Source organism: Sciurus carolinensis, chromosome 13 (genome assembly GCF_902686445.1).
Source record: "Sciurus carolinensis chromosome 13, mSciCar1.2, whole genome shotgun sequence".
Classification (NCBI taxonomy): domain Eukaryota; kingdom Metazoa; phylum Chordata; class Mammalia; order Rodentia; family Sciuridae; genus Sciurus; species Sciurus carolinensis.
In genome coordinates, this window is record NC_062225.1 from 372837 (window position 1) to 427637 (window position 54801).

General features: G+C 49.9%; 1 protein-coding gene across 2 annotated transcripts; it reads left to right on the forward strand.

Moving 5' to 3' along the window:
• Nucleotides 1-14734: 14734 nt before the first annotated feature.
• Chmp3 (charged multivesicular body protein 3) lies at nucleotides 14735-54560 on the forward strand. 2 transcript variants are annotated; one of them, XM_047522070.1, is made up of 7 exons: nucleotides 14735-14927; nucleotides 23956-24016; nucleotides 31531-31710; nucleotides 44471-44592; nucleotides 47215-47329; nucleotides 50699-50849; nucleotides 51765-54560. In XM_047522070.1, the coding sequence occupies exons 1-6, from the start codon at nucleotides 14883-14885 to the stop codon at nucleotides 50839-50841; spliced, it is 666 nt and encodes a 221-aa protein (XP_047378026.1). In that variant the 5' UTR covers nucleotides 14735-14882; the 3' UTR covers nucleotides 50842-50849; nucleotides 51765-54560. The 2 variants fall into 2 exon arrangements, with proteins under 2 accessions (XP_047378026.1, XP_047378025.1); XM_047522069.1 differs by lacking the exon at nucleotides 51765-54560 and having other exon boundaries at nucleotides 14736-14927; nucleotides 50699-51095.
• The last annotated feature ends 241 nt before the right edge of the window (nucleotides 54561-54801 follow it).

Genomic DNA, 54801 nt, shown 5'->3' on the forward strand with positions numbered 1-54801 from the left:
CCTGACTCTCAAGGCTGCACAGACGGGGCCGGAGAGGACCTGGTCTCTGGTGGGTCCTCTCCCCTAGGCCGTGTGTGAGCAGTTTGTCCGTCTTCACTGCCGTCAGAGGGACAGCCCGTGTCCCCAACAACCAGTGCTTTGAGAACCGTGTCAGTGGGTGACGTCGTATGAAGTGCGGAGTGCTTGCACCACGTCGCTCAGTGACGGTCTTCGAGGCTCCCCTGAATGAATGGTCCCTCATGAAGTGCTGTTATGTGGCACCTGCGTGCGTGGTCACGACGGAGGAGGTGACAGGTGGATAGCGCTGCCACCAGCCCGGGCTGTGCGTGCCCTCCAGGCAGAGCTGCCACACCCGGAGGGGAGCTCGACTTCCGCACTAGACAGAAACGCCACGTGTCCTCGTCGTGCCGGGCGGGCGCGCCCCCTCTGCGCTCCCCAGTCCTCTCCCGATTTCATTTTGAGACGGGTCTCACTGAATTGTCCAGTGTGGTCTGGAACTCGCGGTCCTCCTGCCTCAGCCTCCAGGGTAGCTGGGAGGACAGGTGTGCCCTCGGTTCCTGGCCGCCTTCTCTCGACACCCACATCCAGGTTTCCTGGAGTTTTACCTCTTAGGAATGAGGCAGGATTCTCACTTCTGGACGTGAGTAACCAGTACTGGCTTAGTCCTCTTACCATAAATGACCGAAAGCCAGGCAGAAGCTTCTGGGGCCATTGTTTTCAGGCAGTGGATGCCAGGCAACGCAAGATGGCGCTTCCTGAGACGAGGAATGGAGGCATGGAGCCACGTCCCGAGGCGGGTCCCCGTCAGCAGGCCCAGGCCCGGGGCTCAGCAGGTTGAGCTGGTGGAGGAGCCCAGGTTAATACTGTCCTGTGGCATTCGGAGCTGCCTCCCGCGACCTGTTTTGTCGCGGATGGACATTTAGATTTTCCAGCTGTGTATTGTGGATAAAGTGGTGGAATGTGACCGCAGCCACCTCCAGTGGCCGTGCCCGTGGTGGAATGTGACCACAGCCACCTCCGGTGGCCGTGCCCGGGTGACGGCCGGGATCTCCCTCAGCATGGCAGACGACCAGCTGTAGTGGACACGGCTTGGTGCCTTTCCACCGGCTGCGCTCTGGCCGCGGTCCTCCTCCTCTGAGGTCCGGTCCTTGCAGGGGGTGCTCTTCTGTCCCCCAGGAGCACAGTGGTGTCCTCTCGGGAGCGTGGGCCTCGCGCTTCCTCTCGCTGCTCAGTAGCAAGTCGGGCGCCCTTTGGGGAAGGGCCTGTCCGACTTCTTAGAAAGCGTGAGGGTTGGGCAGACCCTGGGTTGCTCCCCAGCACCGAAAAAAAAAAAGAAAAGAGCATTGTGAATGTAGGGGCGTCGTCATGGACGCCGGGCGTGAGCGGTTTGCGGGAGAGTCCGCGAGGCCCCTGTCCACTTGCTCGGTGGCCTCCTCTGATGAACACGCGTTCTCGTGTTTAAGAAGGCCAGCGTGATTTCTTCTCTTACAGCTGATTAAAACTGATGGACTTTTTGTCCCAAAGTCATGAAAATAGTTTCTTGTGCTTTGTTTTAGAAGTTTTTATTTATTTTATGTATTTCGGTCTGAAGTCCATCTTGGATGAACTTTTGTGTGGTATTAGGTAGAGATCATGAGATTCTCAGTTTTTCTTATGGACATAAGTTGACCTGGCTAACCTTAATGGACAGGATGTGATTTCTCCCACTAAATCGTGGTGCATTTAAGTTAGGTGACACTGTACCTGTGTTTCTGCGACTGGTGCTGTGCTCTGTTCCTTGGGTTCCTATAATAAAACAACACCAAGACCCCAATTTTTAGTTATTAGAATTTTATAATACAGTTGCTATCAGCACAAATCCACAAACTTTGTCATTTAAATTTTTCAAGCAAAATCTGCAAATTAGCTTATCAAAATCTACCACCAAAACTCCCTCTGGAGTTTTAATCTATTAAGTCTATAGATCACTTTTGGGGAGAATGATCTATCTATAATTTTGAGTCTTCCAGTCCATGAATGTGGGGTCTCTCCCACCGCCTTTCAGATCTTCATGTCTCTCACCTGGGCTTTGTGGTTGCCTACACCCGGGCCTGTGCCTCTTTGTTCATTTTTGGTGTTCGCTTTCTTCGTGCTGCTGTAAAGGATGTTCTTCAAATCCCATTTCTAATTGTTGCTTACACGCGGGAACACAGTATGTCTGCCTGTCGGCCTTGGTTGACAGAGATTGTGCTGCCCCTGTTATCAGTTTGAGGGAACTGATGTCTGTCACATTGTGGTCTCAAATCCATGAGCATCATGTGTCTCTATCCGGTTTAGATCTTTGATTTCCCTTCAGTGTGGGGTCATCTTCATGCAAATCCTGTAAGTTTTGTTTTAAATTTATGCCTAAGCCTTTCATTTTTGAGTGATTATAAACAGTATCTGTTTTTAATTTTCATGCCCATGTGTTCATAGCTATATTTGGAAAATATACGTATATAAAATCATTCTGCAGATTCATCTTTAGTGAATTTCCACGTAGAGGATTTCCACGTAGAGGACCATGCCATCTTCGAGCACCAAGTCTCACCTCCTCCTCTCTGGTGGGCATCCTTCCCTGCCCGCTGTGGCCCACCGCAGAGTCCAGCACTTCAGACACCATGTCAGGTGGGGGCCGGGGCACCCAGGCTCCTGGAGAAAGTTCAGTCATTCACCATCAAGTTTGCAGTTAGCTGCAGGGTTTGTTGTTGTTGTTGTTGTTGTTTTTTATAAATGATTTTTACTAAGAAAGTTCCCATTTTTGTTTCTCTGAGCAGTTTCTTTAATTTGCTTTGTTGTAATTATAAAGGGGCATTGAATTTTGTCAAATGCATTTTCTGCACTGATTGATACGATCATGCGATTTTTCTGCTTTATTGTGCAAATGTGGCAGATTACACTGATTTTTTAAAAAAATGTTGAGCCGTAGCTGGGCATGGTGCTACATGCCTATAATCACAGTGGGCTCAGGATGCTGAGGCAGGAGGATTGCAAGCTGAGGCCAGCCTCAGGAACTTAGTGAGGCCCTAACCAACTGAGTGAGATCCTATCTCACCCCACGCCCCAAAATTAGAGTTAAAAGGGCTGGGGATGTAGCTTAGGAGTAAAGTGCCCTTTAGTGCACTTTTAATGCAACCTCTAGGCTTTGCATTCCTGGGGTAAAGCCCTCTTATTCATGCAAATAATTCTCTAGAAATTGCTGGATTCCATTTGCTGTATTTTAGGGGTTTTGGGGTTACTGGGGATCAGACTCAGGGGCACTCGACCACTGAGCTACATCCCCAGCCCTATTTTGTGTTTTATTTAGACATAGGGTCTCACTGAGTTGTTTAGTGCCTCGCTTTTGGTGAAGTTGGCTTTGAACTTAAGATCCTCCTGCCTCAGCCTCCCAGCTTTACAGGTGTGCATCTCTGTGCCCTGTATTTTGTTAAGAATTTTATATGTATACTCATAGGGCTCTTAGTCCACAGTTTTTGTATTTTACACTGTTTTCATCTGGTTTCAGGGTAATAACTTCATAAAACAAATTGGGAAGAATTTAATTCTCTTTCATCTTCTGGAAGATATTTTTGTATGGTTGATAATAATTTTTCTTTAAACCTTAGGTAGAATTCTCTATATTACAGATGGCTATAAGGTAGGTCTGGAGTTTTCTTTTTGGAGAGTTTAAAATTATTAATTCAGTTTCCTTAATTGAACGCTATTGCTCATGTGACTATGATCTATTGTATTGTCTGTTTCTTGTTTTTTAAACTTGGCAGTGGACTATATTTTAACATATTTTATATACATGGACTATAGCTTCCCATTCTGTGGTTGTACGTGATGTGGAATTACACTGGTCGTGTATTCATATGTGAAAAAGGAAAGTTACATTCCATTTATCCTGCTGTCTTTCCTATTCCCATCCCCTGCTTCCCTTCATTCCCCTTCGTCTAATCCAGTGAAATCCTGTTCTTCCCTCCCCACCCCTTATTGTGTGTTAGCATCCACATATCAGAGAGAACATTTGGCCTTTAGTTTTTTGGGATGGGCTAATTTCACTTAGCATGATATTCTCCAGTTCCATCCATTTACCTGCAAATGCCATAATTCCATTCTTCTTTAAGGCTGAGTAATATTCCATTGTATCTATGTACCACATTTTCTTTATCCATTCATCTGTTGAAGGGCACATAGGTTGGCTCCATAGCTTAGCTACTATGAATTGGGCTGCTGTAATCATTAGTGTGGCCGCATCACCACAGCGTGCTGATTTTAAGTCCTTTGGGTGTATGCTGAGGAGTGGAATAGCTGGGTCAAAGTGGTTTCATTTCAAGTTTTCTGAGAGATATTCATACTGCTTTCCAGAGTGGTTGCACCAATTTGTAGTCCCACCAGCAACGTATGAGTGTACCTTTTCCTCCACATCCTTGCCAACATGTATTGTTTTTTTTGTATTCTTGATAATTGCCATTCTGACGAGTGAGATGAAATTTTGGAGTAGTGTTTTTATGTGTGTGCGTGTGGTGCTAGGGGTTGAATCCACGGCCTTGTGCGTGCAAGGCAAGCACTCTACCAACTGAGCTATATCTCCAGCCCTTTAGAGTAGTTTTGATTTGCCTTTCTCGAATTGCTAGAGATGTTGAACATTTTTCACACATTTGTTGATTGATTGTATTTCCTCTTCTGTGAAGTGCCTATTCAGTTCCTTTGCCCATTTATTGATTGGGTTATTTGTTGTTTTGGTGTTAAGCTTTTTGAGTTCTTTGTATATCCTGGAGATGGGTGCTCCAAGTGAGATGTAGGTGGCAAAGATCTTCTCCCACTCTGTGGGGTCTCTCTTCCTGTTCATGATTGTTTCCTTTGCTGTGAAGAAGCTTTTTAGTTTGATACGATCCCTTTTATTGATTCTTGATTTTACTTCTTGAGCCTTAGGAGTCTTGTTGAGGAAGTCAGTTCCTAAGCCGACATGATAGAGATTTGGGCTTACTTTTTTTTCTAGTAGGTGCAGGGTCTCCTAATGCCTAGGTCCTTGGTCCACTTGGAGTGGATGTGCAAGTGATGTGCAGGTTAGAGATAGGGTCTAAGTTTGTTTTGCTACATATGGATTGCCAGTTTCCTAGCACCATTTGTTGAAGAGGCTGTCTTCAACAATGTGTGTTTGTGGCACCTTTGTCTAGTACGAGGGTACTGTACTTATGTGGTTTGTCTCCGTGTCTTCTGTTCTGTACCCCTGGTCTTCATGTCTGTTTTGGTGCCAATACCATGCCATTTTGTCACTATAGCTCTGTAGTATAATTTTAGGTCTGGTATTGTAATGCCTCCTGCTTCACTTTTCTTACTGAGAACTGCTTTGACTTTTCTGGGTCTCTTATTTTTCCAGATGAATTTCAGGACTGCCTTTTTTATCACTGGAATTTTAATAAGGATTGCATTAATCTGTATAGGACGTTTAGTAGTGTAGCAGTTCTGACAATGTTAATTCTGCCTATCCAAGAACATGAAGATCTCATCTTCTAATGTCTTCTTCAATATCTTTGGTGTTTTGTAGGTTTCCTTGTAAAGGTCTTTCACCTCTTTTGTTAAATTGATTGCCAAATATTTCACTTTTTTGAGGTTATCGTGAATGGGTTAGCTTTACTCATTTCTCTTGCGGTTGATTCATCAGTGATGTATAGGAACTCAGTTGATACATGGGTATTAATTTTATATCCTGCTACTTCGCTGAATTCATTTGAGTTCTAGAAGTTTTTTGGTGGAGGTTTTGGGTTTTCTAAATAGAACCATGTCATCAGCCAATAGTGACAGCTTGAGTTCTTCTTTTCCTATTTGTTTCCCCTTTGGTTTCTTTTGTCTGATTGCTCAGGCTAGAGTTTCAAGGACGATTTTGAACAAAAGTGGTGAAAGAGGGCATCCCTGTCTTGTTCCCGTTTTTAGAGGGAATGCTTTCAGTTTTTCTCCATTTAGAATGATGTTGGCCTTGGGTTTAACATCTACACAGCTTTTACAACATTGACGCATGTTCCTACTATTCCCAGTTTTCCTAGTGTTTTGAACTTGAATGGATGCTGTATTTTGTCAAATGCCTTTTCTGTATCTATTGAGATAATCTCATGATTCGTGTCTGTAAGTCTACTGACATGGTGAATTACATTCATTGACCACTCAATCATGGTGCTCTGCCTTTTTATGTTTTTGTATGTTATCTGCCAGTATTTTATTAAGAATTTTTGCATGTATGTTCATCAGGGATATTGGTCTGACGTTTTCTTTCCTTGATGTGTCTTTCTCTGGTTTTATTAGCCTCATAGAATGAGTTTGGAAAGGTTCCCTCCTTTTCTATTTCATGGAATACTTTGAGGAGTATTGGTGTTAGTTCTTCTTTGAAGGCCTGGTAGAACTCAGCTGAGAATCCGTCTGGTCCTGGGCTTTTCTTTATTGGTAGGCTTTCTCTTTTTTTAATTTATTTTTATTGTAAATAAATGGGATACATCTTGTTTCTCTGTTTGTACATGAAGTAGAGGCATACCATTTGTGTAATCATACATTTACATAGGGTAATGGTGTTTGATTCGTTGTTATTTTTTCCTTCCCCCCACCCCTCCCATCCCTCTTTTCCTTCTATACAGTCCCTCCTTACTCCATTCTTGCCCCTCTCCCACCCCCTATTATGTGTCATCGTCCACTTATCAGCAAGATCATTTGTCCTTTGGTTTTTTGAGATTGGCTTATTTCACTTAGCATGATATTCTCCAGTTTCATCCATTTGCCTGCAAATGCCATAATTTTATTATTTTTATGACTGAGTAATATTCCATTGTATATATATACCACAGTTTCTTTATCCATTCATCAATTGAAGGACATCTAGGTTGGTTCCACAATCTGGCAATTGTGAATTGAGCAGCTATGAACATTGATGTGGCTGTGTGTCTGTAGTATGCTGATTTTAAGTCCTTTGGGTATAGGCTGAGGAGTGGGATAGCTGGGTCAAATGGTGGGTCCACTCCAGGTTTTCTAAGGAATCTCCACACTGCTTTCCAGAGTGGCTGCACTAATTTGCAGCCCCACCAGCAATGTATGAGTGTACCTTTTTCCCCACATGCTCTCCAACACCTGTTGTTGCCTATGTTCTTGATAATCACCATTCTAATTGGGGTGAGATAGAATCTTAGTGTAGTTTTGATTTGCATTTCTCGTATTATTAAAGATGGTGAACATTTTTTCATATATCTGTTGATTGTAGATCTTCTGTGAAGTATCTGTTCGTATCCCTAGCCCACGTGTTGATTGGGTTATTTGTATTCTTGGTGTAGAGTTTTTTTGAGTTTTTATATATTCTGGAGATTAGTGCTCTATCTGAAGTATGAGTGGCAAAGATTTTCTCCTACTCTGTGGGCTCTCTCTTCACATTGCTGATAGTTTCCTTTGGTACCAAAATAGACAGGTAGATCAATGGTACAGAATGGAGGACACAGACACAAACCCAAATTAATATAATTTTCTCATACTAGACAAAGGTGCCAAAAATATGCAATGGAGAAAAGATAGCCTCTTCAACAAAAGGTGCTGGGGAAACTGGAAATCCATATGCAGCAGAATGAAACTAAACCCCTATCTCTCACCCTGCACAAAAATCAACTCAAAATGGATCAAGGAGCTCGAAATCAGACCAGAGACCCTGCATCTTATAGAAGAAAAAGTAGGTCCAAATCTTCAACATGTCGGCTTAGGATCAGACTTCCTTAACAGGACTCCCATAGCACAAGAAATAGAAGCAGGAATCAATAATTGGGATAGATTCAAACTAAAAAGCTTTCTCTCAGCAAAGGAAACTATCAGCAATGTTGGTAGGCTTTTGATGGCGTCTTCTATTTCATTGTTTGAAACTGATCTGTTCAAATTTTCTACGTCCTAATTCAGTTTGGGTAGGTCATATGTCCCTAGAAATTTCTCGATGTCATCAAGTTTTTCTATTTTATTAGAGTGTATGTTTTCAAAATAGTTTATCATCTGTATTTCAGTAGTCTCTCATGCTATTTCCTTTTTCATCATGAGTTTTAGTAATTTGAGTTTTCTCTCTCTGTTACCTTGGCTAAGGATTTATCAATTTCACTTATTTTTTTAAAGAACCAATTTTGTTTTGTCAATTTTTTATTTCAAGTTCATCTCTGATTTTCATCATTTCCTGTCTTCTTTTTCTAGGGCTTTGAGATGTGGTGTTAGGTTATTTATTTGGTGACTTTTTTAATGAACGTGCTCAGTGGGGCTCTTTCCTGTAGGAGGGTGTTGTGCAGCGCACCTTTCAGTTTAGCCAGTCTTTGATCTCTGAACTCTCCATACCCAGACACACCACCTCAGGACTCTTAAAAACGCGGGCTCCCTTAATTCCCTGCGCTCTCCAGTGTGCTCGCGAAGGGCTGCTCCGGCTTGGCAGTGGTGCTGGGGTGCTCTTCCTTGTTCTATTATATGCCATGAATGTCCAGTGTTAAATTCCAGCAAAGCCCTCCCCTTTTTTTGGTCACCCACCTCACTGAGAAGCTGCCTGTCTGCTTTCTTGGTCTCACAGGCGCAGCAGCCAGGAAGGTGACCTGCTCCATTCAGTCATCTGGAAGCCCGCTGTGAACATTTCAAGTGTAACCCCTACGCTCTGCATTTGAAGACCATGACACTGAGGTGTGTCTCGGGCCTGTGCCCGGCCCGACCTCCGCGTCCAGCCACTACCCCATACCGACGCCACGCTGCCCGGCCCGACCTCCGCGTCCAGCCACTGCTGCGCTTATGGTGGGATCTTGACTGTCTCCCAAAGGCCCAGGTGCTGAAGGCGCCGTCCCTGACCTGTGGCTCTGCTGGGAGGTGGAGGGGCCTTCAGGAGGTCTGCTTTGGGGCTGAGAAATGAGGTCATGGGGGCGCCCTTGGAGGGTGAACCAGGACCCTGACCCCTTCCTCTCACATTCACTTCCCAGCTGCCACGAGGTGGTACCTGTGCCCAGCATTTGATCCCCCACCACGATGCCCTGCCTTGCCACAGGCCCAAGACAGCAAAGCCAACCAACCATGGACGGACCCTCTGACACTGTGAGCCAGATGAACCTTTCCTCCTCATAAGCTGGTCATCTCGGGCATTTTGTCACAGGAGTGGGAAGATAACACACTACTTTATTCCATCTTCATTAAGTTCAAAAACAGGCAAAACAACCCACAGAAATAGAAGTTAGAGTAATGCCTACCTTTTGTGAGTTTCAGCTGAGAACAGGCACAAAAGAGCCTTTTGAGGTATTGAGTATGTTTTAAATATTGGAGCTGGGTTGTGGCTCAGTGGTACAGCACTTGCCTGGCATGTGTGAGGCACTGGGTTTGAATCTCAGTGCTGCATAAAAGTAAATAAAAATAAAGGTTCATCCACAACCAAAAAATATATATATAAAATAAGTAAATATTGACCTACAAAGCATTTTACAGGCACACATGTAGGTGAAATTCATCATGCTCTTCACTTAAGATTGGTGCACTTTATTGTCTATAGACCATCATTTTTTAAAAGTATACAAACAAGGGTCTAGGTTCCAGTTTATTGGCAAGCATTCCTGATTTTTTTTAGATAAAAAATTACTTTATTTTGATATAATAGTTCTGGCTATATTTTGTCATGATTCTGGCTTTCCCAGGACACCCAGACTATCATACTGTTGAATATGTAAGATGCCTGCAGCTCTTCTAATTCAAATACTGCTTTTGGAGACTTTAGTAGTCTTTTTAAAAATATTTACTTTTTAGTTGTTGATGAAACTTTTTAAAAATTTATTTAAATGCGGTGCTGAGAACGGAACCCATTGCTTCACACATGCTAGGCAAGCGCTGTACTACTAAGCCACAACCCCAGTCTGACTTCAGTAGTTGTCTAAATATTCTTGCTGGGTGTTTGAAACATTTTTAGTCGTAACACCTTTATTTTTATTTTTGTGTGGTGCTGAGATCGTACCCAGGCCCCACGCGCTAGGGGGACGTGCCGCTCCTCCTGGTGGATTTTTAACCGTTCTTCCCCCCACCTGTCCCTTTCTTCTTATTCTTTACCTCCTCTCCTCCTCCTCCTCACTAAGCTGCCCAGGTGACCTTGAACTTGCAATCCTCCTGCTCCGTTTCCTGAGATTACAGGTGTGCACGGCCATGCCCTGCTCCCCTTTCCTCCTTAGAGGCACCTGTGTGTGGGTGAGGGTTGCTGCAGGTTGAACTGTAGCCCCTCAAACGATACTGCTTTGACCATACTTTGATTAGAGTACATTTGATGCATGTATGAATTTGCCACACGAAACTCCTTATTCTATATAATATGCGCTCATATTCCTAGAAATTAAAAAAAAGAAGTTGGAGTCCTCACATCCAGCACCTCAATAGGTGACCTTGTGTGGAAGTAGAAAGATGTCGTCCTGGATTTAGGAGGGGCCCTTAGTCCACAATGACTTGTGTGAGAACCTGCGACCACGTGATGAGGCAGACTGGAGCCATGCAGCTGCAAGCTGTAACCTGAGCGATGCCAGTGATTGACAGCTGTCACCAGAAGCTAGGGACAGGAATGGAAAGGTACTATCTAGAGTCTCATAGGGGCACGGTCCTGTGGACGTCTTCATTTGGATTTCTAAAGAACACGTCTGTTGTTTTTAGCCAGCCAGTTCTGGTGCCGTCTCACAATTCTCACCCTGATACAAGGACTTACTAGTCCGTTTTCTTTTGCTGTTACCACCACAGACAGGTGAGTCTTGAATATGGGATGTTTGTTTTGGTTCACAGTTCTGGTCAAAGGTGAGGGGCTGGTGGAGTCACGGTTGGGGACGAGCCCCGAGAGTCTCAGTGTCTCTTCAGGTCTCCCCGCAGGGCCGCCAGCATTCAACCTCAGGTGCACCATGACTCCAGGATCCTCTCCCAGTCCTGCTCGCCACACCTCGACACCGCACGGTGGCACTGGCCCCCAGCATGAGGCAGAGGGAACACACCGCATTGGACCTTTGGCAAAGGGTCACTGGCAGGGCGGTGGAGGAAAGCTGGTTTATCAGGCTGAGATTCCTGCCAGGAAGCGGGCTGTGGTCTTCTTGCTCACAGCGTTTCTTTCAGCAGTCTGGCCAGCGGGCACGTTGGACACCTTGGTGAAGTGAGCAAGGTCAACCTGCAGGTGAGGAAAAGCAGTTCTATTTCTCACTTAACCTATTTTCATTCCAAACTCAGGACCCAAAGCACAGACACTGAAGACCTTGAGGCAAGGGTTCGCTTCCGCTCAGGGCTTCAGGGATCCGCACCCAGTGTGTGTGAGCGCGGCAGGGAGCGTGGTCCTGCTGAGTGCGTGAGCCTGGCAGGCGCAGCGACCACGCTCACTGGCTCTGCCACCTCAGCTGTGTCTCGGGGAGGGTGAGCCACACTCCTGGGTGCACTAGGGGACAAACCGCAGGCACAGCGAGGTGGCCGTGCTCTGTGCGGTGCCAGGGCAACCTCAGGACACCAGTGGAGCGACGGTGCCGAGGGTGGCCTGCAACACGCGTGGAAGGAGGACGCAGGCTCCTCCTTGCTCTCAGCCTTGGGGGCTGTGTCCAGCGAGCGGCCACCAGCCAACTCCAACATCCTTCCACACGTCTGCCTGGAGGACCAGCCTTGAACAAGCGTGGATTTGGGGTCTGACGTGCTGGGACCCGGGAGGCTTTGGCCTGTGTTTTGCTGGTGACGGTCTTCGTCTCTCCACGAGCTCACACTGCAGCTCTCGGCAGGTTATCACCTGCTCAGAGAAAAGTCGCTTGTCACCATATTCCCTCCTCAGAATTCTAGGAAAAAACTCAGAATCCTGCACGTTGATCATGATTACAGCTTGGATCTGAAATGTCCCCAAGGCTCACCACTAGAGGCTTGGTCCCTCAGAGGTGCTGGGCAGGCGGTGGAGGAAATCAGCACAGGGCAGGCCTTCGAGGGGTACGTCTGCCCCTTCCCTCTCTGCCTCTGCTGCCGAGGTCAGCGGCTCTCTCCCCCGTGCCCTCCCCACCCTGACATTCCATCTCACCGCAGCCCAGAAACCATGGGTCGGGTGATCGCGAACTGAAACCTATGAAACCATGAGCCAGAATGAATCCTTTTTGTTCTTCTGGTGTGTTGTCGCAGCGATGGAAAGCTGACTATCGCGCTGATTCACTCAGTCCTGTTACCACCCTTGTTTGACAACGGTCCTCACCAGACTGTTGGAGCCTCTTTTCTGTTCACCCTCCTATCCCGAAAGCCTGGCACACAGGCCTTTGATCACGTATTGCTGACTTACTGGCAGACTAGTATCATCCTACTTGAAAAACAAGTAGTTTATTCTCGGAAGAAGGAAGAAAGTGAAGACAAAAATGTCCTCATTTCTCATATTTTGAAGACCTCCTTCATGCTAAGAATAAGAAGGGAAGGGAGGAAAACAATTCAATGGGAAATGGGCAAATGATATGAAGAGGCAATTTTCAAGAAAAATCAAAATGGCCAATATATAACAAGATGCTCAGAGAAATTAAAATAGTACAACCTGCATGGATTATATTGGTATTATGTTTAAAATTTCAAGTGTGTATATGCAGCATTCAACTTTAATGTGGTAGAGCAAGGAAATGGTTAAATTATGGTATATTCCTTCTAGAGAATCCTATCGTAAGTATTGACACTGATGAAAAATTTTTTTTTTTTGCGGTGCTGGGGATCGAACCCAGGGCCTTGCGCTTGCAAGTCAAGCACTCTACCGACTGAGACACTGAGGCAAAGTTTTGTAAATTAATTTTGAAGGAGTTGCAGAAAAATATGTGTACGTATCTAACAACATGTATCTTATAATTCCTATTATATATTGTAAAGGTTAATTGGGGTCCAGCATAAGGGTTAAGGGGAGAGCTCATAAAGAGGCAGGGACACAGGATGGCAAAGGGCAAGACGTGCCTTCCGTGGGCCAGTCCAGTTTGTCATCTACTCCAGGGTCACATCAAGTTACCTAGGTCACATCGTAGTTAGCTTTGCGCATGTGCAGATCACACAACTTGCTTGCTTCTCAGAGTCCACTACCAAAGGTTATTATAAGAAGATAATGTCTCCAGGCCTCAAGGACAGAGGAGCTATAGAGCATCACTAAGCCACTCAAACAGAGAGCCTTTCATCCCAAGGAGTGTGCTCAACTCAAAGGACTTTCACTGCCCTGCACATTGACTGACCTGAAATCCCTACAATTTATAGGTTTACATTCTCTACGGAAAGGTTTTGAAGAATTCACACTTAGAATTGTCTTGGGACCTTTTCCCTGAGGAAGTAAGAATGGAAGTTTTAAAGAACTTTACATTGATGTATGATTGTCATAAAGGTAACTGCAAATTCACCTAATTTGATGAATTTGAGTGTACATACCAGTGAAATCATCACCTCAATGAAGATATCCAAAACTCCTGCAAATTTTCCTTGTCTCTTTATAACCCTTCCTTCCCTTCCTGACCCACCCACTCCCCAGCAACCACCAATCTACTTTTTGTCACTACAGTTTGTATTTTCTGTCCTCATACCTAGTACATGCCTCCTTTTCTGGTGCTTTCACTTAGTATGATTATGGGATTCATCCATGCTGTTGGATGTAGCACATTTGCTCTTTTTTTTATCCCTGAGCAATATTCCACTGCACGGATCTATCACAACTGGTTCACCGACTGGCCTGTTGATGGACACGTGGATCATTTCCAGTTTGGGCCATTAGCAGGGCTCTTTTTAAGGGCATATACTCTTTCCTGTTGGCAAAGAGGTGCGGAATGGCTAGGTTACAGGAAGTGTATGTTCAGCATTTTAAGAAACTGCTTAAATGTTCTCAGAGTGGTTATGAAGGAGGGTCCAGTTGCTGACCTAACCCACTCCACCATTTTAAACTTTCCCCCTCTTCTGAGCGACTTTCTGCTTCAGCCACCGTGGACTCCGGGAACTACTGACTTAACTGGTCGACATCTTTATGACCAGGGACTGAAACCACCGCAAGCAACAGCACGCCTTGCAGAACGGAGCTCCAGTGCGGGCGACCCCGCCCGGAGGGCAGAGGCGTCTTCCCCGGGCGGGAGCAACCATCCCACCACCGACACACTCGCCCGCCATCCCTTGTGGCCTTCGCAGAGCTAGTCCCGAGGGAGCTGCGCAGGCGACTCCGCTGCCGGCTGGCGGCCCCCGGCGCGGCCTCTGCTCGCCTTTCCCACAGGCCTCCAGGTTCCTGGGGGCCCCGCTCTCCCGAGGCACGCGGGCCACAGCTCCTCTGCCGGGGGCAGGCGGGGTGGCTGGCCGGCGGGAGCCTTGCCCCAGCACTCGGCGTCGGTCCACGTCTGACGCCCCGGATCCCAGCGGAGGCAGGCGGGTGCGGCCCCTCCACGCCACGCCGCTGGTCCCCTTGGGGAACCCGGCGCCAGCGACCGCGCAGGGCAGCGCGGCAGGCCCAGGGGCAGGGCGGCGGGAGCAAGGCCCTCTCGCACCGCAAGCCACCGGCACTGGGAAGCGGTGGTCAGAACCCTCGTCTGGGCCGGGACGCGGACTTCCGGTACCCACGCAGGTTGTCGTCATCAATAGGATCACTGCACACACTTTCCCGGGCGCGCGCGTAGTGACGTCACCTCGCCCAAGGGCCGCGGGGACCGCTCTGCGCACGCGCGCTCCCCACTGCCCCGCCCTCCTCCGGGCGTGCGCACCACTCGTCACCGTCACGCCCGCCTTCGGGCGTGCTGCGCGTGCGCGCCATACAGCCGTCGCGCCCCGCTCGGGCGTCGGGATTCCTGTCCTCTCGGCGGCCCCGCCCAGGCGGCTGCCGGGACCTGCCCGGGCGAGGGGAACGGAAAGCCGGAAGGGGCAAGACGAGTTAGTTCGCCATGGGGCTGTTTGGGAAAACCCAGGAGAAGCCGCCCAAAGAGCTGGTGAGGCCCGCGGCGGCGACCCGCGAGTGGGCGGGCTCCGCGGGCTGGGGTCGGCCGCTGGGCGCTGCTGCCCGCGGGCCGTGCGCCGGCGCCCGGCTGCCCCTGCGCCGAGGGCCGCGGGAGGAGTGCGCGGCGGCCGCGGGGAGCACGGGCGGCGGCGTTCAGCGCTCCCCGCCGCGGGCCGGCGCCGCCGAGCCGCCCTCCCGCGCCCCTCGTGCGCTCCGCGAGCCTCCGGTCTGCCGAGCGCGCTCCGCGGCGCCGCGGGGCGGCCGAGCTCCGAGCGCCGTGTTCGGGGAGCGCCGCGTGCGACGCCCAGCCTCGGGCTTCGAACCAGTGTCGCGCGCCGGCCCTGCCTTTCCCTGCCGAGGTGACCTGCCGTCGTGCTCTCGGCGACAGTCGTGCGTGGGGCCGCCGTGCCAGCCGCGCGTGCACCGGAGGCCGGGTAAGCGGGACTGACCTGCCGTCGTGCTCTCGGCGGTGACAGACACCGCGTGGGGCCGCCGTGCAAGCCGTGCGTGCACCGGAGGCCGTGTAAGCGGGACTGACCTGCCGTCGTGCTCTCAGCGAAAGTCACCGCGTGGGGCCGCCGTGCAAGCCGTGCGTGCACCGGAGGTCGTGTAAGCGGGACTGAACTGCCGTCGTGCTCTCGGCGGTGACAGACACCGCGTGGGGCCGCCGTGCCAGCCGCGCGTGCACCGGAGGCCGTGTAAGCGGGACTGCACTGCCGTCGTGCTCTCGGCGGTGACAGACACCGCGTGGGGCCGCCGTGCCAGCCGCGCGTGCACCGGAGGCCGTGTAAGCGGGACTGACCTGCCGTCGTGCTCTCAGCGAAAGTCACCGCGTGGGGCCACCGTGCAAGCCGTGCGTGCACCGGAGGTCGTGTAAGCGGGACTGCACTGCCGTCGTGCTCTTGGCGGTGACAGACACCGCGTGGGGCTGCCGTGCCAGCCGCGCGTGCACCGGAGGCCGTGTAAGCGGGACTGACCTGCCGTCGTGCTCTCAGCGACAGTCACCGCGTGGGGCCACCGTGCAAGCCGTGCGTGCACCGGAGGTCGTGTAAGCGGGACTGCACTGCCGTCGTGCTCTCGGCGGTGACAGACACCGCGTGGGGCCGCCGTGCCAGCCGCGCGTGCACCGGAGGCCATGTAAGCGGGACGGGGGCGTCTCTGCAGACCCCCCATTTCAGTCTGTGAGGGGCAAAGCCTAGGCCAGGCCCGGAGTAAGAATCTCCCTGCCGTCAAAGCTGCACGGCCACAAGGGGGGTCTTAGGGTAAACCCGTCCTGGAAATGTGCCCGCATTGGGCTCTCAGTTTGTAACGTGCTGTTACAGTCTGTTTGACCAGGGAGCAGAATTGACGAGGTAAGGTCACTAATGTCTGGGGATGTGGCTCAGTTGGTAGAGTGCTTGCCCAAGCACAAGGCCCTGGGTTCAATCCCCAGCACAGCAAAAAAATGGATACGATATCTTTATTTTTTAAATTCATTTTTATTTGGTGCTAAGGATCAAACCCAGTGCTTCACACAGGCCAGGCAAGTGCTCTACCACTGAGCTACAACCCAGCCCCAAGGTCACTTATGAAGTAGAGAACTCTAGGCTGGGTGCAGTGATGCCAGCCCAAAGTTCCTGCTACTCAGGAGGCTGATGTAGAAGGATCCCTTGAGCTGGTAAGTCAGAGGCCAGCCTGGGCAACGTAGTGAGGACCCTGTCTCAAAAAACAGCATAAAGGATTTTAGGGTTTTCCATGATAGACAAGTCTGGGTGATGTAGAGCCGTGCTTCTCAAGCACTGTGAATCCTAACCACTAGGGATCTCATCAGAGTTCACGGTCTGACTCAGCAGGTCTAACTAGGTCCCCGGTGATGCTGATTTGAGTAGCAGGTCCGTAGCGTAGATGAAGGATCCGCCCTCCTGCACTACTGGCTGTACTGTACTGGACCAGGCATCATGTCAGGCACCCTGTAGGGACTGGCAACATTGTAAGGTAGGTACTGTTGTTATCCCCATTTTATTGGTGTAGGACTGAGGGACAGAGTAATTTACCCAAGGTCATACAGTTTGTAAATTTCAGAACCAGTGGTCATAGTCTCCTAAGTTTATTCTAAAACCTGCGCTAATAAATGTCATGAGTCCCGCTGCCTCCCAAAGGAGGATTGTAAAGATGAAATTAGCTGAAGAGCTTAACTCCTAGCCAGTAGCAGTCACTTCAAGAACAAGTTTGGCAGGGCATGGTAGCACACACCTGTAATCCCAGCCACTCGGCAGGCTGAGGCAGGAGGATCGTGAGTTCAAAGCCAGCCTCAGCAAGTTAGTGAGGCCCCGAGCAGCTTATCGAGACCCAGTCTCAAAATAAAACAAAGCGCTGGGGATGTGGCTCAATGGTTAGGCACTATTGGGTTCAATCCTTGGTACCAAAAAAAAAAGTGTAGAGTGGATACCACACATACAGTTGTAGGGAAGAGTTCAAAGGTTAAGAGTGGTCATGCCTAGGTCAGGGTGATCAGAAAGGACCTGACCCTGTACGGTCATTATCCAAGATTTTCTTCAAGTTCTTTCTTTGTACTCCAAAGTTTCCTTTCAGTTCTAATTAAATCTGGGGTTTGTGAACGTTTCCTAGCTTTAGGTTCAGTTACTGGCCAGCAGTAGGCTTTCATACTGTCTGACTTGTGACCAGAGTGCTTGTCCCCTACCCCGGTTATTTAGCTTTGGATTTGTGATTCAGGGAAGTGCCAATAGGCCTCTAGACCTACTGCCTTGCAGAGAGCCATATCTGAGTGAAGACACCCAGTGCTGGTTAAGAGGGAGGGAGAAAATCCTCACATTCATGAAAGAAGCTAAATCAAGGACATTTTAAAAATAGTATAGCTGGGCCTGGTAACACGCCTGTTACCCCAGTGACTCGGGAGGCTGAGGCAGGAGGATTGCAAGTTCGAGGCCAGCCTCAGCGTTTTAGTGGACTGTTTCAAAATAAAAAAGTATAAAAAGGACTGGGGTTGTAGCTTACCAGTGAAACGCCTCTGGGTTCGATCCCCACTACCGCCACCCCGTCCAAAAAAAAAAAAAAAAGAAAAAGAAGAATATGCTCACAGAGGGAAGAGGAGTTAGAAAGAGACAGAACCCAGCACGTTTCCTGATCTCAGCTGGACTCAAGAATCCTTGAGTTGGTATGGATTCATGTGTGCCTTCCCCAGGTCTTGTAACCTGTGGGTTGTGCTGACCCTGGGTGAGCAGGGCAGTGCGGCCATGCCACACTGAGGTTGTTGAGCATGGTATGGGCCACAGGGATGGGTCAGGTCAGGCCAGTAAGAGATAGTGTGTGCTGTAGGACACAGCTTCCAGCAGGTGCTGAATAAATGCTGAGTGACGCGTCAGGACAGGTTAGGTTACTCTAACGTCAAGTGGTCTAAAGGTGGCAGCGTTCCAAGGTGCACCAGGGGAGTATGAGCTGTGCTGGGAGCCTCTGCTCCGGACGTTTCCTGGCGAAGCCTGTTCTGTCTCCAGGGATCCAGGTACCCCCAGACCCAGCCTGCTGAGGGCGAGGTGCCTTCGTACCTTTAGAAACTTGTGGCAGTCTTGTGTGGGATGGGAGGCTGGAGGTACTGCTGGAAGGAGGTTCTTCTGTTGGACTTGAGGCTCTGCTGGCTCTCGTGCTGTCTTACTCAGTGACTTCACTGATTTTGGATAGGAGTGGTTCGCTTTTTAAATTGTTAACTTACTTCCATAGACTGAGTCCTGGGATGCTCTCCAATGAAAAGGATGTGAGGAGATGAAGAAGAGCAGAACTGCACCAGCTCACACACACCCACCTGAGACGCAGGGTGTTAGGTGCTTGTATTGAGGTGTAGTCGGCGCACCCTGGGCTGGGACTAGGGTGATGACAGCTCAGCTCCGGGTGCTGAGCTCTGCATACAGAGTTCCCTGGGGAAGCCGGCATCGCCGCAGTGCTCGGGTCGGTGAGCTGCAGTGTCAGGTCTGTGCCGTCTGGAACTGTCGGTGACTGTCTTGTGGGCAGTGCTGGTGGGGGTATTCCAGTGGAGCCAGCCTCCCCTACGAGGTGTCAGTGTGTGGACGTTGGTTAGAGGAAGCAGGAACACATTCTGGATGGTGGGAGAGGAAGTGCTGCTGGGGGCGTGCAGGGGTCGATAGGGTGGTGGTGAGGCCTGCGATAGCGGTGGGCAGAGGGCAGGCTGACCAAGACCTGTGCACCCTGCCTGCTAGGCGTGGGAGTGTGGATGTGAGGGAAGAGGGCGGGGTGGGCAGACAGGAGCCGCCCAGGGAGGAGATGGCAGTTCCTAACTACGGCTGGGTACGCAGAGGGCGGGTCTCAGGAGCGCTTCAGCTCCCTGGCAGTTTGCTGGTCTGCTGCATTGAGATGAGCATGCAGGCGGTTCTTAGGTTCAGTGTGACCCACCCCAGGGAGCCTGCAGAGCAATGCCTGCAGGTGTCAGGCGGGGAGTTCAGGAGAGCAGACTTGAGGGGCGGTGCAAGGAGAGAGGGAGCCCAAAAGCTCCGGGTCGGGCACACACAGGAGATCGGAGAAGAACCCTCGAGAAGAGACCAGAAGGATATTTGGGAGGAGATTTCTCTTACGTCCTGCCCCCAGCTAACTGTTGGCTTCTTGAGAGCAGGGCCATGAGCCTTCTTGCTGTGTGTGCGCCTGTTTTTACAAAGGTGCCAATTCCATTCCGTAGGCACCACATCACCTCCCGGAAGGCCCACTTCCTAATGCCATCACCTTGGGGCTGAGATCGTAGCAACCACTGTGAGTGTCTGATGAAGCCCGTGTGTCATGGCCCAGATTCAGATGCTCAGAGCATTTTGCTATTTGACATACTTTTGACTGGAGCATTTCAGGTATGTTGCAGATAGCATAATACCTTGCTCTGCAACATTTCAGATTACATCTCTAGGAAATATGGAAATTCCATAAACCTGATAGAAATTTCTTAATATGATTCAGTTTCTAGTTCATATTTAAATTTTCTCAAATGTTCCCAATATTTTTTTTTACAATCTTTTCAATATAGGAACCAGTGAAAGATCATGCTTTGTATTTGATTTCATTTAATAATCCCTTGCTTTTTGCTTATGGCATTTTAAAAATGAAGACTTTTTGGTAAGAGTAGACATCGTCCTATCAATCCCTCGTTCTGGATTGATCTGTCTTGTGCTTAGCTCTTTTCTCTGTCCCCTGCATTTCCTGTGGGGTTCAGGTTGGACAGTCTTAGTAGGAGTGCCTCCTGAGGGGTGCCTGTTCCCCAGGGGGCATGAGGTGTCTGGTTCTTATTGCTAACTTGCTGATAACTTTGCTCATCATGGCAGCTGGGTCTCTGTTACCTTTGTCCTTTTGCTGCTGTTCCCCCTATTTCTCCTCTGTGGAAGGCTGTGGATTTGGGTTGAGCACCTGCATTGGACCCTACAGACTATACCTGTGTAGTTTAATCATGGTAGCTGAGCTTCGGGAGGGTGCAGGAAGCCCTGGAGCTGGTTAAGTGTGTAAGCTGTAAATGACTGAATGGTCAGCTGACCTCCAGCTCCTTGACTTGTTTATGACTCCTCTCCATTTATCTGTCAATGCCATCTGATCACATTACTGGTCGGAGTTCTCAGAACTTGCTCTGGTTCTGGAAGCTGCCCGATCACCTTAGTATTTGTTTTGCTTTGCTCCAATCAGTGCAACTAAATGTTAATTGATTTAAGTAATTTTCCTTCTGACACTGCTAGAAAGTATAATCTGAGAGGTGACACTTTGGTGCCATATGATTGCATGATTCCTCATTAACCTTTCATTTACATACTTAGCTTCTGTTGGTGTCCCTTTCTTAAATCTACTGGTGTTTTAAGTATTTTCTGAATGGAGATTTTTCTGTTTTTTTCCTCATTTGTCCACATGAGTCTTCGGTCAAGACCTGCCCCTCAGTGGCTAGAGCTGTTTGGTTACCAGGACATGGAGCCTCTACTGCAAGGCAGGACAAGTGCTTAGTTGCTTTTCCTGTGCTTACCGATCTTTAGAACAAGGAACTGGTGTGATAACCTGCAGTGTGTCAGACGCATCTCTCTGCCCAGCCCTCCTTGCAGGCACCATCTGGACTCACGGAGTTTTCTACATTAGTCACAGTCACTGTTGATCATTCTGTTTGATGCTTAATATTGATGAATTGGTTGGTGGAGTTATTTCCAGCCAGTTCCTCTCTGTCTAACATGCCAGTTAATCCTTGAGTGCTTCCTTGCTTTCTGGTGTTACACATCTTGGTGTGATTTTGTATGTTCCTGCCTGGGACCTGGAATCAGCCACTTCTTCAGAGAGCACTGGTCTCTTAGTTAGCGGCAGTGCTATTCAGAAACCAAAATTTGGCTGCTCACAATGTTTCTTGCTATTGGAATGTCCCCACTTCTCGGCCTTCCAGTGGACCAGAACTAGCAGCTGTAGTAAAAAAATCATAAGCATCTCACTGGGCGTGGTGGCACACCTGTAACCCCAGCAGCTTGGGAGGCTGAGGCAGGAGGATCGGGTTCAAAATCTGTCTCAGCAAAAGTGAGGTGCTGAGCAACTCAGTCAGACCCTGTTTCTAAATAAAATACAAAATAGGGCTGGGTATGTGGCTCAGTGTTGAGTGCCCCTGAGTTCAGTTTCTGGTGTCCACCCTGCCCCCGCCACCCCCCCCCAAAAAAAATCATAAGCATCTTTTGAGTGCAGTGGCACACACCTGTAATCTCAGCAACTTAGCAAGACTCTAAGCAGCCTAAGGAGACTCTGTCTCACAATAACAAATAAAAGGGCTGAGTGGTAGAATGCTTGCCTAGCATGTGTTGAGGTTCTAGGTTCAATCCCCAGTACTTGGGGGGTGGAGAGTTAACAAACAGAAGGACTGAGGATGTGACCCAGGGCTTACCTGCCCTTGGGTTCGATCCCAAAAACAAACAAAAAATGAAAAAGTTGAGAAAATGTGTTCTTTACATAAGTTGGATCTTATCAAAATTAAAAAGTGTTCGTATAGGAAAGGACATTACCAAGGAAAAGAGCCTACAGAATGAAGATATTTGCATCATCATGTATCTGAGAAGGGTCTGCTGTCCATATATAAAGAACTCATACAACTTGACAACAAAAAGACAGCCAGCTACCTCGTGCTCAGCAGATTGCCTACAGTAAACAAATTGGAAACGAATAAGTATGGGTGGACGTGGAGACATACCTTGTACATTGATGATGGAAATGTAAAATGGTGACGCCATTTCTGACACGTCCTTAGAAACATAGAATTGTCTGTGTTAGTACGGAATTGTCATCTGACCCAGCAGTGGCACTACTAGGTATGTACATGAAAGAATCGAAAACAGGTACTCAAGCTAATACCAGAACGTAAACGTTCACAGCAGCACTGTTCACAGTAGACAAAGTGGAAACAGAAGTCTGTCAGTAGATGAGTGGAGGAATGAATTTGTTATACAGATAAAACAGAAGAATACTGAGCCATAACAAGGACAGGAGTGCTCACCTGTGCCGCAGCGGGGGACAGGCCACGGGAACAAGCCAAGAGAGAAAACCGGGAGCCCGAGCCACGCGAGTTCTGTGTGAAGCCTTCAGAACAAGCAGTTCCATAGACACAAATAAGTGGTTGCCAGGGAATTGGGGAGGAGAGCAGAGGAGCAGATCAAGGTGCCGTGTCACAGACCTGCCTGGAGAGAGCTGGTAGTGCGCACCATCGGGAGTGTGCTGAATGCCCCTGAACTGTACTCTGTAAAGTGCTCAATTGTGTTGAGAGTTGTACTTCAAAAAATGTACATAAACCTAGCCCAGTTAAACATTTTTAAAAATTGTAGGACCATACAGCTTTAAGTGCCTAAATATTTCTTTGAGTGCAGGTATTATTATTGTTACAGAATTGTTATTGTTACTATTTTACACAACTTGTTGAATAATCAAACATTAAAAGTAAAATTTAGCTGAGCATTTTGTCACGTGCTTGTAATTCCAGCAACTCAAGCTGAGGCAGGAGGACTGCAAGTCCAAGGCCAGCCTGGGCAACTTGGTGAGACCCTGTCTCAGAATAAAAAATAAAAAGGGCTGGGGGATTGCTCAGTGGTTAAGCAGCCTGGGTTCTGTCTCCAGTATGAATGAGTGAATGAATAGAGGCAGACATATATTGGAAATACATGTTTAGTTCATGTCTCCATAGATGAGATGCCTTTTGTTACAGGGTTCAACATCATTTCTTTTCCTGGTTGGTTGGTTTTCTTGTTGATGTTGGGTTCTTTTTTTTTAAGACCAAATTTTGAGAAATCCTTTGACATAAGTAAGGACTTTGTTACTGTATTGTCACTGGTTCTTTGCTTCTTCTGAGTCAGGTGCGAGAAAGCACCCTGTGACAATATAAAACTTAACTTTTAACCATTAATTGGCTGACAATTTAGGTTTTCCTGTATTTTTTTTTTAAGTGAAGAATTGGAAAACAGTTAACTTGCGTAAGAATTTGGTAATCGTTAGTTATTTTCTACTTCCTCAAAACTTGCAGCAGTGTTTCCAGTGGACTCTGTGTTTAGTGCTTCTGAGGTTTTTACCTGACCAGGAAATGTACCATGGCAATAGGGTGTGGGTTAGGGGAGTGTCCTCTGTAAAGCAGGAAATCATTGTTAAAGAGGAGGAGAGGCAGGCCAGATTCTCGGGCACAGGCAGAGTGGTTTTTGAAACATTTGTATATGGAAAATGACAGTCTTAATTAAGCCCCTGAAACTGTCTTTATCTCTTCACTGTGGACCTCTGGGGGTGCCTGCAGGTACTGTCTCCCTCTGAGGTTGGTATGAAGTGCTTTTTCCTGCTTGCCTCCCGCTCAGAACCTGGGATAGCTTGCAACTCCTATGCACTGTGGATAAAAAGAGTGAGGTGAGGGGATTTGACCCTCAAGGTCTTCTTTTGAAAATGACTTTATTTTTGTGTTTGGAATAAGTAGAATTAATACAACATTCTTTAAAATTACTTACACTGAGTGTTGACCTTCTTAACAATTCCTTATCTAAATTTTTTTCCAGGTCAATGAGTGGTCATTGAAGATAAGAAAGGAAATGAGAGTTGTTGACAGGCAAATAAGAGGTAAATTCTTCTTATGTTTCTATTTTACCCCTTCTTTGCATATTTTTGCTTTAGTTCATAAAAACAAACTGCAAGTATAGGACAGTTTATTTCCATATTAAGTATAGATGTCCTAATTATTTTGCTAATTTTGTAATCAGTATAAAAATATAATTAGCAGCCATCAAGAATACAGATAATAATAAATGCTGGAGAGGATGTGGGGAGATGAACACTTTCATACCGTTGGTGGAACTGTACATTCGTACAGCTACTATGGAAATCAGTATGGAGGTCCTCAAAAGACTAGGCATGGAATCACCACGTGACCCAGCTGTACCACACTTTGTCGTTTATCCTGAAGAGTTAAACTCATCACACTGCAGTGATACATGCATGCCCAAGTTCATAGCATCACAGTTCACAATAACCAAACTATGGAACCAGCCTAGGTGACCATTAATAGATGAATGGATAAAAAAAAGTTGTCATATATACACAGTGGACTTTTAGTAAGCCAAGCGCAGAAAGTCAAGAGTGTGTGTATTCTCCTATGTGGAAGCTAGAGAGGAAAAAGGAAAAAAAAAAAGATTGAGAGAGGGTGGTATCTCAAGAAAATATAAGGGAGACCAGGGAGAGGGAGGAGGGAAGAAATGGGAGGCAGAGGGAATAAAATTGACCAAATTAAATTATTATATCATGTGTATGTAAAAATATGTAACAGTGAATCCCATGTTATGTTTAATTATAATGAGCCAATAAAACTTTTTTAAAAAACTATCAAACCTTTTATGTCTTTTGTAGAATTCAAATTGAATGCATTGAAACATAAGTAAGGAATGCAATTCTATTATTGCTGCTCTGTATATCTTAGCAGGACTTTAAATTGAGGACATTATAATTTTAAATTTGAGTACTGCTTGAAATTAAGGTGATTTGCAAAGGGATGGTTATGGTTAAGTTTAACACTTAAAATTTTTACAGTGTTAAAATGGAAGAATTAATGCCCTGGTGGTACCATAGTATCACTATTTAAAATTTTTAAAAATCAGAGATGGAGACTCTTCCTAAATGTGATAGAGTTTTGAACTTGGACTTGTGTTCCCTCTTAGATGAGAGTTTGAACAAAGCAAGCCAGAAAAACTGGACAAAAGGAAGCAGACTGTTTTCACCACTGGACAGCTGAAAGTACAGGATGTGACCACTGGAAAATGGGGACAGGGGAGGGAAAGCCCTAATAGCCCAGGCTTCTGCCCGGAGATACTTTCTGGGTTTGGCATGCAGTAGGGATTCTGAGAAGAGCACGGTGTCTCACTGAGTTGCGGACTCGGAGATCATGCGCAGGGAGGCTGGAATTTGTGGTGCAGAGTGTCAGACAAGAGGGCAGTACCCAGAGGAGGGGAGCTCCACTGTGTTTGCTGAATACTGCGCTGTGCTCACTTGAAGGGAGAGCTCCCTGGGCGGGACAGGAGAGCACTGACTGATCCGTGGCCACAGTTAACAAAGGGTCAAGCTCCCATCTGATGGACTCCACGAAGAGACTTTGTGTACATCTGGGACATCAGTGGAGACCCCAGAGGGGTTCCTCTTCATTTTAAGCCCACAAGAAAAAAGCTTAAAAACAAAACTTGAAGCTGATCTACCAGTGGTTTAGCTGCCAGTCACAATAAAGCCAGTGTCCTTCAAAGGAAAGTTTGCAGAATCAGATACCAGCCGCAAACCGTTCACAGTGGCCAGCACCAGACGCTGCGAGGGAGCAGGAAAGAATGACCCAGAATCAGCAGGAAAGTGAGGCAAGAGAAACAAAATGAAAAACTGATGAGCGGTTATTTGGCAGACAAGCTCTGTAAGTATGTGGAGGAGCTTAGAGGAAGCATGGGTGTGGTGAGATGAAGGGAAGATGTGGAGAAGAGGAAAAGGGAACTTCTTGAGGTGAAGCCCGAAGTGGACCCTCCATTGAACGGGCTCAGCAACAGCAGAGGAGAGAAAAGGCCACCAGTGAAACTGAAGGCAATCATGCAGCCTCCCAGACTGTAGGGCGGAGAGAAGGTAAAGCAAGAAAACACCAGAACTGCACCCGGGGGCAGGCCGGGTGGCCTCCTGCCTGTCGTTTGAGTCTCAGGAGAGATTCAGGAGGGAATCAGTAATCGGTAAATGAAAGCCTTCCAGCGGAAGCCGAGAACCCAAGGGCCAGGGAGCTCTTCCCCACACTGCGTGCACAGAAGCAGCACCAGGGCGCAGCACGGTTAGATGGCCAAAACGGGAAGCAGGGGCGGAAGGCGACTCAGGGAGAGTGTTTACCCAGTGTGCACGGCCCTGGCTCCACCCCAGCACCACAAAATAAGTCAACGCAGGAGACGAGAGTTAAAGCTTTCTTCTTACAAACACTGTAAACCACAACATGCTTAAGGTGGTGGGGAGAAAAACTGTCCTAGACTCCTTTGTTCAGTGAAAGTAGCATTCAAAGGATGAAGTTATATTTTCAAGCAAAAGCTGAATTTGTCAGTACAAGAAATGTTAGAGGTTGGCGGAAAAATCACACCAAATACAAAGTTGTCTGTACACAGAGGATTGAAGCATTCTGGAATTGGCAAAAATATGTAAGTGCTGTAAATAAATTTCAGAGATAAAAAATTACCTGTTGAAGCGTGTGATGAAGGAGACGCAGCAGGGTCTGTCGTCCTGGAAACCTCTAGGTGCAGGCGTGTCTCCAGCGTGCTCTCCTCTTCTGCAGCTTTGCTTTCGCACTCCTCACTTCTGCAGCATACTCACTGACGTGACCTTCAGAACCCTGTCTCTCCTGTTACTTGTCATGATAGCACTTTGTCAGTTAGCCAACTTGAAAGTCGGTAGAGATGATTGGTTTAGGAAAATAGCTACCGTGTATATGCTGAAGGAAACGAGAAAGGAATTAACATGTTTTACTACAGAAAGTCCAGTGAACACAAAAGAAGACTTTGTCGGAAGTGGGGACAAAAAAGCTGTAGTGTATACAGCAAACACGCGTAAAACACAGAAGCAGCTCCCTTTTCAGTACTTTTTTTCCTGCGTGGTGCTGGGACTTGAAGCCAGGGCCGCAGGTACAGCAGGCAGGTGGCCCGCCCCGTGGTGGAACCGCACTTCCAGCCCCTGTAGTTAACTAAATGAATCAAGCTCCTCAGTCTTCAGAGTGGGCTGTCGTCATGATCTGACTACAAGAGACTCACCCCCTTCAGATCCCAAACCAGAGATCGTGGGAGAAGGAAGGGGAGGAGGGGAGGAGTAACCTGGGCCAGTGGTATGGGTGCCACTGGAATCTCGCTGTTTCAGGGTGGGGATGTAACTGGGGACTCCTGCTGGTGCCACACGCCATAACAGGCTTCAGGGGTTCTGCTCTATAGTGTGACTCGGCCAGATGAGTTGTTTGGTGAAGACAGTGATGTTCTTATAGGAGCCATTTCATTCACCTCCGCCAGATTTAATTTATGCTGACCCTTCAGTTGAATAATGTGATGTCCTACAGGACATGTAGGACAAAGTCATTTCTTAATTGTGTAGCTATGGAGTCACATAAAGCGCATTCATTCAATTTGGGAAAATATATAACATTTATATATTTTTATTCACCTATTTATAGGCTATTAAAATATATGAAGCAAATAGAATCAAAGGGAGAAATAATGCTACAGTAATAGCTCAAAACTTCAATACCCCAATCTCAAAAATGGTCAAGCAAGCAGATGTAGGACGTGAACTGACCTAGCAGACTCGTGCAGAGCACAGTGCCAGAGCAGAATGCTGTGATCGTCCTCAAGTACACGAGGGATTTCTCCACGATGGACTGTGTGTCGTGCCACAAAATCAAGTCTCAGTGTGACCTTATAACCAGATGAAGTTAAAAATCCATAACTGAAGGGACACTGGAAAATTCACAAATGAATGGAAATTAACACACTTTATCAGCCTGTGAAAGAAGTCACCATGATGGAAGCAGGAAGATAGTTGGGGGAGAGTTAAAGTCAGCACAGCATAAGAAAACGCAGGGGTGCAGTGCAAGCCATGATCAGGGCGATCGTGGTTGGAAATGCTCACATTAAAATGAAGGGAGATCACAGATCTTCAGTCTAAGTTCACAACTTAAGGAACTAGAAGAACAAACTCAACCCCAAATTAGCAAAATAGAGACAGTAATAAACAAAAAAGCCAAGGAGGAAATCAAATCAAAGTTGGTTCTTTGAAAAGATCAGCAAAATTTGACAAAACTCTAGCTTCATTAAGAGGAAAGAGAAGACTCAAATTGCAAAATAGTCAAATAAAGATGGAGATACTACCAATAATTCTGTAGAAATTAAAGATTTTAAGAGAGTATTATGTACACTCGTCCATCAACAAGTTCAGCATCCTAGATAAAATGGACACATTCCTAGAAACAAACAAACCTGCCAAGATGGAAATATGAGGAAAAGAATCTGTATAGACCTGTGACTAGTAAGGAGATTGAATCAATAATTAAAAAGTCTTTTATGAAAAACAAAGAAGCAAAATAACATACCGTGGACCTGTGGCCTCACTGGTGATTTTCACCAGACATTTAAAGAAGAGCTAATACCAGTTCTTGAACTCCCTCCCACTTCCCCCAAAAATGTGCAGAGAACTTAATCTGTATTCCAGCATTGTTTTGGCTCAATGCCAGGCAGAGACACTCAAGGCTACTGGCAGATAATCCCTTGTGATCACTGATGCAGAAATATAGCAAAATACTGGCAAGTGGAATTCAGCAACATATTAAAGGAACCACACCCCATGACCGTGAGATCCATCTTAGAATGCAGGTGGCTGAACAGACAGGCGCAGTCCCCCTCAGTTGATGTGGAGAGAGTGGCAAGATCTTAACACCCTTCAGGACAAACACGCAATGTGGGAACAGAAAGACATTGCCTAGATGCACTGCAGTGGGGGACTGAAAGTGTTTCTTCTGAAATCGGAAACCATCAAGGGTGCTTGCTTTTGCCACTGGAAGTTCTAGCCAGAGCAGTTAGGCCAGAAAAAGATAAAAGGCATCCAACCTGGAAAGGAAGAAGTGAAATTGTCTTTGTAAGTGATATATACGTGTAAAACCTAGAAGCGCCACAAAAATCTGTTTGAACGAATACGGAAAAATAGCAGGATATGAAGTCAACACAGTCGCTTTTCTGCACACCAGCAGTGAACATTCTGAAAAGGAGATTTCTAAAAATTCCATTTAGAGTGACAAGGCAAAGATCAAACTTAGGAAGTACCAAGAGGGTGAAAGACTTGTGTAGTGAAAGTCACAGCACTTTGTTGAAAGATGGCACCAACGTAAGCAAATGGAAATACGAGTTGGCTGGAAGACAGTGCCGCGATGTCATTGTCATTACTCCCACTCGTGGAAATCTGTGACCTTTAGAAACAGAAAAATCTATCTGGAATCTTAAGAGACCCCGAAGAGCAGATACCACCCCCCCAAAAAAAAAACCTCACTGAAACAGGAAGAATAAAGTTGGAAGAGTCACTTCTGGATTTCAGAACTCACTAGAGCTGCAGAGATAAAGTCAGGTAGCATTGCCACAGACAGACAAGTGGAATGGCGTTCAGAGTCCAGAAGTAGAACCGTGAGTCTGTCATCACTGAGTTCTTCTGCAAGGGCGCGGACCCCACTCAGTGGGGAAGGACAGTCTGCAACAAACAGTGCTGGACAAACGAAGTCATGGTGCAGAGGAAGGAAGCTGGAGCTTGCGCTCCGGCCACCCTGGAGCCGAGCGCGCTGCGTGGGTGGTTGCAGACAGGCAGCTCCCTGTTGGGTGGGTGGTCCAGGTTCTGAGACTCCGGCTTCCTGCCCTGTTGGTGTGAGCAGCTACAACCCAAGGAGGAGGAGTGAACTCGGACCCACCCAGGCCTCCTTCCCTGAACCCATCCCAACAGGCACAACAACTGCACCTGGGTTTTTCCAAGTACCTTCATTTCCTCAGAGTCCTTCTGAAGCTCCACTGAATAGAGCCCAGAGTAGGGCTGCTCTCGTTCCTCTCTCCCCTCAAAACGTGCATTCTTTTGTGATCCTCCCTGAAAGATGAAGTTGGACCTCCTTAGCTAATACCATGTGCAGAAGTGGAGCCGAATCCTAGAAGGGCTGAGACTCTAGTAAGACTTAACACACAGGGCAGAACTCCTGAGGTGGGACTTGGCAGTGGGTTCTTGGATGTGGCAGTGCATTCAGACAACAAATTAAAAATAGGAATTGAACTTCATGAAAATTAAAACTTGTATCTCACAAGACAGCATCAGTGCGGTTAAAAAGCGGCCTGTGGAAGGGAGAAGATATTTGCACTCATATCTGCTAAGGGATTAATATCCAGAGTACACAGAGAACTCCCCAAACTCAAAAACAAAAGACAACCCAGTTCCAAAGCCTGCGCTGCACAGGACTTGAATAGACATTTCTCCAAAGAAGCTATTCAGCTGGCAGATAAGCATATGAGAAGATGGTTAGTCATTAAGGAAATATAAATCAAACCACAGTGAAATGGCACCTCACACCCAGCAGGATGACCACCATACAAAAAAAAGGAAAAAAGAGAACTCAGTAGGTATTGGTGAAGAGGTGGCAAGGTTGGAACTTTGGGCACTGTTGACAGGAATGAAAATGATGCAGCCACTGGACGGCAGGGTGGCAGAGCGTCTCGGGAAGCACTGGACAGCAGGGTGGCAGAGCACCCTGGAAGCACTGGACGGCAGGGTGGCAGAGCACCCTGGAAGCACTGGACGGCAGGGTGGCAGAGCGCCTCGGGAAGCGCTGGACGGCAGGGTGGCAGAGCACCCTGGAAGCGCTGGACGGCAGGGTGGCAGAGCGCCTCGGGAAGCGCTGGACGGCAGGGTGGCAGAGCACCCTGGAAGCGCTGGACGGCAGGGTGGCAGAGCGCCTCGGGAAGCACTGGACGGCAGGGTGGCAGAGCGCCTCGGGAAGCGCTGGACGGCAGGGTGGCAGAGCGCCTCGGGAAGCGCTGGACGGCAGGGTGGCAACAATGCTTAGCGCTTCCCTGTGCCTGTGCAGAGGTCCTTGGGAGAGTGTGTGTATTTGGTTGTGTGTGTTTTACTACCATGTTTTAAATTGGAAAAAAAAAAAAAAAAGATCTCTGGTCCTGAAGCGCGCGGCGAGGGCGTCCTTCCTGGTGGAGCTGCTGAGCTGGCCGGTGCCCAGGCTCCCCCGTACTCGGGAGCCTGTGTTGTGGCCGTGAGGCCGGCTCTCGTCAGGCGCGCTCTGCGGGGTTTTCAGACTCCTCCCACCAGTGCCTGCAGACTGCGGAGTGGCATCAGAACGGCGCTGTGGAGCTTTTCAGTTAGAATAGGGCACACTTGCTTTTTACTCTCACATTAGTCTTGTTGGTACAGGTGACGAATGCCCCAGCGCCAATTATTTTGATTTCATTTGTATCCTCTGATGTTCCTGTTTGTTAGACATATTTAGATCACAGTTAAAACAGAGTGGAGTGCTGACGGTCTGATGTGCCTTGATTTTCAGTGTTGTGTTTTAAATCTAGATATCCAGAGAGAAGAGGAGAAAGTGAAGCGATCAGTGAAAGATGCTGCCAAGAAGGGCCAGAAGGACGTGTGTGTGGTCCTGGCCAAGGAGATGATCAGGTCCAGGAAGGCCGTGAGCAAGCTCTACGCGTCCAAAGCGCACATGAACTCCGTGCTCATGGGGATGAAGAACCAGCTGGGTAAGGCGGCTGTCCCCTAACGCTGGTGTTGCTGTTGGTGCCAGCACAGGTGTGTAAGCAGCTTTCCGGCATGGTCACAGAGTGCCCGAGAGCAGTCAACTTAGAGGACGAAAGGTTTACTCTGGCTGATGGTTTCAGAGGGTTCAGTCCATGGCTCCATTATTTCTGGACTGTCGCCGGCCGCGGCAACAGTCGCGCGGATATTGTTACCGCCTGCAGCAACGGTTGTGCGGGTATTTATCGGAGATGGACTGGAAACAAACTACTTCTACTACCGTTCTTTTTAGTGGGCTGCTTTCTTGCTTGTTTGCTTGTTCCCTAGTTATAGAGAAAGTTTTAGAAGAAGAGAGAGGAAGAAAAGGCTTTGCTTAAAGGAGAATCTTTGCTTATCGGAGAGGCTACACTTTCAGAGATGCTACTTCTTCTTAGAGTTCTGCTGCTGCTTCTTAAAGGTGCATCCTACATCCTGTGTCCTAAAGGTGCGTGCTAGAAGTGCGTTCTAAAGGCGTGTCTGTGGTGCATCCCGCGTACTGCGATCTGTGATCTGTGATCTGCCTTCTGTAATCTATCAGAGGTGCTGTTTATCCGTGCTTATCCGGTTATCTGTCGTGCTTCCTATAGGTGTGTGTCTTATATACCTAAGGCAGCCAGTCAGCTTAGAATTAGCACAACTGAAGCACACCCCTCGGTACCAGTCAGGAAAGAATGAGGATATCTATTGACCACTAGCGCAGAGGAGACATTAACTAATCAGGCAAAAGTAGATCTCGCCGTGTTAGCACTAGTTATGCGCCACCTCTTGGCTCAACACCAGCCGCCATCTTAGGGTCACCCAAACGTGTCTTCTGCAGCAGACTTGTGGAGAGGCAGAAAACCATGGGGTGCATCATGGGGCTGAAATAGAGCTGCTCACCTCATGGCAGCGAGGAGGTGAGAGAGGACAGGGTCAGGGACAAGATGCAGCCTTGCGGGCACTCCCCCAAGGACCTGCCTCCTCCAGCTGTGCGCCACCTCCTGGGTTTCTGACCCTCCATAACCCATTCAGAAGCCTTCGGTGGATTAATCCATTGACAAGTCAGCCCTCAGGATCCACCTTCCAGAGTCCTGGCTCACAAGGCCTCGCGGACCAAGCCTTCAACACGCCAGCTTCCGAGGGCTGTTTTGAATCCAAACAGTGGATTTTCCTCAACAACAAGAACAGGCTTGGGTTTCTATACTGTCTTAGTTGGGTGCCACACAGATGTAAAGAATACTTATTACTCTTAGGTTATTGTTATCTATGCTCTTTTGTCCGTGTTTTTGAATAGTGACAGAATTTACTTATAAATCTGCTTCCTTAGAAGTTAGAATATATTGAAAGTGTTGTCAGTTGGCCTGAGAATTGAGAAGCTGGCCTGCGTGTGTGGAAAAGAGGCTTCTCGCTAAGTCCTAAGCCCAGAGCAGCCCAGGCCAAAAATAAATGAATGAGTGAAGGGCACCTTTGGCTCTAGCTTTCACCCACCGCCTTTTTTCTGCTTGTCTGCCTGATTCTTCTGGAGGAATCGAAGGCGGACAACATTCTTCCCCACGTCTTGGGAATTCACAGTCACACCACCCATGTCAACAGTTTTAGAAGCCTGCTAAAAACCGTGATATCTAACATAAAATAAGCGTTTTCTCACTTCCTTTCAGTGCCAGTGTGATAGTGTTCATGGCTTTTCACATTTCCAGGTCAGTGACAGCTTGAGTTGTAGGTTACATTTTAACTTAAAATTGACTTCTTTTTCTTAATTTCTGTCATAGGAAGCCCTGGCTCAGAATTCTGGTTCTCTTGCAGTGGCAGCAAGTCCTACACGTGTTTGTGTTTATGCACACATCTGGGGATCGAACCCAGTGTGCTGGCACTGAGTTACACCCTCGTTGCTTTTTACTTATTTTTTATCTTGAGAGGGTCTCACTGAGCTGCCCAGCCTAGGCTTGAAACGCGCTGTCCTCCTGCCTCGGCTCCTGGTAGCTGGGGTCAGAGGTGTTCCTGGCCACTGTCAGATAGTAAGATCTTGAGTAAGAACTGAGATTTTTTCATTAAAATTCTGCCAGGTAGTTGCTGATGGTATGTGCATGTGAAGGTGGGAAGACAGTGTTTCCGTTTAGGGATGGTTGCCAGACCAGTGCCTGAGCCTCACTTGTTTTGGCTCTGAAGACGTTGCTTCACATTCATTAACACTTGAACGTGGTTTTTAAATATGCCTAAAGATGGATATATTGTCAGTTTCTTTTTCATCATCAGTTGGAAAAGAGTTAAAAAAAGACAAAAAGGACACTTTGTACCACATCTTCTGAAAAGATCCATCAGGATTATCTTCACTTGTAAAACTTCGGTTACTTCAGCCCTGTAGTGGCAAATTTAAGCTCTTTAAATATTTCCTGTGTCACCTAGAGATGCCTGTGGATTGAGCCATGAAGAAATAGCTTGATCTTGTCTGTTATTTTGGAAGCTTGAGTAACTGCAGCTCTGAAGGTCTCATGCTCTTGCCCTGTTTATCCTGCAGTGTGCTGGAAAGATTCACATTCAGGTGACCAGCATAAGCTTATTTAATTTTTGCACTATTCCCTTTACTAAATGACCGTCAGAAAACATATCACTTAGTTTGCCTTTTTCCCCAGTAAACCAAGCAGTGATGCACATCCTGTTTATGAAGATAGAAGTACATAAAACTACAGAGGACAGCGTGCTAAATGCTCACGTACGCACATACAGAGGACAGCGTGCTAAACGCTCACGTACACACCGTACAGAGGGCAGCATAGTTAATGTTCATGTGTGCACCGTACAGAGGGCAGCATAGTTAATGTTCATGTGTGCACCGTACAGAGGACAGTGTACTAAACGCTCACGTACGCACCGTACAGAGGGCAGCATAGTAAATGTCCACGTGTGCACCGTACAGAGGACAGCGTGCTAAACGCTCACATACGCACCGTACAGAGGACAGCGTGCTAAACGCTCACATACGCACCGTACAGAGGACAGCGTGCTAAACACTCACGTGTGCACCGTACAGAGGACAGCGTGCTAAACACTCACGTACGCACCGTACAGAGGACAGCGTGCTAAACGCTCACGTACGCACCGTACAGAGGACAGCGTGCTAAACACTCACGTACGCACATACAGAGGACAGCGTGCTAAACGCTCACGTACGCACCGTACAGAGGGCAGCATAGTTAATGTTCATGTGTGCACCGTACAGAGGACAGCGTGCTAAACACTCACGTACGCACCGTACAGAGGACAGCGTGCTAAACGCTCACGTACGCACATACAGAGGACAGCGTGCTAAACGCTCACGTACGCACATACAGAGGACAGCGTGCTAAACGCTCACGTACGCACCGTACAGAGGACAGCGTGCTAAACGCTCACGTACGCACATACAGAGGACAGCGTGCTAAACACTCACGTGTGCACCGTACAGAGGGCAGCATAGTTAATGTTCATGTGTGCACCGTACAGAGGACAGCGTGCTAAACGCTCACGTACGCACCGTACAGAGGACAGCGTGCTAAACGCTCACGTACGCACATACAGAGGACAGCGTGCTAAACACTCACGTATGCACCGTACAGAGGACAGCGTGCTAAACGCTCACGTACGCACATACAGAGGACAGCGTGCTAAACGCTCACGTACGCACATACAGAGGACAGCGTGCTAAACACTCACGTACGCACCGTACAGAGGGCAGCATAGTTAATGTTCATGTGTGCACCGTACAGAGGACAGCGTGCTAAACACTCACGTACGCACCGTACAGAGGACAGCGTGCTAAACGCTCACGTACGCACCGTACAGAGGACAGCGTGCTAAACACTCACGTACGCACATACAGAGGACAGCGTGCTAAACGCTCACGTACGCACCGTACAGAGGGCAGCATAGTTAATGTTCATGTGTGCACCGTACAGAGGACAGCGTGCTAAACACTCACGTACGCACCGTACAGAGGACAGCGTGCTAAACGCTCACGTACGCACATACAGAGGACAGCGTGCTAAACGCTCACGTACGCACATACAGAGGACAGCGTGCTAAACGCTCACGTACGCACCGTACAGAGGACAGCGTGCTAAACGCTCACGTACGCACATACAGAGGACAGCGTGCTAAACACTCACGTGTGCACCGTACAGAGGGCAGCATAGTTAATGTTCATGTGTGCACCGTACAGAGGACAGCGTGCTAAACGCTCACATACGCACCGTACAGAGGACAGCGTGCTAAACGCTCACGTACGCACATACAGAGGACAGCGTGCTAAACACTCACGTATGCACCGTACAGAGGACAGCGTGCTAAACGCTCACGTACGCACATACAGAGGACAGCGTGCTAAACGCTCACGTACGCACATACAGAGGACAGCGTGCTAAACACTCACGTGTGCACCGTACAGAGGGCAGCATAGTTAATGTTCATGTGTGCACCGTACAGAGGACAGCGTGCTAAACACTCACGTACGCACCGTACAGAGGACAGCGTGCTAAACACTCACGTACGCACCGTACAGAGGACAGCGTGCTAAACACTCACGTACGCACCGTACAGAGGACAGCGTGCTAAACGCTCACGTACGCACCGTACAGAGGACAGCGTGCTAAACACTCACGTACGCACATACAGAGGACAGCGTGCTAAACGCTCACGTACGCACATACAGAGGACAGCGTGCTAAACGCTCACGTACGCACCGTACAGAGGACAGCGTGCTAAACGCTCACGTACGCACATACAGAGGACAGCGTGCTAAACACTCACGTATGCACCGTACAGAGGACAGCGTGCTAAACGCTCACGTACGCACATACAGAGGACAGCGTGCTAAACGCTCACATACGCACCGTACAGAGGACAGCATAGTTAATGTTCATGTGTGCACCGTACAGAGGACAGCGTGCTAAACGCTCACGTACGCACCGTACAGAGGACAGCGTGCTAAACGCTCACATGTGCACCGTACAGAGGGCAGCATAGTTAATGTTCATGTGTGCACCGTACAGAGGACAGCGTGCTAAACGCTCACGTACGCACCGTACAGAGGACAGCGTGCTAAACGCTCACATGTGCACCGTACAGAGGACAGCATAGTTAATGTTCATGTGTGCACCGTACAGAGGACAGCGTGCTAAACGCTCACGTACGCACCGTACAGAGGGCAGCATAGTAAATGCTCACGTGCGCACATACAGAGGACAGCGTGCTAAGTGCTCGTGTTTGACAGTGTTCTAAATGCTCGTGTACACCATCCAGAACCTACAGAAGTGAACGTTTTGTTGCATCTGCCTGCCTTACGTTACACGAGAAGTCAAGCAGCGTTACCAGAGTTAGAACTGTTTTAATAGCCCTTCCTGGTGCAACCCTTCCTCCCAACCTTTCCAAGGGTAAGGAAATTTAAAATCCTGCAAACACTGTTATCATGCCATAACTGTTCTATCTCCCAAGCCCACTTACCATTGTGACCTGGAAATATACCCGTAGTGAGACGGAAATCAAACTCCTGAATGACATTCCATCATTTGGATGTATTTTTTCCATCCTCCCGTTGCTGGACATTTATGTGGTTCTCAGGTTTTCCTGTGTGTGAAGGTTTAGAAGAATGAAATACTCAGAAGTGGACTTGCTGGTAAAAATTAACTAGGTTTGAATTTTGCCAGAGTCACAAAATTGCTCTCCAGAAAGGCTTTCCTAACTTGCATTTCCACCAGCAGTGCAAGTTATTTGTGCCATACTTTTTTACCACTCTTTGATATTGTCAGACTTTTGAATTTTTGAGAAATGTTATCATAATATTTCTCTTAGAGCTACAAACTTGAACATTCTTTATCTGTTCTTCCTGTGTGCTGCCTCCAAAATACCTTTTCAAACAGTTATAATCATAACAGATGTTATTAGTCTACATGGAAAAAGCTTTCATATCACGCACTTTGAATAATATAACAAAATAATATGAATGAATAAAACAGCAGAAGCTCTTTTGTATAAAGCACATAAGACAAGAGCCTCTTCCTTTAGTTTACACCATGTCAGTTTGTTGTGTTATTCCACGTCTGTATTGTGGCTTTATCACCACTGGATGGCATATCCGCTGTTGCTCTGTGCATGTTGGAGAGCTCCAACCCTCCACTGCAGACCCTCCATTGTGGGTCCTCCATTGTGGACCCTCTGTTGTGGGTCCTCCATTGTGGACCCTCCACTGTGGACCCTCCAGTGCATCCTCCATTGCAGACCCTCCAGTGGACCCTCCATTGTGGACCCTCCACTGTGGACCCTCCAGTGGACCCTCCATTGTGGATCCTCTGTTGTGGACCCTCCAGTGGAGCCTCTGCTGTGCTCCGTCTCCACTGTCTGCCCCATGAGCTCCTCTGATCCCACGCCCTTCAGCACCCTTGAGTTCCAAGTTCTTACCTTCAGCCTGACTCTGATGCTAAGTGCGTGGTCACCACCTCCACTCAGACGTCCTAATGAGCATCTCAGAGCTGACACGCACCGCCTGAGTCCTGATCTCCTCTCCCAGACCTCATCAGTGGAGCCCGTCCATTCAGCTTTTGGAGGCCCAAACCTGTCCTGTCCTCCTGCCGCCTCAGTTTTCCGTGTTAGTCGGCACCGTGGTTCCAGCTAGCCTCATCTCTTACCTGCAGTACAGCAGCATCCGCAGCCTGCTGGCTGTGCACTTGCTCGGCTGCAGTTCCGCCTCCGCACTCCCAGGCCTAAATGAGTGTGATCGTGGTGTTCTCCCTCAACACTGGCTTCCCCTTGCACATAGGTTACGACTCAGAGTCCTGGGCTGACCGTTGCTCCGGCCTCATCGCGTGCTCTTGCCCTTCCTGGTCTACATCCAGCCGCACTGGCCGTTCTGTTCCTGTCCCAGAACCTCTGCACTCGAGTCCTCTGCCAGGCCCTTCCTTCCCCGCCCTTGGCAGGGATCATGGCGACCTGTCTGCAGCCTCGGTCCAGATGCCCGGCACTCAGGGAGGCCCTCCCAGAGCCCCGTCACCATCACAGCGTGCCCTTTCCTGGGAGCCCTTGCTTCTGCAGTTAGTGCATTCACTGACTTTTAACTTGTAACTCTGTCTCCTCTTGTCAGTCTAGTGCAGTGATAGCAGTGTTGAGCTCAGTTCATGTTTCTGATAAAAACACGTCTGCTGGCGTATTCCTTGGCTTGCACGCTCACTACTGAGTTGTTTAGCAAAGGAAGGATGCCATTACTCTTCCTCCGGGTTGGCTTCAGGCTCCGTGGCAGTGCTGTGCCTGGTCCTGTGTGCAGGGGCGCGCTGGGGAACTTGCCTCTGTGATTTTGGCTCCCGCCTGTGCTGTCAGACTCGCTAGGCTTGTATTGGATGCTGGGTTTGGACGTTTTACCTGGAGCAAGTGATTTTCAGCACGTGGTCCTTGGGGCCCCTGAGAGCCCCGGGACCCTTCTGGGTGACCTGCAGGGTTGGACTGTGTTCCTAGTACTGAGATGCTTTTTGCCTTTGTCACCGTGTTGATGTTTGCACCTGCTGCGTAAAAGCACCCGCGTGGTCCCAGCATCGCCGGCTCTCCCTGCCGCGTGCTCAGGGCTGAGGGGGAGGCCCGTGCACTAGACCTCAGCGAGGCAGTGCCGGTCCTTCTCCTAACACTGCTGCCGAGCGGCGGCTCCCAGCGTTCTCAGCGCATGACAGGAAGTCGTCCTCCGTGCCTGGCTGGGCAGCTTTCAGGGGCAGCCAGAGTCAGCGCTGGATACCAGGACTGCACTTTTATTTCTGCCGCAGTTGGTGGTCCTTTTCCACGTTTGCCTCAGCACGTCCTCAGAGGTGTTGGTCAGAGTACGTGCACCACCAGGCTAAGTGCGCTGCCCTGGGTTTCATGGATACGTCCGTCAGATTTTTGTGTCATGGTTTTTAATTTTAGAAAATGGAAAACAAGTAACATTTTGTTTTGAGGACACTTGTTTAGTTCTTGATCAGCTAGAGTAATCAAGTGGTTTAAGTCATTGGATCTCAGAATCGTAGCCTGTTTTTGTTTTTGTTGATCATCTGGAGGCCGATCGTTCAAGGAGGACATGGTCTTTGAGGAGTCCGACTTGTGGCGGAAAACCCAGGTGGTCTTTCAGCCCTGGCCATGTGCAGTGTAAAAGCTCTTACCTGCAGACCTCAAGGGAGGCATGCCCTGCCACTCAGGTCTCCGGGCACAGCCAGGGCCTTGCAGTCTTATTTCTTCGGCACTGGGAACTGAACTCAGGGATGCTCTACCACCCTCAGCCCCTTTTTTATTTTTTATTTTGAGATAGGGTCTCTCTGAGTTGGGAGGCTGACCTGGAACTTGCAATCCTCCTGCCTCAGCCTCCCGAGTCACTGGGATCAAGTCTTGTGCCCCCACACCTGGCTGCCTTGAAGTTTTTGAAGAGAGTCTTGGTGAAGGATTCAGGCCACGCTGAATGCTCCTGATCAGGGCTGCGTTCCTGGCCCAGACGTGTCCTTTTGGAGGATTCCTGTTGAGGGATGGGTGGGGCTGGGGTTGGCAGCAGCCTTCCCAGCTTCCTCTGCCAGGACCTCCCTGTGGGTGGGGAGGGAACCTTGGAAAACACTTCTCCGCTCTGGACTCAGTACTTCTCAACTCCTGTCCTCCTCCTCCCTGGCCCCTAGTCCATAGATGGCAGAGGCCTGCTTCAGACCCTGTCTGGGAACCACCTGGCCCTTACTGGTCCTTTGCTTACACTGCCACAGTAAGGGATCAGAGGCTGACCTGGCACTTTGATTTTGTCTGTTGCCTTGATCAGCTGCTCGGAGTCTTGGCAGCTCAGCTGTCTCCAGCTCAGCTCGGTTTTGACGACCTCTTCCTGACAGTTCAGTAACTACCCTTCTGACTTTCAGTATTGTACATTTTCTCCTGCAGTCCACATAAAACATTGCCATCGTAGAAGGTGGTGTCTAACAACCGCTTAGACTTGGAAATAGAACAGAGAATTCCTTTTGGAAAATAGGAAAATCATGGCACATGTTATAGTCTACTTTAAGAACCTTTCGCCAAAGTACTTTCCAAGCGGATCAAAGGTTAAGTGTGAAGAAATGAATTTAAAAGCACTAGGAGAAAATCTGGCTTGGTGTTTGTGTAAAGTTGCAGTAGGAAAATGTTTTCAAAGTCAAACATAAAGCCTTCTGTAGGGAAAGATGGATGCATTCAACAGCATGGAACCTGTTCACAGCCCTTCTGTGCGCCAGTGGAAACGTAGGCAAGGTGGATGAAAGAGTGGGGGCGTGTGGAAGGAGCCCACTGGTGGTGTCCAGGTGCACCTCAAGTGCAAAAATCACATCTCTGCTGTCCAGCTGACTGGGGTTGGTCTTACGGGTTTTGGTGTGGTTGTTAATGTGGTACTTCAATTTTAGCAAAGTACCAGGCGAGGCTTACGTCATTAATGTGAAATTTGTTTATTTTTTCATTTTTACTTTCAGTTGTAGGTGGACACAATACCTTTGTTTTTATGGGGTGCTGAGAATCAAACCCAGGGCCTCGCACATGCTAGGCAAGCAGTCTACTGCTAAGCCACAACCCCAGCCCTGAGATTTTTGATTTTAAAGTTTCATATGTTTAATTTTACTTTTGCATTAGTTTTGTAATTTTACCAATTTATATAAACATCAGGGGTTTTTACCCAATTAATAAAATAAAATGATAAAGCCGGAAGTGGAAAGCTGTTGGTAGGGGAGCTGTCAGCGCTTTAGGTCTCCTGGCGGAGGAGCGTGTCCGTGAATCAGGGCGTGTTCAGGAGGTGGCTGGCCTTAGCTGGGGGAGATGGTGGTGCCACCAGTGGGGGACAGTAGTAGCCCGGGTCAGTGGGGTCAGCGGCCAGCAGGAAAAGAGCGGCAGGCGGCAGCGTGCCCCTGGGGCTCTGATTCCTGTCTGCAGACTGGTGTGAGCATCCCCCTGCCTCCTTGGGGCCTGCCGCTCAGCCCGTGCTTGCCCGTTCCTGTTGGTTCTTTTGGCTTCTGTCCCCCTTGCTTTCTGTGTCTCCCCTGGGAACCCAGGCCAGTTCCACCAGGAGTGAGTGGGCCCGGCGGGCCTCACTGGGGCCGTGCCCTGCTCTCGGGCGTGTCCCTCGGAGCACGGAGCGCTTGGGTGGGCCGTGGGCTTCCCGGGAACCTGCTCTACCTGCTGCTCCCCGCCTCCCGTGGGGGCAGGTGGAGGCTGGGTCACGGCCTGGCGCCTCCCTCCCTCACACCGCCGGCAGGCGGCCGTGACGTCCTGCCTCCGTAGCGCTTTCCTCAGATTTCTCAGAGTCAGGCTCTCAGTTGCAGGGTTTCAGATGTGGTATTCTAGTGGCTGTCCACCCACGTCCACTGGCCTGGACTGCACCTTGGCGTCAGGGGCTCCTGTCCTCTACGGCAGCTTGTCAGCATTTTAAATAGCACCTGAGTTTACTGGACTGTCACAGCCACTCTGAGGAGGGCTTTGCTCAGGCTCCAGGTCTGTGCTGTGCACAGTGCATGACACGTGACAGATCAGTGCTGTGCACAGTGCATGACGTGACAGATCAGTGCTGTGCACAGTACATGACCCATGGTGGGTGGCACTCTGCTTCCTTTTGCTGCATAAGGAATATGTTAAATCTGGCCATTGCGGCTCGGGGTGAGGACCCTGCCCTGCCTGCGCCATGCCTGCTCTGGGCTGGGTGCCCTGTGCATGGGACATCACCACCAGCACTTCAGAGCCAGAGCTGGCCAGTGAGGGGAAGGTGGGCACCAGCGCCGCCTGCCCACAGCCCTGGCGGTCTCTGGACAGCATCTCCCATTTGAGTCGGCCCTGCGACTGCAGGGTGCTGGTGACTCTCGCAGGCTCACCTGCCGTCCTGAGTGGCCGCTGGTCTCCTGCCCTTTTCACCAGGCTGCTGTTGCTGGCCTTGGGTTCAGGGACAGCCTGGGGTCCTGCGCAGGTAGTTCTTGCGGCTCGTGGCTTGTGTGCTCCTCCCCTGGAGGGGGACTTTCCATGATGAAGGCGTTTTTCTCTGCCAAACCTTCTTTTTGCCTTTTTGCATGTAGAACATACGTTCTCGTCCGATCCTTTCCCCCATCTCGGTGAATCTTGTGACCTGTAACAGAATGCCCAGTAATTCATAAGGGACAGGACAGGAGACTTTCTCACTGCCCTGCAGCCCAGGAACCAGGACTGAGGAAGGGCAGGGTTGGCTGTCCAGTGAAGGCTGTGTGCCCTCGGGTGGCAGAGGCAGAGGGACGGGAGAAGAGGGGCTCCCTATTCACACTCACCTGGGAGGAGCCCGGCGCCTGGCCCCCCTAAAGGCCACGTCTCTTACACTGTCACGTCGGCACCGTGAACTTTGGACAGCATACATTCACACCATAGCAAGTTCCTTTTTTTTTGGGATTTCAAGTGTAAAAATGCATTTAGTTCTGCCTTTCAAAAATCTAGTTCCGAATCTGCATTGATTGGTTATCAAGATAAATGTTCCTGTAATTCTTTTATTCTTATGTTTTTGTTTGTAATGTTTTATTCCTAAGTTCATTCATTTTTTATTTTCCCCACTGTTGACCTGTCTCTTTTCTCCTTATAATTAGAATGAATTACCCTTTTCAAACGAAAAATGATTCAGCTGGGCCCAGCGCACATGCCTGTAGCCGGGCACTTGCCTTTAACTTGGGAGGCTGAGGCAGGAGGATCACAGGTTTGTTTGTGGTCAGCCTGGGCAGCTCAGTGAGACCCTGTCTCAGAAGGTAAAGGGGCTGCGGACGTAGCTCAGCGGCAGAGCACCCTGGGCTCAATCCCCAGGGCCATGAAAAACGCAGTACCGTGGAGTGATGGAGGGGACCATGGAGCCTCGGGCCTCGCGGGCGCCTCGTCCGTTTTCCTTGTGGCGGCAGCTCTCCAGGCGAGGGCTGCGTGGAGAGGCGCTCGAGGCTCTGGTGGCTGGCAGCCACCATGGTGTGGGAGTGTCCTTTGGGCTCTGGGGAGGGCCTCCTGGTGGGCGCCATGGCAGGGGAGGGCCCGGTGGGTCAGGAGTTGGGTCCAGGGCCAGACTCGCCCTTTCAGAGCAGCACCCTGAGCGAGCTGAGGCCTGGGGGCTGGGGCGAGGGCCCACCTCTCAGCATCGCCACCCGGGAGACCCGCTGGCAGCTCAGGACCTCCGGGGACACGGCCACGTGCAGGCTGCGGCGCCATGCGGCCATCCCCTCGTCCTCACTGGCTGCGCTCAGCAGTGTGGGCAGCGCCATGTTCTGGCACCCTGGCTGCCCCAGGACACAGCTCGGTCCAGCGGGAGCTCTGACCCGGGTGCCTCCGGTGGGTGCCGCTCTGAGGCTCGTGCCCCTCCCGCCCTCGGCCACGCAGGCCCTACTGTGGTCACATCCCTGCTCCATGCTGGGCGGGCAGCTTGCTGTTCTTACTCAGCTGTGTGTGTCCCCGGGCATGTCTCCCTCTGCCGGGAGGGACAGGGGCCAGAGGCAGAGCTTAAGGCGGGCGCTCCTCTCCCGAGGAGGCCCCGGCACACGTGTGGCCCCGACCAGACGCGTGCTGGGCCTCGCCCTGTCGTCCTTTGCTGGCGGCAGACGCTGCCCGTGGCTGGCGTGGGCTCTGCTCGGGCAGCCGCGTGCGGGCCGGGCCCTCCCTAAGGGCAGCTGCCCCATGGCCCGCACAGCCCTGGCCCAGCAGCACCGACGTGCAGGGCTGCTGCTGCTGCTGCTGGCCTGCTCCGCCCTCTTGCTGGCCGCTCTGACTGCAGCTTCTCCTTTCCAGCCGTCCTGCGAGTGGCCGGTTCCCTGCAGAAGAGCACAGAGGTGATGAAGGCCATGCAGAGCCTGGTGAAGATCCCAGAGATCCAGGCCACCATGAGGGAGCTGTCCAAAGAGATGATGAAGGTGACCCAGCCGGCCCTGCTGCCCCCTCAGAGTCCCTGTGGCAAGTGGCAGGGACTTGGGTGGCGGGTGGGAGTGGAGTGCCTGCAGCCCCTCTCGGGTGGCTCGAGCACGGGGGGCGGCTGTTAGCACCACCGAAGCTCCTGAGCTGCGGCGCCTGCAGGGACGGACAGCCAGGTGTTCCGGAAGCTGCAGGCGCATGCCGGGGCTCGGGGTTCCATGCTCACTTTGGGCCTGGATGCCAGGCATGTCCTGGGAGTGCAGATGACGCCGTAGCCATCCCCTCCCGCAGCGTAAGAGCTGTGGAGAGCCTTACGCCTCGGAACCCCGCACTCCAGGCGTGGCTGGCACGGCTGCATGCCCAGCCCCGTCTTAGCCTGATGGAGGAGCGTGAGGACCAGACAGCACGGGCAAGCCTCCCGCCTCAGGCACTGGCTGGCGCGGACCTTCGCTAGGGTTCTCAGACAGGACAGGCTGAGGCGGCGCTGCCAGCCACCTCCTCGCTCAAGGAGACTGGGTCTCCGAGCTGCTGGGCCCAGAGAGCTGGAGCCCATGTCCGACCTCGTCGCCAGCCTGCCACGGTGGCCTGGGAGGTCGACCATAGGGAAGTCCTCTTCTCAAAGGGGACTTGTGTGAACTTAAGGGACAGTAGGGTGTGGGGCCTGGGCAGAGGGACTGGAAGACTGACAGGAAGGAAGAACCCCGTGGAAGCCATGGTGGTCTCTGCCACGGGGAGTCCTTGGGCAGGAGCCTGCAGGAAGGAGTGGGGTCAGGAGGGCCCAGGCACCCACCCCTGAGACCCGGCGGGCAGGGCGATGCCTAGAGTGGCCTCAGGCCTGCTGGCTTGACCCTTGGCCCCTGAGACCTGAAGGAACTCTTTTTCTTAGAATCTGGGGCCTTTCCACAGTGGTTTCTGAATACCAGACGTGACGGGAGACGCCTTGCACGTAGTGGACTATGAAATTTGCCAAGTGCGGGACGTGGCATGCCCCAGGTGCAGGTGCAGACCGGCCCGGTGGGAGCCTCACGGGGCCTGAGTGTCCTAGCACCTGGCCTGGCGGGAGTTCGAGAATGTTTGCTGATTGAATGAAGACAGACGGGTGACGGCCTGTGCCTCCAGGACAGGAAGGGCTCTCAGAGTCAGGGTTCTGACAGGTGACAGACAGGTGTTCAGTGAGCTGTTCCCACAGGAGCCCTGAGCACTGGGATGACATCCCGTCACCTAGGCCACAAGGCTCCATCACCTGGGTGACCTTGAATGTGACTTTGTTCCTGGTGGTTAGAGAAAGGGATCTGCGAGTGGGCAGAATAGGGTACTAGCCAGATTTGAGTCCTGAAGAGTCACTCTGCAGACCTGGGAGCAGAAGGCAGGCAGGGGAGAGGGTAAGAGTCACTCTGCAGGCAGGGGAGAGGTGCTGCGAGTCACTCTGCAGACCTGGAGCAGAAGGCAGGCAGGGGAGAGGGTAAGAGTCACTCTGCAGACCTGGAGCAGAAGGCAGGCAGGGGAGAGGTGCTGCGAGTCACTCTGCAGACCTGGAGCAGAAGGCAGGCAGGGGAGAGGGTAAGAGTCACTCTGCAGACCTGGAGCAGAAGGCAGGCAGGGGAGAGGGTAAGAGTCACTCTGCAGACCTGGAGCAGAAGGCAGGCAGGGGAGAGGGTAAGAGTCACTCTGCAGACCTGGAGCAGAAGGCAGGCAGGGGAGGGGGCTGCTTTAAGTCCGATCTTGGCAGCAGAGTCCCTGAGAATCGTGCTCAGGACCCAGGGCCAGAGCTGTCCTGCGGGACCATCTGCGTCTTGAATGACCTGAATGTCACAGCACAAGGCACGAGCTCAGTTTTTGGAGGCTACGGGGCCCCCAGGGTCTTCCTCTCTTCAGAAGCCCTGCTCAGCCCCCCCTGCCCTGCCTCACCACAGCCACTGGCCCCTTCCTGCCTCCTCTGCCCAGTGGTGCCCGGTGCCCCCGTTGTGTCATTGGAGGGCACGGTTCTGACCTTTGCTTCAGTAGCTGCCCTCAGTCATTTTGGCTGGGAGTTGGCCACAGGGCCTGGCTGTCGCCATGGCTCTTGCTGCCTTCAGAGCAAAGGAGGCTGCCTGGCTGGCTGCTGTGGGTTACCAGGCACAGGGCTTCCAGAAGCCTCTGGCCTGTACCTTGTTGGGTTTCCAGCTCTCCCAGGAGTGGGAGATCAGGCTTGGGGAGCTGGTCTGTCCTTGGACTCCCCAGGACTCCCCAGCTGGGACCTGGGGCTGCATGTGCTCCAGGAATCTTCGGGGCTTTCTAGAGTGCTTTGCTCTCACACAGCGGCTCCAGTGGCTCCAGCCAGTACCCAGGCTGTTGTGGCCCTGCTTTAGGTGTGTTTGCAGGGTCAGGGTGGATGTCTCCCCTGAAGCAGGTGCCCAGTGCAGGCAGGCCACGTGAGGCCTTGGCTGGGAGCCCAGTGGGGCCTCCCAGCCTCGGCACTGAGGGGGCGAGCTCGCTGTCCAGGGTTTCCTTTGGCCGCCTGTCTTGTGTGTTCTTCCAGCAAGGGCGACCTGAACGTGGGGGACGAGAGCTTTGCCTAGGTGGCATCTGGGGTTGGTGGAAGCTGGTGTTGCAGTGCAGGGAGGTGACATACGCCATCTGTTTAGGCTGGGATCATAGAAGAGATGTTAGAGGACACCTTTGAAAGCATGGACGACCAAGAGGAAATGGAAGAAGAAGCCGAGATGGAGATCGACAAGATTCTGTTTGAAATCACAGCAGGTATGACCATGAGACTCTCACGCCTCTCCCTCCTGGGGTGGCCCTTCTCCCTTGCACCAAATTAGCCAAGAGCTTCATTCTTTAAACTCTGACTCCTGCTTTTATGTTTTTTTATTTTGAGTATGTGAGTTCTTGAAAAATAAGCATGATCATCTTTTAAAAACAAAGAATTTTTAAATTTGTAAATTCTCATAATGATCAGGGAGAGATCTTCTTATGTCCTGTTGCTGAGAAGTGCGTTGGTACAGACTTTCTTTTTCTTTTTTTCTTGGTACCATGGAGTGAACCTGTCAGGGGCACTTAACCACTGAGCCACATCCTCAGCCCCTTTTGTTTTTTTATTTAGAGTCAGGGTCTCGCCAAGTTGCTTAGGGCCTTGCTAAGTTGCTGAGGCTGGCTTTGAACTTGTGATCCTCCTGCTCAGCCTCCTGAGTCGCTTGGGTTGCAGGTGTGCATCATTGTGCCCAGTGGTATAGACTTTCTTTAAAGCAATTTGGCAGTAGTCATCCAAGGCCCTCTTCCTAGCAGATTGACTTCCAGGAGCCTGTTCTCCTGAAATGATTAAGGATGTGCCAAAAGACAGACTTAGGGTGTCTCTCGTGGCATTATTTATATTACTGAAAACTTTAAAGCAAACTGAATGCCTAGTGTGGCATACTGGTTGAGTCAGTTGTGTCTACTTTAATGGAATACAGTGTACCTAATACAGAAACATGTTCATTGACACGGAAAGATGTTCAGTGTATTGTGAGAAAAAGGCCTGTTGCTGAAATACATGCTCTTGTGTAAAAACACATCCACAGGAAAGGTCTGGAAGAGTGCTGATTAAAAATTGTAGTTATCCGCTAAGTGATGATGGTTAATGAGGTTTTAAACTTTACCTTTACTTCTAGATTTTCTGAGTGTTTTTTTTCCCCATTTTTTTATTGGTGCATTATAGTTGTACATAAAGATGGGGTTGTTACGTATTCGTACATGTGCACTATGTACAATATAATTTGGCCAATATCATGTCCCAGTGTTTTCTCTCTCCCTCACCTCCTTCCTTCCCACGCTCCCTTTCCTCTACTCTGCTGATCCCTTTGGAGTTTCATGAGATCACCTTTTCTTTTCCTTTTCCCTTCCTAGCTTCCACATTAGAGAGAACATACGACCCTGACCTTCTGGGTTTGGCTTATCTGGCTTGACATACTGGTCTTAGGTTCCATCCATTTCCTACACGTGACATAATTCCATTTTTCTTCATGGCTGAATGAAACTCCGCAGTGTCCGTATGCAGCAGTGCCGCTGTCCATTCATCCGCTGATGGACACCCAGGCTGGTTCCGTAGTTTGGCTGTTGTGATTGTGCTGCTGTGAACGCGGGCATGCAGTTGTCACTGTGGTGTGACGACGGTGAGTCCTCGGGTCAATACCGAGGAGGTCCATCTGGGTCAGTGAGGGTTCCCTGCCTGTCTTCTGAGGAGCCTCCCTGCTGGTTTCCATAGTGCTGGGCTGATGCCCGACCCACCCAGTGTGGAAGTGCTCCTTTCCCCTCGTCCTCTCCAGCGCCCCCTAGGGCGTGTGTTCCTGATGACGGCCGTTGCGGCTGTGCTCTCTAGGAGGGCTCGCGCACTTTGATTGGCTGAAGATGCTGAACATTTTTCCATCTATTTCTTGGCCATTTGTATTTCTTCTTTGGAGAAGCGTATGTTGAGTTCACTTGCCCACTTAGCAATTGGATTTTTTTTGTTTTGTTGTTTAAGTTCTTTATATATTCTGGATATTAATCCTTTGTCAGAAGAGTAGCAGCAAAGATTTCCTCCCATTCTGTAAGTTCTCTCTTCACATTCCTAATTTTTTTCTTTACAGTATAGAACTTTTTAATTGGATATCACCCTATTTATTAACTCTTGGAATTTTTTCCTGAGCTTCAAGAGTCTTATTGAGAAGGTCGTTGCCTGTGCCAATATGCTAAAGTGTTGACCATACATTTTCTTCTAGGAGTTGCGAGGTTTCTGGTCTGATTCCTAGATCTTAGGTCTCTTTTGAGTTGACTTTTGTGCAGGGCGAGAGAGAGGTGTCTAGTCTCATTCTTCTACATATGGATACCCAGCCATTTGTTAAAAGGCTCTTTTCTCTGGTGTGTGATTGGCTCCTTTGTCAAGGACTAGATGACTGTATCTGGTGGGTTCATCTGCCTTCTGTTCTCTACCCTGCTCTCTGTCTGTCTATGCCCATCCCATGCGGTTTTTGTCACTACAGCTCTGTAGTTTAAGTTGAAGTCCTGGACCGTGAGGCTTCCAGCATTGGTTTTTTAGCTTAGAATTGCTTTGGTCATTCTGACTTTTATTCTTCCAAATGAATTTTAGGACTGTTTTTCTAGTTCTGTGAAGTTTGATGGGGAGTGCACTGAATCTGTATATTGCTTTTGGTAGTGTGGCCATTTGGACAATGTTCATTCTGCCTGTCAGTGAACACGGGAGGTCTGTGTGTTTTCCGTTTCTTTCTTCAGTATTCTGTATTTTTCTTTGTAGGGGTCTTGCACCTCCTTGGTTAGAATTATTATCATTTACTTTTTTTTTTTTTTTTTTTTTTGGTGGATATGGTATGGGATTGTGGATTTTGAGTTTTATCCTTAGTAAAAATGGTGGATTTTTTTTTTTTTTTAATTGTTCATTCTTTTGGTGGTAGTGACTGAAACCCTGGGTGCTCTACCATTGAGCAACATTCCCAGTTCTTTTTATTTTGAGAAAGGCTCTTGCTAAGCTGGCCAGCCTGGCCTTCAACTTGGTGATCCTCCTGCCTCAGCTTCCTGAGTTGCTGCAGTTGTGAATTGCAGACATGTAACACTGAGCCTGACTGGTACTTTTATTTGTGCATTTAAGTTGTTCAAAGAATAATTGTTCCAAGAAAATACATTGTGAAGATTGAGAAAATTTTTTTGTAGGTTTAAAAATTTCAGTAGTGTTTAGGAATTTAGGAGCTTCAGGACAAAGTTTGTTTGTTTGTTTTTTTTTTTTTTAAGATGTAGTGTCATACCTGGAACTCCTGGGCTCAGGTTATCCTCCTATCTCAGCCTCCTGGGCAGCTGGTGCTGCAGGCAAGGCCACCAGAGCTGGCAGAACCAAGATTCTTGAAATCAAAATCCTTGCAGTGACTGTGATTTGGGGCTGGACCTGGTGGCACATGCCTGCCCCACCTACTGAGGGGGATCACTTGAGCCCAGAGTTCCAGGCCACCCTGGGCCGCTTGGCAGGTGTCAGGATGAAGTGCTGTGCACCCATGTGCCACTGGTTCACTGTGCTTCTCTGTCCTTGTCAGGTGGGTCCAAGAGTGGCAGCAGGGAGTTTGGGACACTTGTTGATCTGCTTGTACTCTTTCTTTTCAGGGGCCTTGGGCAAAGCACCCAGTAAAGTGACCGACGCCCTTCCTGAGCCTGAGCCTCAGGGAGCCATGGCTGCCTCTGAGGACGAGGAGGAGGAAGAGGCTCTGGAGGCCATGCAGTCCAGGCTGGCCACTCTCCGCAGCTAGGGCCTCAGGTGGGGCCCTGGTCTCCCCCGTGGCCCCCCATGGGCACAACTTGCCTGCATCTCTTGGCATGGAGGCTGGGGGCTGGGGGCGCGGGCGCTGTCGCAGCGCAGGAGCAGGCAGCCGCGTGTCTTCCGCTTCCTCGTGATGCAGTTCTGAGAACTGATGGGAGCCCAGATGCTGAGGACTCTGCCTGCCATGTGTGTGTGAGAAACACTATGTAAATGGATTTTAATAAATTCCACTTTAACACTTGGTCCCTTGTGGACTCTTGAGGGGCTCCCTTGGGACGAGCAGCGCTCCAGCGGGCAGACTCAGTGGGTGGCCTCTTCTCCCCAGCCTGCGGACCTGGGGCGGGAGACGCCCTTCTGCAGTTGGTCGTGCAACCGAGAGGAGCGTGAGAGGTGGCTGGCCGGCACCCCATCCCTGCTGTGTGGACTGTCGGCTGTGGGAAGGGCCTCTCACCTCTGCTGCCTTGCCTGCTGCCAGCTGGTGTCCTGTGTAGGGGACGCCCGGGCACCACAGGTCAGCGGTGAGGCAGGAGTGCTCAGGCGCCAGGCCCGCCCACGCCCGTGCTGCCCTCTGGGCTGCAGCAGCCCCTCACACCGGCCTGCCCGCTGGTTCGCAGAGCTCCCTGCCGGATGCGGCTTCTCTCAGCCTTCTCACGTGAGCCTGCACCGCTGCCGTGCCGTGGGCAACCCGGATGCCGACCGTACACCAGACCGTGCGCCCCGGGGGTCTGCCCAGACGTGTGACCACATGTCCAGCATCACAGTTTCACCACCTGCCCGTGTTCTGGGCTCCTTTCCCCGCACCCAGCCGCTGTCGGCCCTTTCTAGAACGCAGGGATCACAGCGCTCCCAGCTTCTTCATGCCGCCTCCCTCCACTTAGAACCAGGCGTTGAAGTTCCCCCTCTTCTTTCCAGGCTTGGCAGCAGCTCGTTTCTTCTAAGCACTGAGTCACATCCACTGCCCAGATGTTCCACTTGATCCTGTCACCTGCAGGACCCCGGGTGCTGCCCAGTGCTGAGAATTGCAAGCAGAGCTGCAAATCCACGTGCAGTTTTGTGTAGACGAGAGTCTTGATTCATCTGATCAGTTCCACGGCCAGTCAGAAAAGGCTCTGCCCAGCGTCTTCCCGAGCCGCGTGCCTCGAGTCCCAGCAGTGCCTCCTGGGTTCTGGCCTGCGGAGCGCGACCCTGAACGTTGAGCGTCTGCACGTGTCCTTGCCGAGCTGCCTGCCCACGTGTCTTGCTCATTTGTTGAAGCAAGTTGTTTACTTTTCAGATTGAATTTTGGGTGACACTGTGATGATCAGAGATGTCCTTTGCAGACGTGTCCCAGCCTCTGGGTGGCTTCTTGCTGTCTCTGGACTTTCAGCGCAGTGCTTATCATTTTTCTTTCCTGCATTGTGCCTCTGGAGCGCTGTATTTAAAAATCATCACCAAACCTCAGGTGTCTGCACTTCCTTCTAGGAGAAAGTCTAGGAGTTACGAGTTTTACATTCAGGTCTTCGGTCCACTTTGAGTTAACGTCCACAGGGGTGTTGGAGTTTGTGCGTGGATTGTGTTTGCATGCGGACATCCAGGTCCACACTGTGGGAGAGGCTGCCTTTTTCCACTGTCCCGCATCCACTTTTGCCCAAGATGAGCTGACGGGTGTTGGGGCCGGTCTCTGTACTCGGTGCGGCAGCTCCTGGGCGAGCCGCTCTTGGACCACCGTGCTGGCGATGCAGGGTGTCCTGAGGCTGTTCAGATCCAGAGGAACTCGCTGTGGTTCTTACTGGTACTGCAGAGTCTGGGTCAAGGTGGGAAGAACTGGCAGGGTGTTTTCAGATCTTCTGAGGTCCAGTGATGAGCCCAGTCCAGCACTCAAGGCCTGGAAACTGCCTGGGGAGTCCCAGTCCACTTTGGAAGAGTGAAAGACCCAGCTCTTCTTGAGACAAGGTCTCGCTACATTGCTGAGGCTGGCCTTGAACTTGAGATCCTCCTGGCCTCACCTCTGCCCTGCTGGTATTACCAGACCCAGCTGGTTTTCACACAGGCCTTTTTCTGTTCCCCAAAGTGGGATGGGACCTGGCTGCATGCTGTGTATGCGTCCTTCCCCTGCACCCGGTCAGGCAGCTGGTGCTGTGTGCGCGTCCTCCCCCTGCACCTGGTGGGCCACTGCCATCCTACCCTCAGGGAGGCGGTCACAGCAGGCCGACATGCAGATTGTTCCTTGACCCTCAGGCACTGGGACAGTTCCACCCTCACTCTCATCCCCCAGGACCTTCTTGGTGTCCTAACAGACCGTTCACTCAGTCCCAAGGGCTTTTGAGGTCATCCACCACCAACCCACTCATCCCCTCTGAACAGAGCTATTTCCAGTTCGGGGTGGTTGCCCGCAGCCTGCTGTGGGCAGGTCAGCAGGACCTCCCTCCTGGTGCTGCCGCCCTGCTGCTCAGGGCCACCCAGGCATGTGCCAACCCAGGTGGGCAGTGTGGCCACACCTGCTCAGTGCCGCTCCAGCCAACCCCAGAGCTGGTCATGGGAGCCACTAGGAGTCCTTCGGCTTTGCGCATTCTGAAGAACGGGGTTTGACTTAGTGACAGGTACTCTAAGTGACAGGTACTGTCTGTCGGTATGAAGTAATTGTACAGTGAAAATCTTAGGAAATGTTTAAGAGGAACATAAACCAAGTTTCTTTTCAGTTTGGTTATTTTGTCCCAGTGCTGGGGACTCTGCCAATGAGCTACATCCCTTGCCCCTGACCCCCACTTTTTTTGAGACCGTGTTTCATGAGGATGGCCAGTTGCAAAGTTGTGACCTTCCAGCCTCAGCCTCCTGTGGGGACGGTTTTCTTTGAGATATGAGAATTAGTGAGCCCCTGCAGCCGAGTTGTTTGAGCCACGTGATTTAAGCCACAGTGAGGAAACAGGTGGTTTTTTGTTTTGTAAGGCTAAGAGAGTTGTCTTCTGATGAAATTACAGTTTCAAAAATATATTTATAGAATGACAGCATAATAGTAAAACACACAAACACCCACCCCTCGGAGAGAAAAATAAAATCAGAATTCTATTAAAAAAAAAAATAAAAATCAGAATCCAGTTTGTCAGAAGTGTGGGAAACAAAGGCTTGCAGCAAATGCTCAATCAAGAAAAATGAAATTTTAAAATGGTAAGAGGCTTTGTGACACTTGATTTGCCCTTTCCTGCCCCTTCCCCAGCTTGGTCCCTTGAAGATGGCAGCCTGCTCTGTGTTGGGTCCTGGCCTCTGGCTCCCGGGGGGCACATGGGCCTCGTTCAGGAATCACTGTGTCCATCTTAACATGAGGTGCCTAACACAGAACCTGTCGGTGTTGCTTTACAACACCAGTGTGCCGGGATGGAAGCCACGCACACCCACCTGAGGGAAACCAGGGGCACTGACAGAATGGAACGCCTGACAGGCCGAAACGGCAAAACGGAACCACAAACTTCAGAGCAGAAACGTAACAAAATGCCAGAGGTGTTCAAAAGCACGTCGGAACAGTAGCAAAAATAACCTGCAAACCTGAAAACCAGCCTGAGACGCAGAAGGGGTAAAGCAGCGGCAGGCTGAGCCACGTGGGCATCGGGCAGCCCCAGGAGGCGGGCAGGGATGAAGACACTGGAAGAGAGCTGGAAGCCATGTGGGAGCCCACCAAGCCCTTCATGAGACACCGGAAGCAGCAGAAGAGAGCTCATGGGCGGGTGGGGGGGGGCACAGTAAGAGCACGTGATTTCTGACCTCGGACCACGGGGGCTAGAAAGAGGTGTCCAGCAGGGTGTTGAAAGGTGGCAGAACAGCCTTGAAAAATACTAGCAACGCTGACCTTCAAGAACGGAGAGCATCACGTACACCCAGAAGATGGTGTGTGTGTGTGTGTAAAACAGCCCATGGCCACGTGAGAACCACACGCCATGATCCCAGCTGCTCTGGAGCCAAGGTGATGAATGCATCA

Excerpts from the sequence above, each read along its gene's own strand:
- Chmp3 (XM_047522070.1), top strand. The coding sequence starts at position 14,883 with ATGGGGCTGTTTGGGAAAACCCAGGAGAAGCCGCCCAAAGAGCTG. Across the intron at positions 14,928-23,955 it reads AGAAGCCGCCCAAAGAGCTG|GTCAATGAGTGGTCATTGAA; the intron begins GTGAGGCCCGCG and ends ATTTTTTTCCAG. Across the intron at positions 31,711-44,470 it reads GGGGATGAAGAACCAGCTGG|CCGTCCTGCGAGTGGCCGGT; the intron begins GTAAGGCGGCTG and ends TCTCCTTTCCAG.